This window comes from Tachyglossus aculeatus, chromosome 21 (assembly GCF_015852505.1).
Source record: "Tachyglossus aculeatus isolate mTacAcu1 chromosome 21, mTacAcu1.pri, whole genome shotgun sequence".
Lineage (NCBI taxonomy): Eukaryota > Metazoa > Chordata > Mammalia > Monotremata > Tachyglossidae > Tachyglossus > Tachyglossus aculeatus.
In genome coordinates, this window is record NC_052086.1 from 23,962,167 (window position 1) to 24,017,014 (window position 54,848).

The 54,848-nt window shown below is 49.3% G+C and overlaps 1 protein-coding gene across 2 annotated transcripts; it reads left to right on the forward strand.

Annotated features, from left to right (window-relative positions):
* Positions 1–2,136: 2,136 nt before the first annotated feature.
* On the forward strand, positions 2,137–53,084 carry TMEM120B (transmembrane protein 120B). 2 transcript variants are annotated; one of them, XM_038762967.1, is made up of 12 exons: positions 2,137–2,281; positions 23,895–24,013; positions 27,060–27,176; positions 28,425–28,484; positions 30,175–30,270; positions 39,531–39,620; positions 47,581–47,646; positions 47,942–48,003; positions 48,546–48,638; positions 49,422–49,486; positions 51,223–51,291; positions 51,822–53,084. In XM_038762967.1, exons 1-12 carry the CDS (start codon positions 2,213–2,215, stop codon positions 51,999–52,001), a joined length of 1,086 nt encoding a protein of 361 aa, XP_038618895.1. In that variant the 5' UTR covers positions 2,137–2,212; the 3' UTR covers positions 52,002–53,084. The 2 variants fall into 2 exon arrangements, with proteins under 2 accessions (XP_038618895.1, XP_038618896.1); XM_038762968.1 differs by having other exon boundaries at positions 51,758–51,925.
* The last annotated feature ends 1,764 nt before the right edge of the window (positions 53,085–54,848 follow it).

Consider the following 54,848-nt stretch of genomic DNA (forward strand, 5'->3'; position numbering starts at 1 on the left):
TCTCTAGATGTTGCCAACTTGGACTTCCCAAGCGCTTAGTCCAGTGCTCTGCGCACAGTAAGCGCTCAATAAATACGATTGATTGATTGATTTTGTTCTCTGTCTCCCCCTTTTCGACTGTGAGCCCACTGTTGGGTAGGGACCGTCTCTCTATGTTGCCAACTTGGATTTCCCAAGCGCTTAGTCCGGAGCTCTGCACACAGTAAGTGCTCAATCAATACGACTGAATGAATGTATATGTATATATGCTTGTAAATATTTATTACTCTATTGATTTATTTTACTTGTACATATCTATTCTATTTATTTTATTTTGTTAGTCTGATTTTGTTCTCTGTCTCCCCCTTTTAGACTGTGAGCCCGCTGTTGGGTAGGGACTGTCTCTCTATGTTGCCTACTTGGACTTCCCAAGCGCTTAGTCCGGTGCTCTGCACACAGTAAGCGCTCAATCAATACGATTGATTGATTGATTGATTCCTTCCCTTCCCCACAGCACCTGTATATATGCATATATGTTTGTACATATTTATTACTCTATTTATTTATTTATTTTACTTGTACATATCTATTCTATTTATTTTATTTTGTTAGTATGCTTGGTTTTGTTCTCTGTCTCCCCCTTTTCGACTGTGAGCCCACTGTTGGGTAGGGACTGTCTCTAGATGTTGCCAATTTGTACTTCCCAAGCGCTTAGTACAGTGGTCTGCACATAGTAAGCGCTCAATAAATATGATTGATTGATTGATTGATTGGTTGTGTTCTCTGTCTCCCCCTTCTAGACTGTGAGCCCACTGTTGGGTAGGGACCATCTCTACATGTTGCCAACTTGTACTTCCCAAGCACTTAGTCCGGTGCTCTGCACACAGTAAGCGCTCAACCAAGATGATTGAATGAATGACAGTAATCGCTCAATCAATACGATTGAATGAATGAATGTATATGTATATATGTTTGTACATATTTATTACTCTATTTATTTATTTTACTTGTACATATCTATTCTATTTATTTTATTTCGTTAGTCTGTTTGGTTTTGTTCTCTGTCTCCCCCTTTTCGACTGTGAGTCCACTGTTGGGTAGGGACCGTCTCTAGATGTTGCCAACTTGGACTTCCCAAGCGCTTAGTCCGGTGCTCTGCACACAGTAAGCGCTCAATCAATACGATTGATTGATTGATTGATTGATTCCTTCCCTTCCCCACAGCACCTGTATATATGCATATATGTTTGTACAGATTTATTACTCTATTTATTTATTTATTTATTTTACTTGTACATATCTATTCTATTTATTCTATTTTGTTAGTATGTTTGGTTTTGTTCTCTGTCTCCCCCTTTTCGACTGTGAGCCCACTGTTGGGTAGGGACTGTCTCTAGATGTTGCCAATTTGTACTTCCCAAGCGCTTAGTACAGTGCTCTGCACATAGTAAGCGCTCAATAAATACGATTGATTGATTGATTGATTGATTGGTTGTGTTCTCTGTCTCCCCCTTCTAGACTGTGAGCCCACTGTTGGGTAGGGACCGTCTCTCTATGTTGCCAACTTGGACTTCCCAAGCGCTTAGTCCGGTGCTCTGCACACAGTAAGCGCTCAACCAAGATGATTGAGTGAATGAAAGTAATCGCTCAATCAATACGATTGAATGAATGCATATGTATATATGTTTGCACACATTTGTTACTCTATTTATTTATTTATTTTACTTGTACATATCTATTCTATTTATTTTATTTTGTTAATATGTTTGGTTTTGTTCTCTGTCTCCCCCTTCTAGACTGTGAGCCCACTGTTGGGTAGGGACTGTCTCTAGATGTTGCCCACTTGGACTGCCCAAGCGCTTAATCCGGTGCTCTGCACACAGTAAGCTTTCAATAAATACGATTGATTGATTGATGATTGATTGATTGAATGAGTGAATGAAGGGGCCGAGCCCTCCCCCTCCCGCCCCTCAGCCGCCTCAGTGCCCCGCAGGAGGGAAGGCCGCCTCAGGGGGCGGAGCCGCCTCCAGCGCATGCGCAGAACGGGCCCGGGAAGGGGGGGGGCGATGACGTCAGGTGTGCGCGTGGCTCCGGGCCGCGCAGGAACAGCTGGTCCCGGGGAGCGCAGGGAGGGAGGGAGCCGGGAAAACCGGGAAACCGGGAAAACCGGGAAGAGCCGGGGCCCCCGCGCTGCACCAAGCGGCCGCCTCCACCTCCTCCTCCTCTTTGCACCATGTTCGCCCAGCTGGAGCGCTGCGAGACCGAGTGGCACGAGCTGGAGGGGGAATTCCAGGAGCTGCAGGTAGGGCCCCGGCTGCAATCAATCCACCCATCCAGCGTATTGATTGAGCGCTTACTGTGTGTGCAGAGCACTGGACTGAGCGCTTGGGAAGTCCAAGTTGGCAACAGAGAGAGACAGACCCTACCCAACAGTGGGCTCACAGTCTGAAAGGGGCTGCACCCCTTGCACCATTCATTCATTCACTCAATCGTATTGATTGAGCCCGGCTGCAATCAATCCACCCATCCATCATATTGATTGAGCGCTTACTGTGTGTGCAGAGCACTGGACTGAGCGCTTGGGAAGTCCAAGTTGGCAACATATAGAGACAGACCCTACCCAACAGTGGGCTCACAGTCTAAAAGGGGCTGCACCCCTTGCAGCATTCATTCATTCACTCAGTCGTATTGATTGAGCCCGGCTGCAATCAATCCACCCATCCATCATATTGATTGAGCGCTTACTGTGTGTGCAGAGCACTGGACTGAGCGCTTGGGAAGTCCAAGTTGGCAACATATAGAGACAGACCCTACCCAACAGTGGGCTCACAGTCTAAAAGGGGCTGCACCCCTTGCAGCATTCATTCATTCACTCAGTCGTATTGATTGAGCCCGGCTGCAATCAATCCACCCATCCATCGTATTGATTGAGCGCTTACTGTGTGTGCAGAGCACTGGACTGAGCGCTTGGGAAGTCCAAGTTGGCAACATATACAGACCCTACCCAACAGTGGGCTCACAGTCTAAAAGGGGCTGCACCCCTTACACCATTCATTCATTCACTCAATCGTATTGATTGAGCCCGGCTGCAATCAATCCACCCATCCATCGTATTGATTGAGCGATTACTGTGTGTGCAGGGCACTGGACTGAGCGCTTGGGAAGTCCAAGTTGGCAATATATAGAGACAGACCCTACCCAACAGTGGGCTCACAGTCTAAAAGGGGCTGCACCCCTTGCACCATTCATTCATTCACTCAATCGTATTGATTGAGCCCGGCTGCAATCAATCCACCCATCCATCATATTGATTGAGCGCTTACTGTGTGTGCAGAGCACTGGACTGAGCGCTTGGGAAGTCCAAGTTGGCAACATATAGAGACAGACCCTACCCAACAGTGGGCTCACAGTCTAAAAGGGGCTGCACCCCTTACACCATTCATTCATTCACTCAATCGTATTGATTGAGCCCGGCTGCAATCAATCCACCCATCCATCGTATTGATTGAGCGATTACTGTGTGTGCAGGGCACTGGACTGAGCGCTTGGGAAGTCCAAGTTGGCAATATATAGAGACAGACCCTACCCAACAGTGGGCTCACAGTCTAAAAGGGGCTGCACCCCTTACACCATTCATTCATTCACTCAATCGTATTGATTGAGCCCGGCTGCAATCAATCCACCCATCCATCGTATTGATTGAGCGATTACTGTGTGTGCAGGGCACTGGACTGAGCGCTTGGGAAGTCCAAGTTGGCAATATATAGAGACAGACCCTACCCAACAGTGGGCTCACAGTCTAAAAGGGGCTGCAGCCCTTGCACCATTCATTCATTCAATCGTATTGATTGAGCCCGGCTGCAATCAATCCACCCATCCATCGTATTGATTGAGCGCTTACTGTGTGTGCAGAGCACTGGACTAAGCGCTTGGGAAGTCCAGGTTGGCAACATATAGAGACGGTCCCTACCCAACAGTGGGCTCACAGTCTAAAAGGGGCTGCACTCCTTGCACCATTCATTTCATTCATTCATTCAATCGTATTGATTGAGCGCTTACTGTGTGCAGAGCACTGGACTAAGCGCTTGGGAAGGACAAGTTGGCAACCTCACAGTTTGGGGCTGCCCCTCCTGGGATCCATGCAGACGCTCCTCTCCCGCGGCCCAGGCTGCCACTGATGGGCCGGGCATGGCCCTCGGGCACGCGGGCGGAGGGCCAGGATGAAAAATAATTAATCATTCAATCAATCGTATCTGTTGAGCGCTTACTGTGTGCAGAGCACTGTACTAAGCGTTTGGGAAGTACAAGTTGGCAACATCTAGAGACAGTCCCTACCCAACAGTGGGCTCACAGTCTAAAAGGGGAAGACGCGGGCGGAGGGCCAGGATTAAAAATAATCAATCAATCGTATCTATTGAGCGCTTACTGTGTGCAGAGCACTGGACTAAGCGCTTGGGAAGCACAAGTTGGCAACATATAGAGACGGTCCCTACCCAACAGTGGGCTCAATCGTATTGATTGAGCGCTTACTTTTATTCTCTATATAGGTCATTCATTCACATGCCATTCATATATATATATTCATTCACTGTCTCTATGTTGCCAACTTGTACTTCCCAAGCGCTTACTACAGTGCTCTGCACACAGTAAGCGCTCAATAAATACGATTGATTGATTGATTTCATTCATTCAATCGTATTGATTGAGCGCTTACTGTGTGCAGAGCACTGGACTAAGCGCTTGGGAAGTCCAAGTTGGCAGCAGATAGAGACGGTCCCTACCCAACAGTGGGCTCACAGTCTAAAAGGGGGAGAGGCGGGCGGAGGTCCAGAATTAAAAATAATCAATCAATCAATCGTATTTATTGAGCGCTTACTGTGTGCAGAGCACCGGACTAAGCGCTTGGGAAGTACAAGTTGGCAACAGATAGAGACAGTCCCTACCCAACAGCGGGCTCACAGTCTAAAAGGGGGAGACAGAGAACAAAACCAAACGTACTAACAAAATAAAATAGAATAGATATGTACAAGTAAAATGAATAGAGTAATAAATATGTACAAACATATATACAGGTGATATACATATATACAAAATCGGAAGGTTCACTTCCAAAACAGGGCAGGGGGAAATCTAAACTTCAACCAATGATCAGTGGCATTTACTGAGTGCTCACTAAGTGCTGAACACTGCACTAAGCTCTTGGAAGAGCACATCCAAAGCGAGACCCAAAAATAATAATAATGAAACCATAATGGTATTTGTTAAGCGCTTACTATGTGCAAAGCACTGTTCCAAGCGCTGGGGAGGTTACAAGGTGGTCAGGTTGTCCCACGGGGGGCTCACAGTCTTCATCCCCATTTTACATTTGAGGGAACTGAGGCACAGAGAAGTTCAGTCAATCAATCAATCGTATTTATTGAGCGCTTACTGTGTGCAGAGCACTGTACTAAGCGCTTGGGAAGTACAAGTTGGCAACATATAGAGACAGTCCCTACCCAACAGTGGGCTCACAGTCTAGAAGGGGGAGACAGAGAACAAAGCCAAACATATTAACAAAATAAAATAAATAGAATATACATATATATAATGTATTTACAATGACAAATGTAAGTTTTCTAGAAGAAAAGTTCATTCATTCATTCGTACAAGTACAAGCACTTACTGTGTGCATTGAGCGCTCTCCCTCTTCCCCCTCTCCATCCCCACCGTCTTACCTCCTTCCCTTCCCCACAGCACCTGTATATATGTTTGTACATATTTATTACTCTATTTATTTATTTTACTTGTACATATCTATTCTATTTATTTTATTTATTTATTTTGTTAATACGTTTGGTTTTGTTCTCTGTCACCCCTTCTAGACTGTGAGTCCACTGTTGGGTAGGGACTGTCTCTGTATGTTGCCAACTTGTACTTCCCAAGCGCTTAGTACAGGCTCTGCACACAGCGCTCAATAAATACGATTGATTGATTGATTGAAGACTGTGAGCCCCCCGTGGGACAACCTGATCACTTTGTAACCTCCCCAGCGCTTAGAACAGTGCCTTGCACGTAGTAAGCGCTTAATAAATGCCATCGTTATTATTCTAACAAGTTGGAAACATATAGAGACGGTCCCTACCCAACAGTGGGCTCGCAGTCTAGAAGTGAAGTGACTTGCCCAAAGTCACACAGCTGACAGCTGGCGGAGCCGGGATTTGAACCCATGACCTCTGACTCCAAAGCCTGTGCTCCTTCCACAAGGTGATCAGGTTGTCCCACAGGGGGCTCAGTTTTAATCCCCATTTTACAGATGAGGTAACTGAGGCACAGAGAAGTTCATTCATTCATTGATTCAACCGTATTGAGCGCTTACTGTGTGCAGAGCACTGTACTAAGCGCTTGGGAAGTACAAGTTGGAAACACATAGAGACGGTCCCTACCCAACAGTGGGCTCACAGTCTAGAAGTTAAGTGATTTGCCCAAAGTCACACAGCTGACAGTTGGCGGAGTGGGATTTGAACCCATGACCTCTGACTCCAAAGCCCTGGCTCTTTCCACTGAGCCATGGTTGCCCCGGGGTCCCCGCGGAGCCAGGACGCCCCTGTCACAGGACAAAAGCTCCCCCCTTCCCAGCAGCGCTTAGAACAGTGCTTTGCACATAGTAAGTGCTTAACAAATGCCATCATCATCATCATCATTTTACGACCCCCACCCCTGTAAGAGCCGGTTGCAAGGGCATATCATGCCCGCCTCCGTGCCCCCTGCCGCTCCTCTTCCTTCCACCGTACCCTCCTCCTCTGTACAGATTTATTACTGTATTCATTTTACTTGTATATATATTTACTATTCTATTTATTTTGTTAATGATGTGCAGTTAGCTTTAATTCTATTTGTTCTGATGACTTGACATCTGTCCATGTTTGGTTTTGTTAATAATAATAATAATAATGGCATTTGTTAAGTGCTTACTATGTGCAAAGCACTGTTCTAAGCGCTGGGGAAGATACAAGGTGATCAGGTTGTCCCACTTGGGGCTCACAGTCTTAATCCCCATTTTACAGATGAGGGAACTGAGGCCCAGAGAAGTTAAGTGACTTGCCCAAAGTCACCCAGCTGACAATTGGCAGAGCTGGGATTTGAACCCATGACCTCTGACTCCAAAGCCCGTGCTCTTTCCACCGAGCTACACTGCTTCACCAATAATAATGGCATTTATTAAGCGCTTACTGTGTGCAAAGCATTGTTCGAAGCGCTGGGGAGGTCACAAGGTGATCAGGTTGTCCCACGGGGGGGCTCACAGTCTTAATCCCCATTTTACAGATGAGGTAACTGAGGCGCAGAGAAGTTAAATGACTTGCCCAAAGTCACACAGCTGACAATTGGCGGATCCGGGATTTGAACCCTTGACCTCTGACTCCAAAGCCCGTGCTCTTTCCACTGAGCTACGGTGCAACTGCAGCGTGTTTTCAGTCTCCCCCTTCTAGACTGTGAGCCTGTTTTTGGGTAGGGACCCAACAACCTAGAAAAGTTAGATGGTATTCATTCATTCATTCATTCAATTGTATTTATTGAGCGCTTACTGTGTGCAGAGCACTGGACTAAGCGCTTGGGAAGTCCAAGTTGGCAACATATAGAGATGGTCCCTACCCAACAGCGGGCTCACAGTCTAGAAGGGGGAAACAGACAACAAAACAAGGCATATTAACAAAATAAAATAAATAGAATAAATATGTACAAATAAAATAAATAAATTGAGTAATAAATGCATACAAACATATATACATGTATACAGGTGCTGTGGGGGAGGGGGGAGGAGGTAAAGGGGGGGAGGGGATCAGAGCCACTAGCTGGGGGAGAACCTCCTTCCCTCCTGTGCCCAGGAGCTGGAGGGCAGGGGAGTGGGGGAGTGAGGAGCCATGATGATGATGATGATGATGATGATGGCATTTATTAAGCGCTTACTATGTGCAAAGCACTGTTCTAAGCGCTGGGGAGTTTACAAGGTGATCAGGTTGTCCCACGGGGGGCTCGCAGTCTTAATTCCCATTTTACAGATGAGGGAACTGAGGCCCAGAGAAGTGAAGTGACTTGCCCAAAGCCACACAGCTGACAAGTGGCGGAGCCGGGATTTGAACCCATGACCTCCGACTCCAAAGCCCGGGCTCTTTCCACTGAGCCACGCTGCTTCCCCATCCCACTTAAACCTCTGTCTTAACTCTGCATCCCTTCCCCCTTACCCCGCTGGAGTCCATGATCTCAGATGCATCCATCAGTCAGTGGCATTTATTGAGTGCTTACTGTTGTGCAGAGCATTCATTCATTCAATCCGTGGCTCAGTGGAAAGAGCACGGACTTTGGAGTCAGAGGTCATGGGTTCAAATCCCGGCTCCGCCAATTGTCAGCTGTGTGACTTTGGGCAAGTCACTTCACTTCTCTGGGCCTCAGTTACCTCATATGTAAAATGGGGAAGAAGACTGTGAGCCCCCGTGGGACAACCTGATCACCTTGTAACTTCCCCAGCGCTTAGAACAGTGCTTTGAACATAATAAGCACATAGTAAATGCCATCATTATTATTGTTATTCAATCCTATTAAGTGCTTCAGTGGATAGAGCACGGGCTTTGGAGTCAGAGGTCGTGGGTTCAAATCCCTGCTCTGCCAATTGTCAGCTGTGTGACTTTGAGCAAGGCACTGCTGTGCCTCAGTTACCTCACCTGTTAAATGGGGACTAAGACTGTGAGGCGCCCCTTGGGACAACCTGATCACATTGTAACCTCCACAGTGCTTAGAACAGTGCTTGGCACATAGTAAGTGCTTAACAAATGCCATTATTATTATTATTATTATCATGTGCAGGGCACTGGATTAAGCACTAGGGAAAGTACAGTACAGCAATAAAGTGACAGTCCCTGCCCACAATGAGCTCACAGTCTAGAGCCCTGCACTAGACTTCACTGCACTAAGCGCTTGGGTGAGTATGGTATAATAATAATACTGAGTTGGTAGAGGCATTCCTTGCCCACAAGAAGCTTATAGTCTAGAGGATATGACCCCTGCCCTAAGGAGGCGGCCGCAGTGGATTAGGGAGGGCCGAAAGGAGAGCTGATGGGTGGCAGTGGCTGGCAAGAAAGGGGCAGAGTGAGGGTAGTGGCCGAGGCAGGCTTTCCAGGGGAGGTGGGATGCAGAATCCCACCAGCTGTCCCCCTCACCTGTTGCCCGGGGACTCCTCTCTGCTCAGGAACGGTTCCCAGTGCTCTCTGCCCCCTTCAGAGAGGCACAGCCGCTCTTTCTGAAATGACTTTGGGTCCTGCTTGCTCTTGGGATGTAGGTCTTTGAGTGTTGGGGCCCGGGCAGTGCCCTCTTTGCCCACCTTCCCCACCCTTGCCTGGCCCAGGCTATCAGGCCGCTCCGGCTGAGCTGGGCACTGCTGCAGTGTGAGCTTCGGCGTTGCGGGTGGCAAGTGTCGGCCCCCGGAGTCCTTGCTCGCTGACAGTGACACCCAGACTTGTCCCCTAGAGTTGCTTCTCCTCCTCCTTCCCCTCCCCCTCACCTGGTGGCTGTCATCTTTGCACAGATTGGGGCTCTCCAAGTGGGGAGGAGCCACCCCCCAAGCCTCGGGGGTGGCACCAGGTTATTATTATATGTTGCCAATTTGTACTTCCCAAGCGCTTAGTACAGTGCTCTGCACATAGTAAGCGCTCAATAAATACGATTGATGATGATTATTAGGGAATGGCCTAGGAGGCCTCCACTCATAATGAGAGAGCTGAAGGGGACTTGGATCTTCTCTCAGGGTATGCACTTTTTAGGGCAACAAGGGGTACAAATGGATAACTAGACAGAGGACATATTGGGCAGAGCCTGGGGCCTGACTTTTTTCCTCCCTTCTCCCAGTCCAACCATCGCCCAGCACTTAGGTTCCCCCTCACACAGCAGGTAAGTGGCAGAGGAAGGATTAGAACCCAGGTCCTCAACTCCCAGACCCATTCTTTTTTGGCCACACTGCTTCTCTAAAACCTCCCCTGCCGCTCCGGCAATTCTCCCATCTTTTCCAGCAATATCTCAAGAAATCTCCTGCCTTCTCTCAAAACCCACCCCGTCCACCTGCACATCCAACCATCTTACCTCCTTCCCTTCCCCACAGCACCTGTATATATGTATATATGTTTGTACATATTTATTACTCTATTTATTTTACCTGTACATATCTATTCTATTTTATTTTGTTAGTATGTTTGGTTTTGTTCTCTGTCTCCCCCTTTTAGACTGTGAGCCCACTGTTGGGTAGGGACTGTCTCTATATGTTGCCAACTTGTACTTCCCAAGCGCTTAGTACAGTGCTGTGCACACAGTAAGTGCTCAATACGATTGATTGATTGATTGATCCAACCCCTTTGCACTATATCAAAACACTTGCCCACCTCCAAGAGGCCTTCTCCCACTAAGCCCTCCTTTCCTCAGTTCTCTCTCCCTTCTGCATCACCCTTGTACTTGGATCTGTAACCTTTGAGCACTTGATATTCACCCCACCCTCAGGACTTATGTCCATGTCTGTAATTTTGTTAATGTCTGTCTCCCCCTCTAGACTATAAGCTCCCCTTGGGTGGGGAATTTCTCTGCCAAGTCTTTTATATTGTACTTTCTCAAGTGCTTAATACAGTGCTCTGCACCCAGTAAGCACTCAGTAAACTCCATTGTTTTCCTTAGGCATACCTTATTTTAATCCCATCTTCCCTGCTAGATTTGTAAACTCCTTGAGGACAGGGATCATGTCGGTTTACTCTTCCATAATCTCTCAAACACCTAGTACAGCATCTACTCAGTAAATGCCATTTTGTTGATTGTGTTGATTAGTGAGTCAGTCAGTTGTATTTGTTGAGCATTTACTGTTTGCAGAGCACTGTACTAAGCACTTGGGAGAGTACAATATTACAGACACATTCTCTGCCACAAGTTTACAGTCTAGAGGGGAGACAGACATTAATATAAATAAATAAATTAGAGATATGTACATACATATTGGGCTGGGAGGGGGATGAATAAAGGGAGCAAGTCAAGGCAACACAAAAGGGAGTGGAAGAAGAGGAAAAGAGGGCTTAGGGAAGGCTTCTTGGAGGAGATGTGCCTTCAATAAGGCTTTGTAGGTAGGGGAGAATAATTGTTGGATATGAAAAGGGAGGGTGTTCCAGGCCAGAGGCAGGATGTGGGCAAAGTAGACGAGATTGAGGTACAGTGAGTAGGTTGGCATTAGAGGAGCGAAGGTTGCAGGCTGGGTTGTAGTAGGAGAGTAGCAAGGTGAGGCAGAAGGGGCAAGGCGATTGACAGCTTTAAAGCTGATGGCAAAGAGTTTCTGTTTGATGCGGAGGTGGATGGGCAACCACTGGAGGTACTTGAGGAGCAGGGAAACACGGACTGAATGTTTTTGTAGAAAAATGATCCAGGCAGGAGAGTGAAGCATCAATTGGGGTGGGGAGAGACAGGAGGCAGGGAGGTCAGTAAGGAGGCTGATACAGTAATCAGGGTAGGATAGGATAAGTGCTTGGGTAGCAGTTTGGATGGCGAGGAAAGGGCATTTTTGCTATATTGTGAAGGTCGAATGGACAGGATTTAATGATGGATTATATATGTGGGTTGAAAGAGAGGAATCAAGGATAACACCAAGGTTACGGGCTTGTGAGACAGAAAGGATGGTGGTGCTGTCTGCAGTGATGGGAAAGTCAAGGGAAGAGTAGGGTTTAGGTGGAAAGAAATGGAGTTCTGTTTTAGACGTGCTAAGTTTGAGGTGACAGGAGAATATCTAAGTAGAGATGTCATGAAGGTAGGCGGAAATGTGAGACTGCAGGGAAGGAGAGAGATCAGGGCTGGAGTTATGGGAATCATGATGATGATGATGGTATTTGTTAAGCATGTACTATGTGCCAAGCACTGTTCTAAGTGCTGGGGTAGATACAAGGTAATCAGGTTGTGCCATGTGGGGCTCACAGTCAATCCCCATTTTACAGATGAGGTAACTGAGGCACAGAGAAGTTAAGTGACTTGTCCAAAGTCACACAGCTGATAAGTGGTGGAGCCAGGATTAGAATCAATGACCTCCGACTCCCAAGCCCATGCTCTTTCCACCAAGGCACGCTGCTTCTAATCATCTGCATAGAGGTGGCAGTTGAAGCCATGGGAACGAATGAGTTCTCCAAAGGAGTGGGTGTAGAGGGAGAATAGGAGACCACAACTGAACTTTGAGGGACACCCACAGGTAGGGGGTGGGAGGCAGAGGAGGAGCCTGCGAAAGAGACTGAGAATGAGGGGCCAGAGAAGAGGAGAACCAGGAGAGGACAGTGTGAGTGAAGCCAAGATTGGATAATGTTTCCAGGAGAAGGGAGTGGTCGACAGTGTCAAAGGCAGCTGAAAGGCCATGGAGGGTTAGGATGGAGTAGAGGCCATTGGATTTGGCAGGGTGATCATAGGTTTCTGTGGAGTGAAGGGGACAGACACCAGATTTGAGGGGGTCAAGAGAAGAATTGGAGGAGAGGAATTTGAGACAGCGGATGTAGACAACTCCCTCAAGAAGTTTGGAGAGGGAATGGTAGGAGGGTGATGAGGTGAGAACTGGATGGAGACATGGGGGTCAAGGGAGGGGTTTTTTTAGGCTAAGGGAGATATGGAAATGTTTAAAAGCAGTGGGGAAGAAGCCATTGAAGAGCACACAGTTGAAGATGGCAGTTAAGGAGGGAAGAAGGAGGGGGCAAGTGTTTTGATATAGTGCAAAGGGGTTGGATGTGCAGGTGGAGGGGGGTGGGTTTTGAGAAAAGGCAGGAGATCTCTTGAGATATTGCTGGAAAAGATGGGAGAATTGCCGGAGCGGCAGGGGAGGTTTTAGAGAAGCACGGTGGCCAAAAAAGAATGGGTCTGGGATTCGAGGACCTGGGTTCTAATCCTTCCTCTGCCACTTACCTGCTGTGTGAATTTGGGCAAGTCACTTCCCTGTGCCTCAGTTCCCTCATCTTCGAAATGGGGATTCAGTACCTGTTCTCCCTCCTACTTAGGCCGTGAGTTGAGTGTGGAACTTGATTTATCATGTATCTACCCCAGCGCTTAGTACAGTGCCTGGTATATAGTAAGTGCTATAGTAGTAACCACAAATGTTGCTGGTATTATTATTATTGTGGAGCGGGGCCTCTCTTGTCTGGGCTTCTTTCTGGAGGAGTCAGTGCAGAAAAAGGAGTTCCCCTGTGCCCGGTTCTAGAATGGATTCCCTCTCTGAGTCCAAGCTTGCAGCTCTCGTGTTTTGGTAGAATGCCAGAGGTAGCTAGGCTTCTGGTTATTTGACTTAAGATGGATGGGTTTCCCCTCCTGCCCCTCAATCCTCACCTTCTCTGAGGGACCACCATAGGGGCTTCCAGATGTTGGGAGAGAGGCGCAGAGTGGTGGTGGTTTGTTCCAGGCCCAGGGGTGTGTGTGATTTGGGGGGTTTATGGTGGTTGGGAAAGGAAGGAATGAGGCAGGTGAGGAAGTGTAAATTGGGGGAGAGGAGGTGGTGGCGGCTGTGGTAGTAGGGTGGTAGTAATAGTTCAGAAGGCCATGGGTTCTAGTCCTGGCTTCACCTCTTGTCTGCTGTGTGCCCTTGGGCAAATCACTTCACTTCTCTGGGCCTCAGTTCCCTCATCTGTAAAATGAGGATTGAGGGTGCGAGCACCATGTGGAACAGGGACTGTGTCCAACCTGATTTGCTTGAATCTATCCCAGTGCTTAGTCCAGTGCTGGCACATAGTAAGCGCTTAACAAATACTATAATTATTATCCATGTCTGCACCTCAGCTCTCCCTTTAATAATAATAATAATACTTAATGATAATGATGGTATTTGTTAATTGCTTACTATGTGCCAAGCACTGTTCTAAGCACTGCGGTAGATACCGAGTAATCAGGTTGGCCTACGTGGGGCTCACAGTCTTAATCCCCATTTTACAGATGAGGTAACTGAGGCACAGAGAAGTTAAGTGGCTTGCCCAGGGTAACACAGCAGACTAGTGGCAGAGTCGGGATTAGAACCCATGTCCTCTGACTCCCAAGCCTGTGCTCTTTCCACGTAGCCATGCTGCTTCTCTAAGCCTTCTTCTTTAATAATTAATAATAATAATTATGGTATTTAAGTTTCTACTGTGTGCCAAGCACTGTTGTAAGCACTGGGGTAGATACAAGGGAATCAGGTTCTCCCTCGTGGTTCTCACAGTCTTAATCCCTATTTTACAGATGAGGGAATTGAGGCCCAGAGAAGCGTGGTTTAGTGGAAAGAGCACGGGCTTGGGAGTCAGGTTGTGGGTTCTAATCCGGGCTCTGCCACTTGTCAGCTGTGTGACCTTGGGCAAGTCACTTAACTTCTCTGTGCCTCAGTTACTTCATCTGTAAATGGGGATGAAGACTGTGAGCCCCACGTGGGATAACCTGATTACCTTGTATCTACCCCCAGCACTTAGAACAGTGCTTGGCGCATAATAAGCGCTTAACAAATGCCAACATTATTATTATTATTATTAAGTGACTTGCCCAAAGTCACACAGCTGATGAGTGGCAGAGTCAGTATTAGAACCCATGACCTCTCACTCCCAAGCCCGGGATCTTTCCACTAAGCCACGCTGCTTCTCTCCTCTTTAGACTGTGAGCTGAAGCAGGGAACCTCTCTGTCAGGCTGACGGAGCCAAAGAGCTTTTCTTGCCTCATATTTCCTCCCTCCTTTATTCTCACCAAATCCCCTACACCTCCAAGAGACATTTATATTGTCTGTCTCCTGCTGTAGACTGTAAGCTCATTGTGGACAGGGAAAGTGTCTAATAACTCTGTATTCTCCCAAACGCGTAGTACAGTGCTCTGCACATAGTAACCTCTCAATAAATGTCATTGATTGGGGGAGATGTGGGGATCCATCCCTGCTCTCCACCCTGAAGTCAAGGGAGTATGTGGGACAGTGTGAGCAGCAGCTGGTGCCCCCATAGTGCAGATGCCTGTGCCCAGGCCAGGGCACAACAACAACACAACAACTCCCTGACTTCCCTCACTCCAGAGACAAGAGGTGGTGGAGGAGCAGTTTTGACACTTCTGCTCTCTGCAATTAATGCAATTAATGGCAATTAGAGAGCAAGTCTTGGCAGGCCGAGCCTGTGAGGAGTAATTTAGGAGTTGTTGTGTTCCTGGCCACATGGTTGGTGATGCAGTGATGAGAGGCACTGTTAACTGTTAACTTCTAGACTGTGAGCCCGTTGTTGGGTAGGGACCGTCTCTATATGTTGCCAACTTGTACTTCCCAAGCGCTTAGTACAGTGCTCTGCACACAGTAAGCGCTCAGTAAATGCGATTGAATGAATTGAATGAATGAATGAATTCTTGAAGAAACTGGAGTCTCTTCTCCAGACCTCTATGGTGAGACCCTGATCCGTAAGGAATGGGCTATTTGCCCTCTCCCAGACCCATATCTTAAGATGTGTGTAGGAGAGACTGTTAGTGGAATGAGCAAGGGGCTGAGATTCAGGAAATGCATGTTCTAAACCCAGTTCTACCTTTTGCCAGCTGTGTGGCCCTGGACAAGTCACTTAACCTCTCTGAACTTGTTTCCTTGTCTGTAAGATGGGGATAAGATACCAGTTCTCCCTGTCTTTTCAGTTGAATCCTGTGTGCTTTGACTTGAGTGCTTACTGTATGCGAAGCATTATGCTGATAGTACTGTGGTAGATACAAGATGACCAGATCTGACACAATTCCTGCCCCACAAGGGGCTTACAAAGAGAGAGAATGGGTATTTCATTGCCATTTCAGAGATAGGGCACTGGCCCAGAAAAGTTAAATGATTTTTCCAAGGTCATGCATCAAGCAAATGGCAGGACCAGTGTTAGAACCTAGATTTCCTGCCTTGGGTTCTTTCCAGGATTCTCTTGTATCTGATCCAGTGTTTAGCATAGTGCTTGGAGCATAACAATAATATTTACAAGTGCCCCCTGAAGGACAGGGACCATGTCTAATTCCCACCTGTGTCTTTTCTTCCAGCCTGTAGTACAGTGCTCTGCATCCAATAAGCACTTCATAAATGATATTACTACTGAATATTTACTGTGACACTATTCTGTCTGCTTCCCTCTTCTTAGTAGAGTAAGAGTTTTGAGCACCATTCAGTACTGTCATTAAGGCTTGGGATGGAGAGGTACCTTTTTAACCATTAAAGCCCTGGTTACACCCACGGTAATGTGTCAGTGGCTCCCTTTCCTTCTGAGACGCATGTGAGCCAAGATAAATTCCATGCTCGCCCTCTGTTCTCTTCCATTTCTGGGGGAATGTCTTCAGGGACACCCAAACAGGAAGGAAAGGGGATTTATTTATTTTTTTTAGGTAGGCAGATGAGAGGGGTGGGAGGGGGAAATTCCACAGTTATATTCAGCTTCCCTAAATCCTCTCTTCCCACAATGCCAGGGCCTGTTTGCTGAGGAGCTTGCCTTCTTTCAAAAATGACTTGTCTGGATTATTAGGTGTTTTCTGGGTAATGGCCTGTGCTGGGGCTCTCTTGTCATCTGGACAGGACTAGACTGTCATGTTTCAGCCCAAAGCCGAATGCAAAATGCACAGATTTCCATGGTGTGCAGGGTGACCCCGAGGGTCACTAATTGCCGCCGTGGGTAATTAAATTTCCTTCCTTTACCATGTGTGCTCCTAGCCTACGCCCTTCCATTCCAAGGGAGCCAGGAAGCCTGCCTTTGGTCAAAGAAGAGGAGGGCAGACAATCCCGTCAGCCTGGAGCAACAGAGGGAGTGGGTGGGCTGGCCCCGGTTCTGGCCTGCTGCCCATTCCAAGTGCCCGGCCAGAGCTGGACGAGGCCCAGGGGTCCAGCACGCATCTCCCTGCCCCGAGCGGGAGCGCACCTGCCTGGTGACCTAGTTTTCTCTTTTCCTGCACTGCAGGCCACCTGGGCCCTCCACCTGTGCTGGCCACCAAGTCCTTCTGCCGACTGCAAAGTCAAACTCGGGGTGGACTCCTCTAGGCATTAACTTGGACTGCCCCTGGAACAGAATGGAGAGGGGAAAAAAGCAGTTGAATCCTTTGGGACCCTCCCTCTTTTTACCTCTTCCAAGAATTTGACCAGAGAGAGGTTCTTTGTTTTAAGTTGCAGTGCTTGCAATGTTGAGTCAGTGGCATCTACTGAATACTTACAGTACTAAGCACTTGGGAGAGCACAGTAGAATTACAGGCATAGTCCCTGCCATCAAGGGAGGAAGTAGACACTAAAATAGATTGCATATAGGAGTGCAAAGATATGCCTCATGTCTAAGTTCCCAAGTGCTTAGGTGATGTGGAAGTGCTGAGGGAGCAGCTGGGAGGTAGGAGATACAGGGTGAGGAGATGATAAATTTATTGGGGAAAGCCTTCCTGGAAGAAATGTGACTCTGCCAATTGCAGTGTCTGCAGGGCTCCCACTTCTTACCGAAGGTAGAGGGGCTGGCTCATGTCCTCAGGGAGCTGGGCTTGAGTAGGAGAGTCAGGAGGTCCAGGAAACTGGGTAGGTAGTGAGGAGGAGGATGAAGAGAAGGTGAAGTTGTTTTACTGATGATTGATAGCTTGGCTCCAAACATTCAGGTAATTGAGGCCAAAGTGTATTGTTTGGTCTTTGCCACCTGGAGAATTTGCCTGTGTAGATATTGCTTCTTTTTCCTCCGAATTAGTCTCAGCAGGAAATCAGTTTCAGGATACTCCAAAGAAGACTTTCTCTCAGACACTCTGAATCCAACTCTTTGTGGGTGACTGACAGGACCCTCTCTCCCCCGCCCAACCCCCCTTATTGCCTCCAAACGATGATAGTCTTCTCTTCCAATTCTCAGATGTTTTTTCTAGAAAGTAATTTTGGGTTGGTGGTGGTTGATACTGGAGCTGATAGCCTCTCTCATTAAGCAAGCTGAGACAGCATGAACTCCAGAGCCCTTCGTTGCCATACTGAATATGTTTCAAGGTTCTTATTCTGGGCTCTCTACAGTCTGCAGAGGAGACTAAGTCCCCATCCTCCAACTGCTGAGAGTCTAATGAGGGCAGGATGGGCACAGATCATCAATTTCGGTTTTAGCTCTTGCTGTTGTTGTGGCCAGGCTTTGGAGCCAGGGGAGTGGCATACTGGTTGGGCAGGCTGAGGCAGGGATCCCACACTTCTCCTTTGCAGTCAGAGAGGTCTTCCTAAAGGAAGTGTGCCGCCCTGGAGTCAAGCTTGGAGGGATGTGGAACTGGAGGTGGGAGTGTATTCCGGAGGGAGGAGCAGGAGCGGTGATAAAAAGATGAAGTGCTCTGCAGACAGTAAGTGCTCAGTAAATAGGATTGAATGAATGAGGAAGTCTGTCACCGGCCTCTGTGGAAAGAGGCACCGGAATAGAGATGAAAGAGGCCAGGTTGCCTGGAATGGATTGATGAAAGGGCTCAAAACCAAGGACAAGGAGTTTTCCAAATGCCTGGATATTGTATCCTGTAGCAGCCCTTTGGCCTTGATCGCTCAACTGACAGATTCTAGCAATTCCTATCACTAGGATATAGGGGCCATAGGGGCCCGCCAGATGGGGATGGTGGAGGTGGCAGTGGTGGCCCCCACAGCTTTTTCAGTTAGACTTCCAGACTTGCTCACCTTGCATCTCTAGAAAGGTTTGACAGTTTCCAGTCAGGTTATAAATGATCCAAAATGGGGGCTTTTTGGCCTATAAGCCCTTATCTCCTAAAATCCCTGCTGTCCCCATCTCATCCCTCCTAAATTCCTTGCCTAGCTCTGCCTCATCTTTTTTTTAAGTGGTACTTAAGTGCTTACTGTGTACCAGGCACTGGTCTAAGCTCTGGGGTCGATATGCGCTAATCAGGTTGGAAACAGTCCCTGCCCCACATGGGGCACCCAATCTTAGTCCCATTTTACAGATGAGGGAACTGAGGCCCAGAGAAGTTAAATGACTTGCCCAAGGTCATACAACAGACAAGTAGAGGAGCTGGGATTAGAACCCAGATCTTTCTGACTCCCAAGCCCATGGCCCTGTTCACTATACCATCCTGCTTCTCCCCGTCCCCAGACCCCCACCCCTTGAAAAGTTGATACCCCTGTAGGGGGCTATGCTAAAGAACGCTGATAAAGATCATGTATTTGTTACTATTAATCAATGATACTCATCGAGCACTCCTGTGTGCAGAGCACTAAAGTCAGTGTTCGGAAGGGTACAGTAGAGTTGAGTACCAGGAGGTTACCTGCCAGCAGGGGAGGCAGGAATTATAAACTACAGATAGAGGAGGCCCCCAAGTAGAAGCACCTGTACCCAAGTGCTGCGGGAATATCAGTGTGGGAGATGTGGAATGCCTTTGAAGGTGAAGGAGGGTCACACGGGTAGCTCTCATCCTATCCCGTCTGGACTACTGCATCAGCCTTCTCTCTGATCTCCCATCCTCGTGTCTCTCCCCACTTCAATCAATACTTCATGCTGCTGCTCGGATTATCTTTGTCCAGAAACGCTCTGGGCATATTACTCCCCTCCTCAGAAATCTCCAGTGGCTACCAGTCAATCTGCGCATCAGGCAGAAACTCCTCACCCTGGGCTTCAAGGCTGTCCATCACCTCGCCCCCTCCTACTCACCTCCCTTCTCTCCTTCTCCAGCCCAGCCCGCACCCTCCGTTCCTCCGCCGCTAATCTCCTCACCGTACCTCGTTCTCGCCTGTCCCGCCATCGACCCCCGGCCCACGTCATCCCCCGGGCCTGGAATGCCCTCCCTCTGCCCATCTGCCAAGCTAGCTCTCTTCCTCCCTTCAAGGCCCTGCTGAGAGCTCACCTCCTCCAGGAGGCCTTCCCAGACTGAGCCCCTTCCTTCCTCTCCCCCTCGTCCCCCTCTCCATCCCCCCCATCTTACCTCCTTCCCTTCCCCACAGCACCTGTATATATGTATATATGTTTGTACATATTTATTACTCTATTTATTTATTTATTTTACTTGTACATAGCTATTCTATTTATTTTATTTTGTTAGTATGTTTGGTTTTGTTCTCTGTCTCCCCCCTTTTAGACTGTGAGCCCACTGTTGGGTAGGGACTGTCTCTATATGTTGCCAATTTGTACTTCCTAAGCGCTTAGTACAGTGCTGTGCACATAGTAAGCGCTCAATAAATACAATTGATGATGATGATGATGATGAGAGAGGGGAGTGGTGGCCGTGACCCATTCCCGGCCCCCCTCCTCCCTTGAGCACGTTCTCCCCCCAGCTCCCACCCCAAACTCCTACTGCTGCCTCCTCTGCTGCCAAACTGGGCAGTGGCAATTTAAAACAAACTAGGAAAGCAAATGACCTTCACGGGGGGACTGTGGGCGCACATCCGTGCTGCAGGGGTTCGTGGCCTAGGCTGGGTCCCGCCGGGGTGAGAGGCCCTGGCTTGCCGCTTGGCCGTCTCAACATTCTCTGCAACATTGCCAAGATCCGCCCTTTCCTCTCCATCCATACCGCTACCCTGCTCATTCAAGCTCTCATCCTATCCCGTCTGGACTACTGCATCAGCCGTCTCTCTGATCTCCCATCCTCGTGTCTCTCTCCACTTCAATCCATACTTCATGCTCCTGCCTGGATTATCTTTGTCCAGAAACGCTCTGGGCATATTACTCCCCTCCTCAAAAGTCTCCAGTGGCTACCAATCAATCTGCGCATCAGGCAGAAACTCCTCACCCTGGGCTTCAAGGCTGTCCATCACCTCGCCCCCTCCTACCTCACCTCCCTTCTCTCCTTCTCCAGCCCAGCTCACACCGTCCGCTCCTCCGCCGCTAATCTCCTCACCGTACCTCGTTCTCGCCTGTCCCGCCATCTACCCCCGGCCCACTTCATCCCCCGGGCCTGGAATGCCCTCCCTCTGCCCATCCGCCAAGCTAGCTCTCTTCCTCCCTTCAAGGCCCTACTGAGAGCTCACCTGCTCCAGGAGGCCTTCCCAGACTGAGCCCATTCCTTCCTCTCCCCCTCGTCCCCCTCTCCATTCCCCCCCATCTTACCTCCTTCCCTTCCCCACAGCACCTGTATATATGTATATATGTTTGTACATATTTATTACTCTATTTATTTTACTTGTACATATCTATTCTATTTATTTTATTTTGTTAGTATGTTTGGTTTCGTTCTCTGTCTCCCCCTTTTAGACTGTGAGCCCACTGTTGGGTAGGGACTGTCTCTATATGTTGCCAATTTGTACTTCCCAAACGCTTAGTACAGTGCTCTGCACATAGTAAGCGCTCAATAAATACGATTGATGATGATGATTCTCCCTCTGGCTGAGATTGGGAGCCTTTGAGAGTGGTCACACCAAAAGCCCTAGCTCAACAGCGCGAACAAAGGACAAGCCTTTGCCCTTCCCGGGGTTTGCCAGAAGGAGGGACATCTTGGAAGAGAAGGGGGACAGGAAGATGTGAGTCGGTCAGGGCCGGGAGACCCAAGTGGGCATTTGGCCATCTCTCCACCCCTAACTCCACTCCCACTGAAGCCGCACATTGACTTCATCAAGGGCCAGTGGTTTGGCCCCTTAGAGGGGTCGGTCTAAGCACGCCTGAATGTTGGTGTTGTAGAGGGCGGGGGTGAGGTGGGGTCTGTAGGGTTCTGGCCACACCTTGGGCATAACCTCTCTCATTTTCCTTCCTCCCGCCTGGCATGGTCATCTCCAAGTTCTTGCTCACAGAGCAGGTGCGTTGGGTTAGTTTAAGAATTGCTGAGAGCCTCTTCCACTGAGTTCTAGTTGCTAAAGACCAGTTTGGCTCTGTGCATCGTCTGCCATTTAGTTCTCCTTGTTCTCCTCGGCCCCTCCTGACGGATTGTTTGGGAATCCATGATGTGATAGGCCGACCCCTGGCTCAGAACACCACCATTGCTGCCAGGTGATTCCTCTCCCTTCTCCCCGGCCTTCTGCCACTCCCCGTACAACTGGGTGGCTCCTCTCCCCTGTCCCACCCCTCTGCTACTCCCTACTACAGCCCGGTGGCTCCTCGGCCCCCTCCCACCCCTCTGCCATTTCCCGTCTCACGATTTCACCCCTCTCAGGAGACAGCACCTTCTAGTAGGAAGAGCACTGGCTGGGGAATCTCGGGTTCCAAGACTGTTGACTGTGTGACCTTAAGCAAGTCACTCGACTTCTCTGGGCCTCAGTTTCCCCATCTGCAATATGGGAATAATGATACCTGCTCTCCCCTTCCCCCATCTTGCAGAGGGTTCATGAGGGCAATCGAGCTCATGGATGTGAAAGTGCTTTGAACTCTTTGGAAGAAAGGGGCTCTATAAGCATGAAATGGATGTTTTTTTGAGATGCTTTTGTGGGCAGTGCCAAACGCAGTTGGCTAAGAGCCTCAGAGGGAGCTCTCTGGGGCTGACTGAGTCTGGGCATTTGGGGGAAAATGATTTGGAATGTATACCTGATCCTCGGAGGCTGCTTTGAATCTACCAGCTGAAGCAAAGAGAGATACTTCCTGTACAGAGATAGTTACCCTGTTTATAACACCAGGCCTTCATAAGGTCTGCAACTTCATCACCGTCAACAAGTGTATCAGGGGCCTACAGGCAGTGGAACAAGGCTCTTCTCTGCCTCTTAGATTATAAGCCCCACATGGGACGGGGATGTGAGACCAATATGAATCTACCCTAATACTTATCACTTTGCTTTGGCCCAGAGTAAGAGCTTAGAAAAGACCCCACCTCAGCTGCCAGGGAGGAAGATGCCTATGTGTTGTTTCCTTTCCTGAGAGTCATTTCTCAATGGGGCCTGGCACTGCCAAGGTTGGCCGGTCCTGGAGGAATCAGTGACTGGGCTCCCCCCACCTCCCCATCCCCTTCCCTCCCGTCCCTCTGGGTTTCAGGCCCCAGGTGACAGAAATACCTAGTAAGTGCCTAACAATGTAGATGAGCCACTTGAATGCATTAAAGTCACTGCTTTTATGGTGACTTTTATTTTATACTCAAATGGTGAGTGGAAATTGAGATGTCTGGAGATGGTTGGGGTTAATCTGGGTAGAATTCCTGGAGGAAAGTTAGTTTGGGAGTGTTAATGAAGAAAAGGGACCTAGTTTAGCAAAGAGAAAAGCAGAGGGCAACTGGGAGTGGAGGGAGCAGGTGTACTGATATGGAAGTGGGAAAGAGAGGCAAAAGATGGAAAAAAGGTTTGGTGCCCTTTCCAGGCTTTCGGTCCTGTGGGCTCCATTCCCCACCTCACTCCCGGGGTTTCCCTTTTCCCCAGTTGGTTTGACCCCCCAAGTGTAAGAACGACTAATCTAAGGTTTTTGCGATTTGCTCACCTCCCATTCCTGTACCTTAGAGGCTAGCAGCATGTTGAGAAGCAGCGTGGCTCAGTGGAAAGAGCCCGGGCTCTGGAGTCAGAGGTCATGGGTTCAAATCCCGGCTCCACCACTTAGCTGTATGACTTTGGGCAAGTCACTTCAGTTCTCTGGGCCTCAGTGACCTCATCTGTAAAATGGGGGTGAAGACTGTGAGCCCCCCATGGGACAACCTGATCACCTTGTAACCTCCCCAGCACTTAAAACAGTGCTTTGCACGTAGTAAGTGCTTAATAAATGCTATCATTAGTATTAGTATTAGTTCTATTCTTGGAAAGCTAAGGAAGTCAGCTTCTAGGACCCTGCCCCCGGGACTTCAGGTTCCTGATGCTTCCTCCTTTTCTTGTCACTTGGTTCAATTAATCAGTGATATTTATTTATCGAGGGTGTACTGTGTCCAGTGCACTTTACTAAGCTCTTCTCTGTAATTACAATGCCCACACAGGCCTGGGGCTGGACCCCATAGCGGGACTATCCCATGAGACAGGCAGGATTTATGCAGAGAGACCGCTGGGCCAAGAGCCAGGAAACCAGGATTCTTGGGTTCTAGACCTGAGAGGCCCAGGTGGCTCACTTGCCACTTTATTGCTTGTCATATAGGAAGCTCACAAGGTCTACAGGCAGAAGCTGGAAGAGCTGACCACGGTCCAAGCTGTTTGCAGCAGCTCCATCAACAAGCAGAAGAAGAGGCTGAGAGACCTGAAGTGCAGCCTCCAGAGGTACCCCGGGGGCTCTGGCTTGGCCAGGGGGGTGGTGGGCTCAGGGCATTGAAGGAGACATGGGGTCAAGAGCGGAAGAGGAAAGGATGTTCGGAAGAGGTGGTGAGATATTGTGGTTATGTCATCATCTGGATCACTGCTTCTCTCTTCCATACTGTAAGGGTGTCACCTCATTGGTCCTCAGCTCTCATGAAACTGAGTTATCCCCATTTTCCCTGCAGGGATACCGAAGTATAAAGGACCAGCGCTCTGCCAATTGAGGGCAGGGTCTTGGTCTGGCCCAGATTCTCCCCCCATCCCAGCCCCGCAGCACTTATGTACATGTCTGTAATTTATTCATATTCATGTCTGTCTTCCCCACTCTAGATTGTAAGCTCATCTCGAGCAGGGAATGTGTCTGTTTATCGTTGTACTGTACTCTCCCAAGCGCTTAGTACAGTATTCTCCACACAGTAAGTGCTCAAGAAATACGACTGAATGAATGAATGAGAAGCAGTGGGACCTTATGGGAAGAACCTGGGACTTGGAGTCAAAAACACGGGTTCTAGTACTGCCTCGGCCACTTGTCTGCTGTGTGACCTCAGGCAATCAATCAATCAATCAATCAGTCGTATTTATTAAGTGCTTACTGTGTGCAGAGCACTGTACTAAGCGCTTGGGAAGTACAAGAAGGCAAGTCACTTAACCTCTCTGTGCTTCAGTTTCCTTGTCTGGAAACTGGGAATTAAAATATCTGTCCTCCTCTGTCTTAGATATGAATCACTGTGAGGGAAAAGTATGGGAAAGGGGGTGCGCTTTATAAAGCGCTTTATATAAGCGCTTAATAAATATTGTGCGTTGCTTTTCCCTGGTTTTGGTGGGTGGGCGGGCCCTCTGACTGTAGGGTTTAGTCCCCGGCTGTCCTCTGGGTCTCAGACTCCTGTCTGTTTGCCATCTCTGCCCAACCTGCCCCCAGCCTTAGCCCAGAAGAGCCGGGCAGGGTAACAGAAGGCCATTCACCCTGCGCTAAGAGAAGGTGGGCTTCTTTAGCCTGGCTCAGGCCCTGGCAGTGTTTTTCTACTGCTGGGTCAATCAATCAGTCAATCAATCAATCGCATTTATTGAGCGCTTACTGTGTGCAGAGCACTGTACTAAGTGCTTGGGAAGTACAAGTTGGGTCCATCTAAGAGGGAAGGTGGGATCTCAGGGGAAGCAGGAGGGACATGTGCCAAGTGGGAGAGGGGACTGCCAGCTGCGGGGCCCAGAATAGCCCACTGTTCTGACCCCAGGGTGGCACAAGCAGCCATTCAGGCATTCATTCAATCATATTGAGCGCTTACTGTGTGCAGAGCACTGTACTAAGCGCTTGGGAAGTACAAGTCGGCAACATAGAGAGACGGTCCCTACCCAACAACGGGCTCACAGTCTAGAAGGGGGAGACAGACAGCAAAACAAAATATGTTGACAGATGTCAGTGTGTGTGAGACCAAGGAATGGAGACTCCAGTGACAGTGACTGACTTGCAGCCAGAAGCTGTCCTGCTAAGCAGGGTGACTTGACGTAGAAGCAGCGTGGCCTGGTGGATAGAGCAAAGGCCCAGGAGTTAGAAGGACCAGGGTTCTAATTCTGGCTCCACCACTCGTCTGCTGTGTGACCTTGGGCAAGTCACTTTACTTCTGGGTATTGGTTAGCTCATCTGTAAATTGGAGATTAAGACTGTGAGCCCTATGTGGGACAGGGACTGTATTCAACCTGATTAGCTTGCTTCTACCCCAGCACTTAGAACAGTGCTTGTCACATAGTAAGCACTTAACAAATACCATCAGTAGCAGCGTGGCTCAGTGGAAAGAGCACGGGCTTTGGAGTCAGTGGTCATGGGTTCAAATCCCGGCTCCGCCAATTGTCAGCTGTGTGACTTTGGGCAACTTTTCTGTGCCTCAGTTACCTCCTCTGTAAAATGGGGATTGACTGTGAGCACCCCGTGGGACAACCTGATCCCCTTGTAACCTCCCCAGTGCTTAGAACAGTGCTTTGCACATAGTAAGCACTTAATAAATGCCATTATTATTATTATTATTGTTATTATAGACTTCCAACATGCTTGCTGGGCTTTGCAGACCTTTGCCCTCGACTCAGAATCATCCCCCATGCTCACAAACCATATGCCTTCTGTCAGCCAGATTCCCGCCTCTGGGTGCTGCTGACTTCAGGCCTGAGAGTCGGAGTTCTGGTTCCGGTCCTGACTCACTCTGCGACCTTGGGAGAGTTGCTTAACTGGAGAAGCTAACTGGAGAAGCAGCATGGCATAGCGGATAGGGCACGGGCGTGGGAGCCAGAAGGTCATGGGTTGTAATCCCGGCTTCACCATTTGTCTGCTGTGTGACCTTGGACCAATCACTTCACTTCCCTGGGCCTCAGTTACCTCATCTGGAAAATGGGGATTGAGCCTGTGAGCCACATGTGGGACGGAGACTGTGTCCAATCTGATCTGCTGGTACCCGCCCCAGTGCTTAGTACAGTGCCTGGTACATACTTAAGTGCTTAACAAATACTATTATTATTATTATTATTATTATTATAGAGCACGGGCCTGAGATTCAGAAGGTCATGGATTCTAATCCCGCTTTAGGCAAGTCTCTTCTCTGGCCCTCAGTTACCTCTTCTGTAAAATGGGGATTCAGACTGAGCCCCATGTGGAACAAGGACTATATCCAATCTGATATGCTCGTATTCACCCCAGAGCTTGGTACAGTGCCTGACACATAGTAAGCACTTAATACTTTATTATTATTACTATCCTCTCTGGGCAGTAGTGACCCAGACTCTAAAATGGGTCTAGGTGCCTTTATGGGCCTACTGATCTCCGATGATTGGCCCCAGCTAATGATGGGCTACATCGCACCATACATCACACTATTCCCTGATCACGGGACCCCAAGTGGGACTGGGGGGCGGGGGGCATTTTGTTGGGCCACAGGTAGGAAGGAAGTAGAGAGCCTCAGGTGTGGCAGAGCATGGAGAGGATGGGACACCACCAGTGGAACCATCTGCGCCCTCTCCCTGGCAGGTTCAAGCGCCATGCCAGCTGTGAGGAAGCGGAGCTCATCCAGCAGATCAGTGCCAACATCAAGGAGCGGCAGAATGTTTTTTTTGACATGGAAGCCTATCTGCCCAAGAAGAATGGGTATGGTGGGCCCAGGCGGGGAGGGGGCTTTGTTGCTTTGCATGTGGGTCTTACGCCCAGCCCTGTCCCCCCATCTCAGGGGACAGGCTTAAAAACTAGGTCCTCATCTGCATGGCCTTCTGAGTATTTTCATTCCTGTTTTGGATTGTGAAAGGGGGAGACTCCTTAGTGGTGCTGCTGCCTTGGGCTGACCCCAGATAGTCTCCTCTAGCCAGACAATCCTGGAGCTAGAAGGAGCTCTAGCAGGCCTAAACCATCCAGGACGAATGTTTTTCTTTTCCTTTTGTCAAGCTCGCCAGGGTTAGAAAATACACATCTTCCCTTAGTAGTCCATTTAGCCACCCTCCAGGTGGGAGTTTTTCCTTCTGTCTACTGAGAGGCTTGTTTACTGCAGTTTAAAACTATTTTCTGGGTGCTCCCCAAGCAGAGATGGAGCATAACACCAGGTCAGTGCCCTCCCTGTAGCCTCCCTGGGCTAATTCTTCACTGTAGGTCCTCCAGAGTCAGGCTAGGGGTCGGGTCACTGACTAAATTTAACACACCCGCGGCTCTCAGAGTGGGGCTCCATCTGGAAAGAGTGGATCCCTGGGTTTTCCAGATCCCTTGAGTTTTTCCCACAATTAGGGCAGTTCTGTGGAAAGACACAAGGGAGAAGCCAGGCCTTTCCACCTGCCCAGCTGGTTTTCCCACCTGATTCTCTTCCCCTGGAAAGTGCGAGGCCTTGGGCTGGGCCTTGACTCCTGATCGGGTCTGTCCCCCGCCCCCTGTCCAGGGCTGTACCCCAACCCAGGGGCTTGGTTGAGGGCTCTGCCTTCATTTCATTTCATTTAATCGTATTTAATGAGCGCTTACTGTGTGCAGAGCACTGTACTAAGCGCTTGGGAAGTACAAATTGGCAACATATAGAGAGGGTCCCTACCCAACGGCGGGCTCCCAGGCTTGAAGGGGGAGACAGACGACAAAACAGCACATATTAACAGAATAAAATGCGCCTGCACAAGTAAGTGGGTGGTCCGGTGCCGCATTCCTGCCTCCTCCCAGAGGATCATGCTGCTGCCTCCTGCTGCTCTGGGTCCAGGGAGGAACTTATCTACACTGGAAGCTCACTGTGGTCAGCGAATACATGAGCTGATTGTGTTGTATTGGACTCTCCCAAGTGCTTAGTACAGTGCTATGCCCTCAGTAAGTGCTCAATAAATGCCATTGATCAATTGAATGCTTATCTGTTTCTGGGGGCTTGTCTTGCAGGCTGTACTTGAACCTGGTTCTGGGCAATGTCAACGTGACTCTCCTGAGCAACCAGGCCAAGTGAGTATGACAGGCTCTGCCCCACACCTTGGGCAGCGTCTTTAGAGGGAGATCACGGGCAGGGAAAATGTCTGTTCTATCCCTATATCATACTCTCCTCAGCGCTTAGTTCAGTGCTGTGCACCCAGTAAGTGCTTGATAAATACGATTGATTGATTGATGGACACTGGCTGGCTCGGAGGGAGACGGGCACTACAGTTCTGAGACTATTTGACCCACTGGCCTGCTGTGTGATCTTGGGCAAGTCACTTAACTTCACTGTGCCTTTAGTTTCCCCATCTATAAAATGGGGATTAAATATCTGTTCTCCTTCCTCTTAGATTGTGAGCCCCATGTGGAACAGGGACTGTGTTCGATCTGCTTGTCTTTTATCTACCACAGAGCTTAGATCAGTGCTTGGCACATTGTAAGCGGTTAACAAATGCCACCATTATCATTATTGTTATTGTTTAAGACCCTTTAAGTGGTTTATCTTCGGGGGCCTGAGTGTCCCATCCCTTGACCTTTGTGGCTAAGTATTTGTGTTGAAGCATTTCCCTCCACATTCTTAGCACAAGAAGCAGAAAGTCATATTCTGTCCCTACTGTGTTCCTGGGTAACCCAGATCTAAGATGAGATGAGAAGCAGCATGGCTTAATGGAAAGAGCACAGGCTTGGGAGTCACAGGTCATGGGTTCTAATCCTGCTCCGCCACTTATCAGCTGTGTGACTTTGGGCAAGTCACTTAACTTCACTGCCCCGCAGTTACCTCACCTGTAAAATGGGGATTAAGACTGTGAGCTCCACGTGGGACAACCTGATTACCTTGTATCTGCTCCAGCACTTAGAACAGTGCTTGGCACATAGTAAGTACTTAACAAATACCATTATTATTATTATGCTTTGCACATAGTAAGCGCTTAATACATGCTATTATTATTATTATTATATAACTTCTGCTGTAAACAGAGGAGGAGGAGGACACCATTTGGCTATTCAACACTGAATGGTTCCCCCGTGTATGTCCTGAGGCTGATTGGCAGCAAGTCTTCTGGAACATCTAAGGATGCCAAATGCTGAACTCTTTCTTTTTATGGGATTTATTAAGTGCCTACTATGTGCCAGGCAGTGTTCTAAGAGCTGGGGTAGATACAAGGCAATAAGGTTGGACACAATCCACAAGGTTGGACACAATCCATGTCCCACATGTTACTCACAATCTTAATTTCCAATTTAGAGGTGAGGTAACTGAGCAGAGAAGTGAAATGCCTTCCCCAAGGACACACAACAGACAAGTGGCAGAGCCGGAATTAGAACCCAGGTCCCTCTGATTCCCAGGCCTGTGCTCTGTCCACTAGGTCATGCTGCTACTCGGTTGGTGGGGACCACATTGGAGTCTAGACCCAGCTCCTGCCCCTAGATGGTTTTAGATAAGGCGGGGAATCGGCATTAATATGTGAATCGTCCCGCCTTGGTTTCAAGAGTGATTTCTGTGGGCTGCCAGTTGTCCGGCAGGGTTGGAGAAGTGGGGCTCGTTAATCAGAGAAAGCTTCTTGGGAGAGGATGCCTATAAGGTGGGGTGTGGGTGGGTAAGGTATGGCAACACCTGGGAAACCTGAGCCCAAGGCCTTCCCCCTTGGGCAAGAACCTGCAGTGGTGGAAAGACAGTGGTGACCAAACTTCTCATCATTCTTGGTTGGTGCCCTTGCAGGTTTGCCTACAAAGATGAATATGAGAAGTTCAAGCTCTACTTAACAATCATCTTGTTACTTGGTGCTGTGGCTTGCAGGTTTATTCTTCACTACAGGTGAGAGGGGCTTTGGTTTCCTGATGTGGCACGGAGAAGGGACGGTTCAGTGATGTGGGGGCTTTGTACCATCTTAGCAATGCCCTCTCAACCGCAGGTGTCAACCAGTTTTTCTCCCCTGCCCCCAAAAGGTCACATAGCAGGCAAAAGTGGCAGAGCTAGGATTAGAACCCAGGTCCTTTGATTCCCAGGCTCTTTCTTTTAGGCCACGTTGCTTCACAGACCTGGGAGATCCCTCCCAGTCCCACAGTACTTATGTACATTTTTTGGTAATTTATTTATATTAATTTATTAATTTGTTTATATTAAGTCTGCAAGCTCAATGCATTCAGGCAATAGGTCTGTTTATTGTTATATTGTACTCTCCCAAGTGCTTAGCACAGTGCTCTGCACACAGTAAGTGCTCAATAAATACAATTGAATGAATGAATGAAAAGAAACCACAGGGCATGGCAGGCCCTATCCAGGACTGTGGTTCTCTGGGGGAGAGGGCTGGTTTATTTACCCCTTCCTCACCTCCTAGGTTGGGAAGAGGGTCTGTAAATGTCGGGAGCCTCCTGCGGCTCTGAGCAGGGCCTGGCTATTCCAGGCCAGAGAGTGCGCTGAATAGAGAGCCTTGAGCAGCATTTATTGAAAGCACTTTCTGTGAGCCGAACATTTGGCTGACGTACAGAAGACGACTAGGGCCTGCCCTCAAGGATCTTACAAGCTAATAAGCTTGAATAAATTTATAATATTGGTTTTCCATCACATTCTTCTGCTTCTGTTGTAGTGGTAATCATCACACCCACCAACCCTCCTGGTCTCTCAAACTGAAATAAGCAATATCCTCAATTCCTCTTTCCCCCTACACCGCCAATATTCAGTCTGTCACCAAATTGTCATTTCCTCCCTCGCAGCATCTCCAGAATCCACCCTATCCTCCTTCCAAATCCTCCTTCGAAACGCTCGCCACACTTACCCAAGCACACTGTATATTCCAACTCAACTACTGCAGCAGCCTCTTTACAGACTTCCCTGTCTCCAGCCTTGCCCCTCTCCAGTCCATACTTCACTTTGCTGCAAGGATCATTTTCCTAAAGCTTCATTTTTTCCCATCTCTCCACTTGTCAAAAAGTCCAGTGGTTCCCCATTCCTCTGTGCATCAAACAGAAACTCCTGACTATTGCACAATCAGCTCTCTCCCCACCTACCTATCCTTGCTTCTTTCCCACTCAGCCCGGCTCACATGCTTTTATTTCTCGTGCCCACCTACTCAGTGGGTCTCTCTCTGTCTCTCCCTCCCCCTCCCTCCTTTGACTGTCAGCCCCATCTGAGATGGGAACTGTGTTCAACCTGATTAACTTGTATCTTCCCCAGTGCTTAGAACAGTGCTTAGAACACATAATAAGTGCTTAGCAAATACAATAATAATGATAACATAATAATAATATTCATTCATTCAATCATATTGAGCGCTTACTGTGTGCAGGGCACTGTACTAAGTGCTTGGGAAGTACAAGTTGGCAACATATAGAGACAGTCCCTACCCAACAATGGGCTCACAGTCTAGAAGGGGGAGACAGACAACAAAACAAAACATGTGGACAGGTGTCAAGTCATCAGAATAAATAGAAGTAAAGCTAGATGCACATCATTAACAGAATAAATAGAATAGTAAATATGTACAAGTAAAATAAATAGAGTAATAAATCTGTACAAGCATATATATAAGTGCTGTGGGGAGGGGAAGGAGGTAGGGCAGGGGAGATGGGGAGGAGGAGAGGAAAAAGGGGGCTCAGTCTGGGGAGGCCTCCTGGAGGAGGTGAGCTCTCAGTAGGGCTTTAGCTCTCACTAGGGCTTTAACCTCAGCTTTAGCTCTCAGTAGGGCTTTAAGCATCAATAATACTTGTTAAGCACTATGTGCCTGGCTGTATTAAGTCCTGGGATAGATACAAGATAATCAGATCAAACATAGTCCCCGTCCCCCATGGACTCACAGTCTAAGCAAGAGAGAGTTGGATTCCTATTTTCCAGATTGGGTAGTTGAAGCACAGAGAAGTTAAGTGACTTGCCCAAAGTCACACAGCAGACAAGTGGTGGAGTGGGATTAGAACCCAGGTCCTCTGACTCCCAACCCTGTGCTCTTATCACTAGGCTACTGGTTCCTCTTGCTAACACCTTCCCTTCTGTCTAGAACTCCTTCTCCCTTCACATCCAGCAGACCGCTGCTTCCCCCATTTTCAAGACCTTTTCAAAAATCACATCTTCTCCAAGAGGCCTACCCCAGTTAATCTCTCACCTCCACAGCCTCTTCCACCTACAACTGCAGCGTGGCCTAGTGATGATGATGATGGCATTTGTTAAGCACTTACTATGTGCAAAGCACTGTTCTAAACACTGGGGCATTTACAAGGTGATCAGGTTGTCCCAACGTGGGGCTCACAGTCTTAATCCCCATTTTACAGATGAGGTAATTGAGGCATTGAGAAGTGAAGTGACTTGCCCAAAGTCACACAGCTGACAAGTGGCGGAGCCGGGATTTGAACCTCTGACTCCAAAGTCCGTGCTCTTTCCACTGAGCCACGAGTGGATAGAGTACTGGCCTGGGAGTTCATTGGACCTGGGTTCTAATTCTGGCTCTGCCTCTTGTCTGCTGTATATTATTTATTTATTCATGTTAATGGAGAAGCAGCGTGGCTCGGTGGAAAGAGCACGGACTTTGGAGTCAGAGGTCATGGATTCAAATCCCGGCTCTGCCAATTGTCAGCTGTGTGACTTTGGGCAAGTCACGTAGCTTCTCTGGGCCTCAGTTACCTCACCTGTAAAATGGGGATTAAGACTGTGAGCCCCCTGTGGGACAACCTGATCACCTTGTAATCTCCCCAGCGTTTAGAACAGTGCTTTGCACATAGCGCTTAATAAAGTGCCATCATTATTATATTAATGTCTGTCTCCTGTTCTTGACTGTAAGCTCGTCATCGGCAGGGAACGTGTCTGCTAATTCTGTTGTATTGTACTCTCCCAATCAATCAATCAATCAATCGTATTGAGCGCTTACTGTGTGCAGAGCACTGTACTAAGCGCTTGGGAAGTACAAGTTGGCAACATATAGAGACAGTCCCTACCCAACAGTGGGCTCACAGTCTAAAAGCTCCCAAATGCTTAGCACAGTGCTCTGCACATAGTAAGCGCTCAATAAATACAATTAATTGTTGTGTAACCTTGGGCAATCGTTTGACTTCTCCTGTGCCTCAGTTACATCATCTGCAAAGGGGGGATTAAGACCATGAGCCCCTTGTAGGATGTGGACTGTGCCCAACCATATTAGCTTTTATCTATCCCGGTGCTTAATATAGTGTCTGGCGCATAGTAAGTGCATAACAAATACCATTAAAAAAAACCGCACACACACATACATAAAAAGCCCCTGCCATTGCAGCACTTCTTTGTCACCTAAGCCTTGGGTACAGGAACGGCACTATTGCTCTTAGACACATATGTTCGCATTCTTTAATTCCCTCCTACCTGTTAGTTTAGTGTCAGCCGGTGGTATTTATTAAGCGCTTAGACTGGGAGGTCAGAAAGGAGGCTGATGGAGTAGTTAATAAGTGTTTGGATCAGCATTCTAGCACTGTGGGTGGAGAAGAAGGGGAGGATTCTGGAGATGTTGTGAAGATAGAAGTGAAAGGATTTGGTGACAGATTAAATGCAAGGCTTGAATGAGAGAGGCGAGTCTATGATAATTCCAAGGTTATGGGCTTGTAAAACAGGATGGTGGTGTTTTCTACAGTAATGGGAAAGTCTGGGGGAGGACAGGATTTGGGAGGGAAGATGAGTCCCGTTTTGGACATGTTTGGTTTGAGGCATTGGCGGGACATTCAAGTAGAGATGTCCTGAAGGCAGGAGGAAGTACTAGAGTGCAAAAAAGAAAGTCAGGGTGGAGTGGTATATTTGGCAATCAGATCCATACGGATGGTAGTTGAAGCCATGGGAGCAAATGAGTTCTCCAAGGGAGTGGGTGGAGATGGAGAGGGAAGCAAGTGGCCTAGTGGATATAGAAGAGGCCCGGGAGTCAGAAGGACCTGGGTTCTAATTCTGACTCCTTCACTTTTCTGCTGTGCGACCTTGGGAAAGTCACTTTACTTCTCTGTGCCTGTTACCTCATCTGTAAAATGGGGATTAAGACCATGAACCACATGAGGGACAGGGACTGTGTCCAACCTGATTTCCTTGTATCTACTCCAGTGCTTAAAACAGTGACTGGCACCTAGTAAGTGCTTAATAAATTCCGTTAAATAAATGGAAAGAGGGCCTGGATTGTGTCCACTTACTTTATTATACTCTCCCAAATGTTAGCACAGTGCTCTGCCCAGAGTAAGCACTCGATACATACCTTTGATTGTTTGGACTGTGAGAGTCATGTAGAACAGAATCTTTGTCCAATCTGATTAACTTGTACCTACCCCAGTGCTTAAAATAGTGTTTGACACATAGTGCTTACCAAAACAGTATTATTATGATTACTATGGTATTGAGGATGATTTGTTAATCCGTTTATTTGTTAAGCATTAACCACAGTGCTTAGTACAATACTTGGCACATAATAAACATTTAACAAATGCCACAGTATAGTTAAAAGTTTTAAGCCCTTACTCTGTACCAAGGAATGTTCTAAGCGGTGGGGTAGATAAAAGTCAGTCAGGTTGGACACAATTCCTGTCCCACATGGAGCTCACAGTCTAAATAGAGGGGGAACAGACAAATCTCAATTGATGTTATATTATTAACTATCTGCAGTGGAGTACTGTCAATAATACTGTCGAAGAACTTGACGTGCAAACTCACTATTATTTCATTCAATCATATTTATTGAGCGCTTACTGTGTGCAGAGCACTGTACTAAGTGCTTATTATTTATTACATCTTGGTTACCACCCATATCTTATGCCCATTAACATCAGGACAGATCTTTTACTCAACACTTACGCATCGCAGTTTAGCTATTTTTGTTTAATGTAGTCTACAATTCAGACCCTTGAGGCATTTTTTTCTAAATTTTAGTTTTATGAGTTCATTCAGTCGTATTGGTGCTTACTGCATGCAGAGCACTGTACTAATCGCTTGGAAAGTACAATTCAGCTTCAAATAGAGACGATCCCTACCCAACAATGGACTCAAAGTCTAGAAGGGGGAGACAGACGACAAAACAGAACAAGTAGAGACAGTCATCATCATCATCATCAATGTGCAGAGCACTGTACTAAGCGCTTGGGAAGTACAAATTGGCAACATATAGAGACAGTCCCTACCCAACAATGGGCTCACAGTCTAAAAGGGGGAGACAGAGAACAAAACCAAACATACTAACAAAATAAAATAAATAGAATAGATATGCACAAGTGAAATAAATAAATAAATAGTGTAATAAATATGTACAAACATATACATATATACAGGTGCTGTGGGGAAGGGAAGGAGGTAAGATGGAGGGGATGGCGAGGGGGACGAGAGGGAGAGGAAGGAAGGGGCTCAGTCTGGGAAGGCCTCCTGGAGGAGGTGAGCTCTCAGCAGGGCCTGCCCACAACGGGCTCATGGTCTAGAAGGGGAGAGGCAGACAACAAAACAAGTAAACAGGCATCGATAGCATCAATATAAATAGATTTATAGACATACATCATTAATAAAATAAATAGAATAATAAATATGTACATATATGCACAAGTGCGGTGGGGAGGGGAGGAGGAGCAGAGGAAAAGGGGGGCTTAGTCTATCATCAGTTATCCTTTAAGACCTACTTAGAATTATTTTGCATTTTCTGCCTTGGTGGTTCTGGGTGCCCCGAGTTTCCAAGCCCCCCCAGAAAGGGGTTGGTGGGCGGTGGGGGGTAGGGGGGGAATCTGAAATAGTGCAGCAGTGACTCAGAGCTGCCTACCTGCTTAGCTGCTGAAGGCAGAGAGGGGGGCTCGGTGGGAAGCCAGATGATTAACATAACAATGGAAAGGGCGGGGCAGGTGTCAGTGTGGGAAGACAGTAGACCCATTGAGATAACCCTGACTAATAACAACTGTGCATTTGTTCTTCAGAGGTAGAACAAAATTCAGATATTCTTGAACAACAACCCTCTTTGCTTATTCACTTTCCTTGCTGATGTATACAGTAAGGCCATGCATAAGTCGTCCCATGTGCATTTTTTCCCCCCACCCCCTAAGTCTGGAGGCCTGGCATATTCAGAATCCTCGGAGAACTTCAGCAGGCAGACAGCATTCCAAAGGGCAATTGGGGGGTGGGAGGGGAGGTTACCCCATGCTTCTTTGTCTCTCTTTTTCTCTTTCTCTCTCTCTCTCTCTCTCGTATTTGGTGGTGTACTTACTATATGCCAGGCTCTGTACTAAGCCCTGGGAGAGATGCAAACTAATCAGGTTGGACAAAATCTCTATCCCACATGGGGCTAACAGTCTTACCCCCCATTTTACAGATGAAGTAAGAGAGGTATGGAGAAATTAAGTGAGTTTCCCCAAGTCACACAGCAGACAAATGTTGGAGCCGGGGTTAGAACCCAGGTCCTTCTGATTCCCATGACCCGTGCTTTATCCATTAGGTCATTAGCTGCTTCTCAACTTCACAATATATCAGCACCGGCCTCGCTTACCTTCCTGGGAGCCACACCTGGGTATCTGAAACATTAATCCTCCCCCCCAAAAAAAAACCCCAACAGGGCAGAATCAGCCTCCTCGCTGCTTTCCCTGCCTCCAGCCTCTCTGGTTCAACCTCCACTGTGCTGCCTGATCATTTTTCTAAAGCCTCATTCTGCACACATCTCTCAAAAACCTCTGCATCAAGCAGAAATTCCTAACCACTGGCTTTAAGGCACCTAGTCAGCTCTCTCCCTTACTTATCCACACTCTTCTCCCACTTCACCCCAGCTTGCACTCTTTAGTCTTTTCAACCCATTTTAATTCACTGTGCTTCTGTTTTCCTCTCACTTCTGACCTCTTATTCCCTCCCTCCCTGTTCTTATCTACCAAATGGCAGCTCTCCCCATTGTTAAAGCCATTTTGAAAGGCCATACTTCTCATTCATTTCTGACCTTTCCTCTGATTACCCCCTCCCCCAAAATACCAATGCAGCTCATCCTCACCCCCAAGTTACTTAATTTCTCACAATCCCCTTGGGTGAGCACCTTCAGCATATTTTACGCATCCTGTTACCTCTTGCTATCTGTAACTTAAATGTCTGTCTCACTACCAAGACTGTAAAGTCTTTGAGGAAAGCATTCATGTTGATGCATTTGTTCAGTTCTCTGCACAAAGCCTGTGTGCAATAAATGCTATCGATTCCTGAGTGATTAGGGGATCACCTTGGAGGACCCCATGTTCTTTGAGTTCCCTCCGTTGAGCCCTGCATACCGTGTTTGCCAGGCCTTTTGGATCAAGCTCCAGTCCCAAATTTGGAGGAGCTGTGGCATGTGGCAGTGGGCTAGATGATCGATCAATCAGACACTCATTTTATTGAGCCGTTTACTGTGTGCAGAGCACTATACTAAGCACTGGGGAAAGTCTGCTACAATGGAGTTGGTAGAGACATTCTCTTCCCACAGTGAGCTTAGTCTAGAAGAGGATACGGACGAGACTGTAAGCTCATTGTGAGCAGGGAATGTGTCTGTTTATTGTTGTATTGTACTCTCCCAAGTGCTTAGTACAGTGCTCTGCACACAGTAAGTGCTTAATAAATACAAGCGAATGAATGGAAATAAACTACGGATATGTAAGTAAATGCTGGGGAGCTGAGGGAGGGGTGAATAAAGGGAGTAAATCCAAGTGCAGAAATAGGCTTTAAATAGAACAGTAATAATAATGATGGCATTTATTAAGTGCTTACTATGTGCAAAGCTCTGTTCTAAGCGCTGGGAGGTTACAAGGTGATGAGGTTGTCCCACTGGGGGCTCACAGTCTTAATCTCCTTTTACAGTTGAGGTAACTGAGGCATAGAGAAGTTAAGTGACTTGCCCAAAGTCACACAGCTAACAGTTGGTGGAGCTGGGATTTGAACCCATGACCTCTGACTCCAGAGCCCATGCTCTTTCCACCGAGTCATGCTGCTTCTCTAAGTGTCTTAAGCCTCTTGGCGCCTGGAGCCAGGGCTTTGGGGTGGTGGTGGGGCTGGTTCTTCTTCCCCAACATCATAACCTCTTTGTCCATCACCCCCTGAGTTGCAGGGTGTTGAGACCCCCGTTCCCCGCCCACCCCCCCACCCCCCGAGCCAAGTGAAGTGACTTGCCCAAGTCACACAGCTGACAATTGGTGGAGCGGAATTTGAACCCATGACCTCTGACTCTAAAGCCCCCCGGCCCACGTCATCCCCCTGGCCTGGAATGCCCTCCCTCTACCAATCCGCCAAGCTCGCTCTCTTCCGCCCTTCAAGGCCCTACTGAGAGCTCACCTCCTCCAGGAGGCCTTCCCACACTGAGCCCCTTCCTTCCTCTCCCCGTCGTCCCCCTCTCCATCCCCCCCATCTTACCTTCGTCTCTTCCCCACAGCACCTGTATATATGTGTATATGTACATATTTATTACTCTATTTTACTTGTTCATATCTATTCTATTTATTTTATTTTGTTAGTATGTTTGGTTTTGTTCTCTGTTTCCCCCTTTTAGACTGTGAGCCCACTGTTGGGTAGGGACTGTCTCTATATGTTGCCAACTTGTACTTCCCATGCACACAGTGAGCGCTCAATAAATACGATTGATTTGATTGATTTCCATTGAGCCATGCTACTTCTCTACGTATGCATAAAACCTTATGTATTTTATTCCTATCCTCAGCCCTCATGCACACACATACACACATCTACATATTTATCTCTCTCTCTCTCTCTCTCTCTCTCTCTCTCTCTCTAAATATATATATATCTACATATTGGTAGATGCAGCCATTCGTTCAGTTGCTCCATCCTGATGCCCTGGCTGCCACTTCCCCGGTTGGCTGGAAATGGTCATTTGAATTCTGCCTTTTGCTCTTGAGATGCTCTCGTTCTTTCAGATATTCAGATATTTGGGATTTTAAAATAGAGAAGAGTCTTCTCCCGTTAACGACCTACGACCTCTTCCCCCTCTTTTCCCATAATAATAATAATGGTCTTGTTAAGTGCTTACTACGTGCTAAGCACTGTGCTAGGTGCTGGGAAGGGGACGATAAGGTTTTCTCTCTAGGTGGGGGACGGGAAAGGAAGAAGTATAGGTGCAGGGGATTTTGAGCCTAATTTTTTCCCTTCTGTTTTAGAGTAACTGACGAAGTGTTCAACTTCCTGCTGGTTTGGTATTACTGCACCCTGACCATCAGAGAAAGCATTCTCATCAGCAATGGATCCAGGTATCTCCCCCTCTCCCCGCCTCGTCCCCCTCTCCATCCCCCCATCTTACCTCCTTCCCTTCCCCACAGCACCTGTATATATGTATATATGTTTGTACATATTTATTACTCCATTTATTTATTTATTTATTTTACTTGCACATATCTATTCTATTTTGTAGTATGTTTGGTTTTGTCTCCCCCTTTTAGACTGTGAGCCCACTGTTGGGTAGGGACTGTCTATACGTTGCCAATTTGTACTTCCCAAGCGCTTAGTACAGTGCTCTGCACACAGTAAGCGCTCAATAAATACGATTGATGATGAGGTACAGACGGGCTAGGGGAGGCCGGAGCTTGGGCGGACAGCAGCGCCTTTGACGGCCAAGGGATTTAGGGCGTCAGGGTCAGGCTGGTCTGGAGGGTCAGCAGCGTTAATTGGGCCGGGATTCTGCCCCCAGCCCCTACTCTGTTCCCAGACAGGAGCTGTGGGGGCGGGAGCTCCTTTAGGTAGCTGTGGTTCTTTGGGAGGGCGAAGCAGGAGGCAGCCACCAGAGAGTGTGAGCGCACTGTGGGCAGGAAGTATGTCTACCAGCTCTGTTGTATTGTACTCTCCCAAGCACTTAACTACAGTGCTCTTCGCAGTAAGCACCCAGTAAATATGACTGATTGAAGTAATTGGCCCTAGTGGTAAGTGCACAGAACTGGGAATCAGGAGACTTGAATTCTAATCCTGGCTCTGCTGTGTGGCGTTTGGACCTCAGTCTCCTCATCTGTAAAGTGGAGATTAATACCCGCTCTTCCTCCCCATTAAATGGTGAGCCTTGGGTGCGACAGGGACTGTGTCCACAATGATTATCCTGTATCTTGCGCAGTGTGTGACACCCAGTAGGCATTTAACAAACGTATGCCCTCCCTCCGCACATCCGCCAAGTTAGCTCTCTTCCTCCCTTCAAGGCCCTACTGAGAGCTCACCTCCTCCAGGAGGCCTTCCCACACTGAGCCCCCTCCTTCCTCTCCCCCTCTCCATCCCCCCCCATGCCTTACCTCCTTCCCCTCCCCACAGCACCTGTATATATGTTTATATGTATTTATTACTCTATTACTCTTTTATTTGTACATATTTATTCTATTCATTTTATTTTGTTAATATGTTTTGTTCTCTGTCTCCCCCTTCTAGACTGTGAGCCCACTGTTGGGTAGGGACCGTCTCTATATGTTGCCAACTTGGACTTCCCAAGCCCTTAGTACAGTGCTGTGCACACAGTAAGCGCTCAATAAATATGATTGAATGAATGAATAATGACATGTTGAGTGGAGGATCCAAGGGCAAGGATGACACCATTCCCTTTTCCAGTTCTCTGACGTTTTGACATTCCAATCAGCCTACTGCTCCAGGTGAATAAGAATAAAAAAATTCATACTAGGGGATACCCAGCCTATTTCTGAGGCATCTGATTGATTGATTGAGTGGTCTGTCCATAGTGGAAATAGAACTGCAAACTCCTACAAAGATGATGCTTGTATTATTATTATTGTATTATTATTATTGTATTATTATTGAGTGCTTACTACGTGTCAAGCACTATTCTAAACACTGGGATAGATACAAGTTAATCAGATCCGACATGGTCCTTGTCCCACATGGGACTCACAGTCTAGGAGGGAGAACAGGGAGAGAAGCAGTGTGGCTTAGTGGCAAGAGCACGGATTTGGGAGTCAACGTGGGTTCTAATCCTGGCTCCACCACTTGCCTGCTGTGTGACCTTGGGCAAGCCAGTTTACTTCTCTGTGCCTCAGTTCCCTCATCTGTAAAATGGGGATTAAGACTGTGAGCCCCACGTGGGACAACCTGATTATCTTGTATCTATCCCAGTGCTTAGAACAGTGCTTGGCACGTAGTAAGCGCTTAACAAATACCATTATTATTATATTATTATATATTTCATCCCCATTTTACAGTTGAGGAAATTGAGGCACAGAGAAGTTAAGTGTGTTGGTGACTAAGTGACTTAAGCTGAGCTGATCTTCCGCCAAGCCTCCAATGCATCGGGTCCCCTTCCTAACAATAAGAACAGTACTTGTTAGCACTTACGTGTGCAAGCACTGTACTAAGTGCTCAGGGAGATACAAGCTAATCAGGTTGGACACAGTCCCTGTCAATCAATCAATCATATTTATTGAGCGCTTACTGTGTGCAGAGCACTGTACTAAGCGCTTGGGAAGTACAATTTGGCAACAGATACAGTCCCTACCCAACAGCAGGCTCACAGTCCAGAAGGGGGAGACAGGCGACAAAACAAAGCAAGGAGACCGGTGTCAATACCATCGGAATAGATAAATAAATTAATATTCAATCAATCATATTTATTGAGTGCTTACTGTGTGCAGAGCTCTGTACTAAGCGCTTGGGATGTACAAGTTGGCAACATATAGAGACGGTCCCTACCCAACAGTGGGCTCACAGTCTAGAAAGGGGAGACAGAGAACAAAACAAAACTTATTAACAAAATAAAATCAATAGAATAGATATGTACAAGTAAAATAAATACTTGTAAAATAAAATAAATACAATAAATAATAAATAGACTAATACATACAAACATATATACAGGTGCTGTGGGGAAGGGAAGGAGGTAAAGCGGTAGGGGGTGGAGACGGGGAGGAGGGGAGAGGAAGGAGGGGGCTCAGTCTGGGAAGGCCTCCTGGAGGAGGTGAGCTCTCAGTAGGGCCTCAGTAGGGCATTAATAATAATAATAATAATAATAATAATAATAATAATAATAATAATAATGACATTTATTAAGCGCTTACTGTGTGCAAAGCACTGTTCTAAGCGCCGGGGAGGTTACAAAGTGATCAGGTTGTCCCACTGGGGGCTCACAGTCTTCATCCCCATTTGACAGATGAGGTAACTGAGGCCCAGAGAAGTTGAGTGACTTGCCCAAAGTCACACAGCTGACAATGGGCAGAGACGGGATTTGAACCCATGACCTCTGACTTCAAAGCCCGGGCTCTTTCCACTGAGCCACGCCTGTCCCACATGGAGCTCACAGTCTAGCTATGTTGGGAGTAGGATTTAATCCTCATTTTACAGATGAGGTAACTGAGGCACAGAAAAGTTAAGTGATTTGCCCAAGGTCACCCAGCCGACTCGTGGCAGAGGCAGGAATAGAACCCAAGTCCTGACTCCCAGGACTATGTGCTTTCCACTAGGCCACACTGCTCTCCCCCTGCAGCCATGGGGGCACCCTCAGCTTGGGGCCCTCTCCTCTCGGGTGGTGTGTCCATGCTCAGCAGCTCACATTTGGGAGAATGGCGAGAGCTATGGGTCCGCCAGAAACCGCACTTTCACCGTGGGCTCTACCTCCTTCCAATCCAAAGAGATACCAAGGAGAAAACAAATGAATACTAATAATAACGGCCTTTATTAAGGGCTCACCATGTACTAAACTCTGGCAAGGTAATGAGATAAGACACAGTCCCTGTCCCATATTCATTCATTCATTCAATCATATTTATTGAGCGCTTTCTATGAGCACAGCACTGTACTAAGTGCTTGGAAAGTACAGTACAGCAATAAAGAGAAACTATCCCTGCCCAGAACGGGCTTACAGTCTAGAGGGGGGGACAGCAAAACTCACTGTCTATAATGTTCCCATTTTGCTGATAAGGAAACTGAAGCTGCATAGCCTAATGGATAGAGCACGGGCCAGAGCGTCAAAAAGACCTGGGTTGTAATCTCCATTCCACTACTTGTCTGCTGTGACGTTGGGCAAGTCACTTCACTTCTCTGTGCCTCATTTTCCTTACCTGTAAAATGGGGATTAAGACTGTGAGCCCTATGTGGGATGGGAACTGTGTCCAACCTGATTAGCGTGTAGTTACCCCAGCACCTAGTACAGTGCCTGGCACATAGTAAGTGCTTAACAAATACCATAAAAAAAAGCCCAGAGTGGTTAAGTGATTTACCCAAAATTATACAGTAGATATATCTTGCATATGTCATGTACATCTCTCTAAATTATATTTTGTATTATAAATTATTCACTCACGTATCTGCCTCCCCCTCTAGACTGTAATCTAGAGGGAATGTGTCTTCCAAATCTGTTGCACTATCCCAAGTGCTTAATACAATCCTCTGCACATGGTAAGCAATGAATACCACTGGGAATGAGGATGATGATGATGATGGCATTTATTAAGCGCTTACTATGTACAAAGCACTGTTCTAAGCGCTGGGGGGGGAATACAAGGTGATCAGGTTGTCCCACATGGGGCTCACAGTCTTAATCCCCATTTTACAGATGAGGGAACTGAGGCACAGAGAAGTTAACTGACTTGCCCAAGGTCACCCAGCAGACGTGTGGTGGAGCTGGGATTAGAACCCATGACCTCTGACTCCCAAGCCTGTGGTCTTTCCACTGAGCCATGCTGCTTCTCCCCGTACTCCATACTTATTACAACCCCAATTCCACTAATCAGAGTAAGCATACTGGAAATCAAAGCCTGCTGTTTCTACTGTGCCACGTCTCTCTTCTCCCTCTATAGAGGGTGGACAGGCAGTAATAAGCAGTGAAATGGCAAGAGGAAAAGCCAGAGGCCTGGATAAATTCACAAACTGGTCATCATTCACAGGAAAATTGATGTTAACCAGCAGGGAACTTTGGGCATTTCTGCCTTTGTGTCCGGGACCTCTTAGATAAGCATCTCTCGAGGGTAGAGCGTGAGACAGGCAGCCTAGTGGGCGGTGACCCAGAGCCAGTGGTCATAGGAGGCCAGAGGACAAGTGGATCAGACTTGATAGAAATCTGTCTGTAAGGCATCCTGGGCTGTGGCAGAATGGTGGTGAGGGTTATTGGGCCCGAACCTTGGGGCGAGTCCCCAAGCAAACCCACAAGGGGGTCATCGTGGTCATTCTCGGGTCCGGGTTTAGCATTCATTCAATCAATCAATCGTATTTATTGAGCGCTTACTGTGTGCAGAGCACTGTACTAAGCACTTGGGAAGTACAAGTTGGCAGCACATAGAGACAGTCCCTACCCAACAGTGGGCTCACAGTCTAGAAGGGGGAGACAGAGAACAAAACCAAACATACTAACAAAATAAAATAAATAGAATAGATATGTACATGTAAGATAGAGTAATAAATATGTACAAACATATATACATATATACAGGTGCTGTGGGGAAGGGAAGGAGTTAAGATGGGGGGGTGTAGAGGGGGACGAGGGGGAGAGGAAGGAAGGGGCTCAGTCTGGGAAGGCCTCCTGGAGGAGGTGAGCTCTCAGTAGGGCCTTGAACGGAGGAAGAGAGCGAGCTTGGCGGATGGGCAGAGGGATTGGGGGCGTTCCAGGCCAGGGGAAGGATGTGAGCCGGGGGTCGATGGTGGGACAGGCGAGAACGAGGCCTAACGGTGAGGAGAATAGCTGCAGAGGAGCGGAGGGTGCGGGCTGGGCCTGGAGAAGGAGAGAAGGGAGGTGAGGTAGGAGGGGGCGAGGTGATGGACAGCCTTGAAGCCGAGGATAAGTTTCTGCCTGATGCGCAGATTGTTTGGTAGCCACTGGAGATTTTTGAGGAGGGGAGTAACATGCCCAGAGCGTTTCTGGACAAAGACAATCCGGGCAGCAGCATGAAGTATAGATTGAAGTGGGGAGAGACATGAGGATGGGAGATCAGAGAGAAGGCTGATGCAGTAGTCCAGACGGGATAGGATGAGAGCTCCAACCCCCATCCTCAATGCTGCTGCTCACTGAACAGGAAAGGAAATGGTTTGAAGGGAGTTGCATGGCTTGGGGTACCCCGTGCATGAGGCTGCTGAGGAAGGCCACTGGCCCGGCCCTGGCTTCAGCCAGTCCACCAGCTCTGTCCCTGGATGGAAGGGCTGGGTTCCAGCGCCTGCCTGGGATCTCGCAGCTGAGAGGGGTTGGAGAAGGGGCCAGTGGCTGGACTGCACGCATCCCCGAGCTCTGGTTTATTGACGTCCTCTGCCAGCCTGGGTCACCAAGGGAGAGCGCATTGTGAAACTGGAAATTGCTGCCGGAGAGTGCTGGGGCTGACAGCTGGAAGGTTGGCGTCAGGGATGGGGCGGGGAGGGGCTCCCCTGGGGGACCTGAAGAGGAGCAGGTGAGGGAAAGAGCTGCAGAGAAGGGCCAAACCTGAGGGAGGCTGAGGTTTGAACAAGCAGAATTCCTAGGTTTTTCTGCCAGTAGAGCTGCAGCTGAGAGCTTCTCAGGGGCTGCCTCTGGTGGCAACCAGAGATGGGGTGGGGGAATTACGGGAGGTGCTGAAAGGCCTGGGAAGTTGATATCCAGCTTGAATAATAAACATGATCCTAATTGTGGTATTTGTTAGGCATGGAGGTGGGTACAATACGCAAGATCGGACACAGTCTGTGTTCCTCAGGAGACTCCCACAGAGCTCAGGCCTGAGTCTGTTTCTTCCCAGTGGCTACTATAAAGGAAGCGCTGGGACAGTCCTATGGGGGTGGCGGTGGGTGAGTATGTGGGGGCCCAACTTCCTGTGCCAATCAATCAATCGTATTTATTGAGCGCTTACTGTGTGCAGAGCACTGTACTAAGCGCTTGGGAAGTACAAGATGGCAACATAAAGAGACAGTCCCTACCCAACAGTGGGCTCACAGTCTAAAAGGGGGAGAGAGAGAACAAAACCAAACATACTAACAAAATAAAATAGAATAGATACGTACAAGTAAAATAAATAGAGTAATAAATATGTACAAACATATATACATATATACAGGTGCTGTGGGGAAGGGAAGGAGGTAAGATGGGGGGATGGAGAGGGGGACGAGGGGGAGAGGAAGGAAGGGGCTCAGTCTGGGAAGGCCTCCTGGAGGAGGTGAGCTCTCAGCAGGGCCTTGAAGGGAGGAAGAGAGCTAGCTTGGCGGATGGGCAGAGGGAGGGCATTCCAGGCCCAGGGGATGACGTGGGCCGGGGGTCGATGGCGGGACAGGTGAGAACGAGGCGCGATGAGGAGATTAGCGGCAGAGGAGTGGAGGGTGCCGGAGTGGAGGGTGCCGGCTGGGCTGGAGAAGGAGAGAAGGGAGGTGAGGTAGGAGGGGGCGAGGTGATGGACAGCCTTGAAGCCCAGGGTGAGGAGTTTCTGCCTGATGCGCAGATTGATTGGTAGCCACTGGAGATTTTTGAGGAGGGGAGTAACATGCCCAGAGCGGATTGGAATTTGGTTCTCCCCTTACTGCTGTCCTGGAGGCCACTGGCCACTGCTCTGTCCTAAGCTCTTGGCTTGTGGCCACCATGGAGAGTAGCAGAAGTCCTGTCCCCTGGCAGAGCTGGGGGTTCTGGGCACCAGGTGAGGACAGGTCAGGAGCTGCCCGGAGGCTTTCTGTGCTTTAATGCAGCTTCAGCCCAGAAGTCTTAGTGGCCTGGTGAGGATGGTTTTCCCTGGGGCCTGCCCTGCTCTATCCCCTCCTGGGGCTGGTTCCCTGGGGCTGTGTCAGACTTGGGCCTTTAGCTTCCAGAGGCTGCTGCCCTTTGTGGTGGGGTGACCACCAGATTGGAGGCTGCGTATTTAGCCCTGCAGCATGTGAGGTGGGTACAGCGGTGGCAGGGGGCCTGGGCTGTAAACAAGTTAAAGCGAAGTAATCATATTTTTTTGAGTGCTTGGGAGAGTTGGTAGACACATTCCCTGTCCTCAACAAGCTAACAGTGTAGAGGGGGAGGAGCGGGTCTTCCTCTTGGTGGGGTGGGGGGGTGGAGGAGGGAGGAAAAGCACTGGTAAGCGCACAATAAATAGAATTGAATGAATGGTCCCAGGAAATGAGTAAGGTGAGCTCCAGATTCCAGAGAGTTCAGTGTTCACCTGACACTAATCAGCTTCCTTCTCCAGGAGGCACTGGCTTCCTGCTGGACTCTAGAACTGAGGGGAGACCAGCTCCTCCTTCCTCCTCCCCCCAGCCCATCTCCATCCCCTGTCACTCTCTGTCTCTCTCTGTCTCTTCAAGGATCAAGGGCTGGTGGGTGTCTCACCACTATGTGTCCACATTCCTATCTGGAGTGATGCTCACCTGGTAAGTTTTCCTTGCACTAGGTCAGAGAATGGTCAAGTGAGGGTCTTTTTTAAGATAGGAGAGAGATATGCATGTTTGAAGGCAGTGGGGTGGACGCCATTGGAGAATGAACAGTTGAAGATGATGGGTGGGGGGGAAGAAAGGAGAGGGGCAAGCGCTTTGATAAGGTGTAAAGGGATGGAGTCGTGGGTGGAGAGGGTGGATTTTGAGAGGAGGCAGGAGACCTCTTGAGATACTGCTGGGAAAAATGGGAGAGAGCTCCAGCAGCAGGCATCCTCTCTGCTCTTCCCTGCAGGCCAAACGGACTCATCTATCAGAAGTTTCGCAATCAATTTTTAGCCTTTTCAATTTTTCAGAGTAAGTCCTTGCCCTGAATTACTTCCCCGGCCCCTGGTTGGAGGTGGTTGGGGGTAGTTCTGCCGGGGTCACTCTTCGGTGGGCAGTGGGGTTCTGCCCTTTCGTCTCGTATCCAGGCAGCTAAATATCAGGTCTGGGCCAGAGCAGGTCTCAGCCAGGAGGGATGGGGTGGGCGGGGGGCAGCAGCGGAGAGGCTCGTGAAGGGTAGTGAAGCCCGGTAAAGTCCCCCGGCTCGGGAGGTGGGAGAGGCCGGCTAGCCTTCAGTCACGGGCCCGAAGGTGGGGGCCTGACTGCCGGGGCCCCGGTGTCCTAGCAGAGGGGCTTCGCAGGGGAGAGAGATTCAACCTGGGGTTTCTGGAAGTGGCTGGGGAAATCTTCACTCTACTAACCCAGAGCTGGGGATGGTAACTGGCTGTTGAGAGGAACCCCGGTTGGCTGGGTCGGGCTCTGATGGAGAGTGGGAGTGGGTTTCTTGGTCTCTCTTCCATCATCCCCCTAGCTTGAGGGGGCAGGGGAAACTCACGCTTGATCCCGACTTATAGGTTGCGTCCAGTTCCTGCAATATTATTACCAGAGCGGCTGCCTCTACAGACTGCGGGCGCTCGGCGAGAGAAACCACTTGGACCTCACAGTGGGTGAGTGGTGGGAGCGGCTTCCTCAGCTGCGGCTTTCTGCCGCAGATTTGCTCACCCGTTCTCTGTCCTTTCCTCCCTAACCTTCCCCCAAAAGAGGGATTTCCTAGGAGAGGAGAGCCTCAGGAAAACCCAGCGGCTTCTGCCTTTTGCTGTGGTTGGAGTGGGCATCTTTAGTCACTGCCTCTGACCTTGCTAGCCCAGAGAGAAATCTCTCTCCCCTCCTTCCACCCACCCCAGGGACTCTGAGAGGTCTCAGAGGAGCAGCTGCTGGGGCAGCCGGCACTAAAAGCAGGAGCCAGACCAGGTGGGGAGAGTTAAAGCTGGAAGCTTCTTTTCTTCTCCAGGTGTGATTTCACATCTATGACACAAACCTGTCAGAGAAACCAAGCATCCAAAACGGGGGCCCAGCCAGCCGAAGGCACTGAGGGGCGTTTGTCCAGGGCTGGTAGACTGTGGGATGCCATGGATGGCGTGAGCCCTCAAGCCGGGACAAAGGGCAGGTTTCTCCCATCCTCTCCCCCGCTTCTCTATAGTGCCTCGATAGAGCAGCGTGAGGACAGCTTGGAAGCCGAGCAGGCCGCAGCTCTGTCGCACCATCTGTCGCATTTTCCCATCTTTATTGAATTCATGCCTGTCAGCAGCCTGGTGCTATTTCGGCCCCAGGCTTGGCTGCGCCATGGTTTTCAAATTGCGGCATTGGCGGGTATGTGGTCGGGCGGCCTGACTCTGGCCCCGGCCCCACCGCCCACCCTCCCCGCCCTGCTGTGTTCTCTCCCCATGCAGAGGGATTCCAGTCCTGGATGTGGCGGGGCCTCACCTTCCTCCTGCCATTTCTCTTCTGTGGCCACGTGAGTAGCCCGGCCCAGCCCCCCTGGGGACTGTGAGGGCTGGCGGGAGGTTCCCAGATGCTCCTTGGATTCCAGATGTCTCCAGGTCGGGAGCCGGTGGGACCCCACCTTACCTAGGACCCCCTAAAGGCCAGCAGGATCACTCCCCAGCCCACGCACTGCCCCCGTGAAAGCAATGACATCATGTGGTCCCTGGGCCTGCCCGCATATCGGTTTAATAATAATAATAATGATGGCATTTATTAAGCGCTTACTATGAGCAAAGCACTGTTCTAAGCGCTGGGGTAGATACAAGATAATCAAGTTGTCCCACGTGGGGCTCACAGACTTAATCCCCATTTTCCAGATGAGGGAACTGAGGCCCAGAGAAGTGACTTGCCCAAAGTCACACAGCTGACAAGTGGCGGAGCCGGGATTTGAACCCATGACCTCTGACTCCAAAGCCCGAGCTCTTTCCACTGAGCCACGCTGCTTCTCTATGTTGTTCTAAATGGTTTGCCAGAGGCTCGGTTACTGGAGGGTGGGGGCAGAGCGGGTATGACCGTGACCGTGGGAAAGCAGTATGGTATAAGGGATACAGCACGGGCCTGGGGGACAGGTCATGGGTTCTAATTCCGACTCCGACACTTGTGTGCCGTGTGGCCTTGGGCAAGTCACTTCACTTCTCTGGCCCTCAGTTACCTCATCTATAAAATGGGGATTGAGACCCTGAGCCCATCGCGGTTTGCTTGTATTCATTCATTCAGTCGTATTTATGAGCGCTTACTGTGTGCAGAGCACTGTACTAAGCACTTGGGAAGTACAAGTCGGCATCCACCCTGTCACTTAGTACAGTGTCGGGCACATAGTAAGCACTTAGCAGATCATCACTATTATTATTATGACACTGGTCTCTGAATCACCTCTGGCTCAGGACATGGGTGGGGGCCCGAAATACTGGGCTGCCTTACCCGCAGCCTGGGCTTCCCAGGGCCCGCAGGGGTGGCTCTGATGACATTATCCCACTTGGCTCCCAGTTCCGCCTGTCTCCCAGTCCCTGGGGAGGGTTGGGACTCCAGTCTCAGTAGGCAGGACCAGGCCCTGAAGCTGGAAGGGAGCCGGCCATAAGCCGCCTGCCCCTCTCTGCCCTGGGCTCCTTCCAACAGGCTCAAGCGATTGTGGAGCCACTGGGTTGGAGCCATTCGGACCTGTCCAGAACCAAAAGTTCTCCCCAACTCAACCCCTGAGACCATGGGCGAGGCTGTGGGTTTTTTTTTTTTATGGTATTTGTGAAACACTTATGTGCTAGACACTGTTCTAAGCCCTGGAGTAGATACAAGTGAATTAGGTTGGACGCAATCCCTGTCCCGCATGGGACTCACAGTTTAAGTAGAATGGAGTTTGGCGCGGAGGTGTTCCCCCAGCTCATTATGGGCAGGGAACGTGTCTGCTAGTTCTGTTGTGTTGTACCCTCCCGAGTGCTCAGTCCAGCACTCTGTGCATAGTAAGCGCTCAGTAAATGCCATCGATTGATCCCGGCGGGCCAAATGTGTTCTTGTCTTTGTTGACTGCTGGGACTGCCAGCCCAACCTGGCCCCTCCCGTCCCGATGCCCGGCGCCTCCTACAGCGCTCACGGCCTGTGCCAAACTTGGCAAGCAAGGGGTAGGGGCAGGGGCGGGGCAGAGATGGGGGAATGGAAGTCTTGATCCTTGTTCATCTGCTTTCTCTCCCCCCTTTCCCCCTCCTCCCTCTTCAGTTCTGGCAGCTGTATAATGCTGTCACCCTGTTTGAGCTCTCCAGCCATGAGGAATGTAAAGAATGGCAGGTATGACGGGCCCCGGGCCTTCCCACAGTGCTCACGCTGGCTCACGTTAGCCATTAGGGTTCTGGGAGAGGCGAGACGGCGGCTGGGCCTGCCGGAGCCCAGTAGAGCCCAGCCCCTTCCTTCAGCTCCCGCTGCGTTTGCTCAACTTAGAAATCAGACAGGACTCCCCAAAAACCCAAATGCTTTTTCTGTTTTTGGGCCCTGAGGTGGGATGTGACACATTTGGGTGGACAGAGAACTTCGGGTTGAGATTGGGAGAGTGTCAACTGCTAGGGAAGTTAATCACCCCAGCCCCCACTTCAGATAGGTGATGCTTGTGGTTGGGGAGGAAGTGTCTGTGTGGGTCTGTCTGTCTCTCATGGTCTCTCTGTGCCTGTTTTCCTTCTGTCCCCTCTTTGGGTGCGTGCATCTGTGCGTGTGTGCTGTGCGCGTGCATGCTGCTTCTCCCCCTCCCTCCTCTCCCCAGGTTTTTGTCTTGGCGCTCACGTTCCTGGTGCTTTTCCTTGGCAACTTCCTGACCACGCTCAAAGTGGTGCACACCAAGCTCCAGAAAAACAGAGATAAGAGGAAGAAGCGGTGAGGGCTCGGTGCCGGAAGACTCAGACCCTTGGCGGCAGGGAAGGGGGTGGGGGGAGTCTGGGGCTTCCGTCACTGTCGCCGCCCCACCCTGGGGAGGCCCCCGGCCCGCAACTCCAGACGGAAGAATGTGAACTGTCCCAGCACGGACCCTGTACAGTATTACTCCCCCCGCCTGCCTGCTGCTGGCTCTTATTTATGTGCATATTTAATCCCAGGCTCTCCTCACTTGCCTGGAGTTGGAGATTTCTTTCCCTAAAACCCCCCCTTTTGTTGGGGGAACCCTCTGGGGACCCATCTCCCCACTGTAAATGGGGGTGGGGGGTGGTCAGGCTAGTAGTTTCTTGTTCAACATTCACTTTTTACTTGTTTTAATTCAGCAAAGTCTCAGCTGCTCAGGTCACCCCATCCCAGGCCTGTTGTTTACCTGCCTTCCTGGAAGTGGGAGGGCAGGGCGGGGATGGGGTGGGGCATATGTGTGTGTTTGGGGGGGGTGTTTCCCCAGTGCCCATGGAGTGCCCCCCTCCTGGGCTGCTGCTCCCAAGGGGTACAATCCTTACCCGCGTCCCTGCCTGCTCCAATGTTGGGGATCGTTTACAAGCTAAGGAGCTTCTCCTTTCTCTGTACCAGCTTTGTCCTTGGGATGGGGGTTCCGCTGGCCTGTCTTCCATTGTCAGCGACAGGAAACTGTAGCAAGGAGCATCTCCCCCATCTGCCCCAACTCCCTGCCCTCTCCCCAGCCCCTCTGGGCTTCTTTCCCCATCAGGGGTTCGATGCGCTGTACTCAGCCGGGAAGGGGAGTGGCAGGGGCTGGGTTGGGGCATCTTAAGGGTCAGGAACTCCCTTTGAACTCCCTCGCCCTGCTGTCTGTAGGGTCAGAAGGGATTTCTTAGTCAGCCGGGGCTGGCTGGAGCGGGGAGGAGAAGCTCCCAGTTGAAACACCTGAGGGTGGTAGAACAATGTGGACGTTTGGAGTTGTGACCAGCGCACTACCGAATATCTGGGCCTGACCATCAGATTTAACCTGGTTTGGGCTTCCAAGATCCAAGTGCAGAAGTTAGGGCGGGGATAGAGCTCCAAACCCACCCACTTCGTTCTCCCCTGCCCCACCCGGGTTCCCAGTCCCTGTGCGCTCGATGGCCGGAACCAGCACGAGGCAGAGGACCGGCTCGGGGAGGGCACCGTGTTTGCCGTTTTTATTAAAAGTTCTTACTTGCCTGCAGCCTGGTTTCTTGGAGATTAAGGGCCAGGGTTCTGGGTGGGGGTGCCGCAGAGCCAGGGCAATAATTGTGACGAGAGCAGCAGTCTGGACACCAGGGCTCCTGGCTTCCTTGGGTGGGGTGCAGCCCAACTTTGGCTCTGCTGATGGATGATGATGATGATAATAATAATAATAATAATAATAATAATGGTATTTGTTAAGCGCTTACTGTATGCCAAGCTGTGTTCTAAGTGCTGGGCTAGAGACAAGATAATCAGGTTGTCCCATGTGGGGCTAACAGTCTTAATCCCCATTTTACAGATGAGGGAGCTGAGGCACAGAGAAGTTAAATGACTTGCCCAAGGTCACACAGCAGACAAGTGGCGGAGCTGGGATTAGAACCCATGTCCTCTGATTCCCAAGCCTGTGCTCTCTCCGCTAAACCACGCTGCTTCTCTAAATGGATTTGGAGGTCCCTCTGGGGATGGACCCCAGAGCCACGCAGCCCATTAATGTGTCCATGCACGTGTACTCCCCCCAGCAGCCCAGTCTCCTTCAGTTCTCTCGTCCTCTGAGGCCGCCAGCGGCTGACGGACGAGTGGAGAGGGCCAGTTGCTTCTAGCTGCAAACTCCAGTCCTGGAAAAGCTGGGCCTACCCTTAGCTAACCAGGGGGCTCAGGTCTTGGCCAGCCAGCAGCCACTTCAAAAAAAGAGCTGGCTGAGGCCTGTCAGGGACCCTTGCCTTCTAAGGTCGACGGCATCCTGCCCTCCTTTGGTTCCCTCCGGCCTATCTCATGGAAGCAGCACGACCTAGTTGAGGGAGCACGGCGTGGGCCTGGGAATCAGAGAACTGAGTTCTAATCCCGGCTCCACTACTTCCTTGCTGTATGAACTTGAGTGAGTCACTTAACTTCTGGGCCTCAGTTTCCTCCCCCTCCTCCTTAGACTGCAGGACAGGGGCTGTGTCCGACCTGATTAACTTGTATCTACTCCAGCTCTTAGAACAGTGCTCGGCTCCTAGTAAGTGCTTAACAAAATAGTAATAATACTACTACACTCCACAGAGAGTTAATTGCAGACAAAGCACATTATTTTTTCTCTCTGGGCCCGTGGCTATCTGCAAGGCCGATTTATGAAAAGGTAATGGATGATGGTGACTGGCTCAAAGACCTCCTCAGAAGGAGCCCAAGTGGGGCTCTTGAGCCAAACAGAGCTGACCGGTCATTTCAATGAGTCTTTCTCACTGGCTGGGGATGCACTGGAGGGTGATTGAGGAACCTTCCCCGGGGTTTGCCCTGACTAAGGGCAATGCCAAGTGGGAGGGTGCCTGGGTGCCTCTCCCCCATTTTGGTGCTTGGAGCTCCTTCCAAGGGCTTCCATCTGTGAGCCAGAGAGTCCAGAAGACAGCTGATGAAGGGGATGGGAGGGTTGGTTTGGGAGCCTGGAGATGAGGGGGTGAGGACTGAGGAGTATCTGTGGAGGGGAAGGGAACCAGTCCTGGGCACTGGAGTGTCTGCTGCTTCCTCCCGATAGCATAGGGGCTCTGGTGGCTCTCGGTCAGCTGTGGGCCCTGCCTGTGAGTTGCCTGGCAGCAGGAAGGAAGGAGACTGGGCAGGCCAGATGGGTCTTTATCGTGGCAGTGCAGGGAGCCCAGCAGTAGATGAGAAAGAAGAGCCTAAATCGAGAGGGCTCTGAGGCCAGCAAGCCCTACCAGGGTCAGGCCCGGGGCCCTCTTCCCCACCACTAATAACGATGGTGGTATTTATTCAGTGCTTACTAT

Coding starts and splice junctions, on each gene's coding strand:
- TMEM120B (XM_038762967.1), top strand. CDS start 2,213: ATGTTCGCCCAGCTGGAGCGCTGCGAGACCGAGTGGCACGAGCTGGAG. Junction 2,282..23,894: donor GGGAATTCCAGGAGCTGCAG/GTAGGGCCCCGG, acceptor CTTGTCATATAG/GAAGCTCACAAGGTCTACAG. Junction 48,639..49,421: donor CCACTTGGACCTCACAGTGG/GTGAGTGGTGGG, acceptor CTCCCCATGCAG/AGGGATTCCAGTCCTGGATG.